This window comes from Benincasa hispida, chromosome 8 (assembly GCF_009727055.1).
Source record: "Benincasa hispida cultivar B227 chromosome 8, ASM972705v1, whole genome shotgun sequence".
NCBI lineage: Eukaryota > Viridiplantae > Streptophyta > Magnoliopsida > Cucurbitales > Cucurbitaceae > Benincasa > Benincasa hispida.
Window position 1 is genome coordinate 43,243,734 of NC_052356.1, and position 72,089 is coordinate 43,315,822.

The 72,089-nt window shown below is 35.4% G+C and overlaps 2 protein-coding genes, 1 long non-coding RNA gene and 1 other non-coding gene across 4 annotated transcripts; 3 read left to right on the plus strand and 1 right to left on the minus strand.

The window, feature by feature from the left end:
- The first annotated feature begins 17,224 nt into the window (after positions 1-17,224).
- LOC120083622 (ubiquitin-like modifier-activating enzyme 5) lies at positions 17,225-24,726 on the plus strand. Its single transcript, XM_039039456.1, has 14 exons — positions 17,225-17,517; positions 18,004-18,072; positions 18,150-18,263; positions 18,535-18,663; positions 18,915-18,983; positions 19,288-19,440; positions 19,531-19,567; positions 20,920-21,002; positions 21,272-21,346; positions 22,278-22,352; positions 23,278-23,364; positions 23,445-23,560; positions 23,702-23,748; positions 24,181-24,726. Exons 1-14 carry the CDS (start codon positions 17,428-17,430, stop codon positions 24,315-24,317), a joined length of 1,281 nt encoding a protein of 426 aa, XP_038895384.1. The 5' UTR covers positions 17,225-17,427; the 3' UTR covers positions 24,318-24,726.
- A 1,041-nt stretch (positions 24,727-25,767) lies between these two features.
- LOC120083369 (deoxycytidylate deaminase) lies at positions 25,768-29,477 on the minus strand. Its single transcript, XM_039039101.1, has 9 exons — positions 29,201-29,477; positions 28,896-28,971; positions 28,614-28,653; positions 28,076-28,134; positions 27,961-27,998; positions 27,683-27,746; positions 27,490-27,543; positions 27,170-27,271; positions 25,768-26,175 (listed from the first exon to the last, which is right to left on the minus strand). Exons 1-9 carry the CDS (start codon positions 29,401-29,403, stop codon positions 26,113-26,115), a joined length of 699 nt encoding a protein of 232 aa, XP_038895029.1. The 5' UTR covers positions 29,404-29,477; the 3' UTR covers positions 25,768-26,112.
- Positions 29,478-29,565: 88 nt separating this feature from the next.
- TRNAL-AAG lies at positions 29,566-29,646 on the plus strand. The gene has a single exon. It is a non-coding gene; the product is annotated as a tRNA-Leu (tRNA).
- Positions 29,647-52,956: 23,310 nt separating this feature from the next.
- On the plus strand, positions 52,957-55,469 carry LOC120083536. The gene is made up of 3 exons (XR_005483443.1): positions 52,957-53,485; positions 53,581-53,704; positions 55,167-55,469. It is a non-coding gene; the product is annotated as an uncharacterized LOC120083536 (long non-coding RNA).
- The last annotated feature ends 16,620 nt before the right edge of the window (positions 55,470-72,089 follow it).

Below are 72,089 nucleotides of genomic sequence, written 5' to 3' on the forward strand. Positions count from 1 at the left end.
TACAAGAGGTGGGGGAGGATTGTTTATGTTAACATAATTATAATATTCAAACCAACTCCATGAATTTCAGGTTCTAGTTTGAATTGAAATTCTAATAATTGGGTTTAGGGAATTTGGTAAATTTGAAAAGAAGCAAAGAATAAATTAAAAGACTGCATGTGAAGAAGGACAAAGGTGCTCTAAAAATTGATACACGAAAATCATGACCTTAATATATGCTCCCCCTCTTACAAAGCATTCCCTTCGCCATTTTATCAACATAATTTTTAGATGATGTTTGACTTTGACCCACATAATATATATGTATATATATGTGTGTATATATTTTGACCAAGTTCCAAGTTTTTGCTGCCTATTTAAGTTTTGTTATAAAATAAAAGAATTTCCATCGAGGAGCACCTATCTTCATACATTTAATCAAAATGTCTAATTATCATTTGTTAGGTGACAAATTCTTCTTATTTTCTTATCATGTGATAAATTTTTCTTAAGCTCTTTCTCAAATATTTTAATTATTTTTTTGGTGTGAGTGATGTGAAGGGATGTCATATAAAAATAAGTACATCTTAAGATACACTCAATTATTATCCAAAATAAAAATAATATATCTATATATTTTAGACTTTCAGTTCATATATATATGTTTCAGTTTTGTCTCTGAGTTATAACAAATTATTTTATACTTTTTATGTTAATGAAGATTAAAATTAATTAGTTGATAATTATAAAAAAAAAATTCATAGATAGAGAGAATTGTCAAACTATTTACAAAAATATCAAAAAAAAAAATACTGATAGACACCAATAGACTTCTATCAACGTCTATCAATGGTAGATTTCTATAAGTTTCTATTACTGATAGACTTCCATCAACCTCTATAAAAAAAATATTAAAATTTTGTTATTTACGGTAAATAATTTGTTTTATTTTTCTATTTTTGAAATTCCCCCTTATTATAAACTGTGATAGAAATTTAAAAAGGAAAATTAGGCCACAACATGGCTGTTTGAATTACATATATTATTTAATGGGTATGAATATTAAACATATGAGAGTTAAATGTTTAGATTGTAAATATGTGTTGATAGTTAGGATAATTAATATTTGTAAGCTAAATATATGCCGTTTTTTTTTTTTTGGTAGGTTTTGTTGAAGGAAAAATAATTTAAATGATTAAATTCAAGGAGGAAAAAAAAATTAATTTTTTACCCTAAAATTGTCCAACTGTATCATTTTTCTAACAACGGCTACAAAGATGAAAGAGGATGAAAAATCAAACTTTTGACATTTAGAGAGAATGACATGCTTATTACTATTGAATTAAACTCACTTTAACCATAATGTTTCATTTCTAACTTTAACTTTCAATTTCATCACATTGTACCCCTACTCTAATAAATGTTGCACTCTTAATTTAACTTGAAAATGAATATAATTTTGTTCCTTGATCATAACTTCTTGTTTGAAAAATTGCTAAAAAAAAATATTATCATGTACTTAATTAAAAAGACATATAAAAAGTTTTGGATAATGAGCCATATATTTAGCTAAAGAATGTATAAAGACTCCATAACTATTTAATTTTTATGAAAACTGTGCTTGTTTTACATACAATCTTTACCATAGTTTTCATTTTTTTTAAGAGTATTTGTTGAATCTACCAGCAAAATTTCAAATAAATATAAATCGAAATAATCTAGATAAGAAGATGACAAAGAAATTCTTTAACGTTTGTTTATAAATTAGATTTTTTCTAAACAAAAATTCAAACGTTTGCTTTTTAAAAAAAATGAGTTTGAGAAACTTAGTTTAGTAGAACTCATCTTGTACCAAACATAAACTATAAAATGGAATAAGAAATTAAAGGATATTTTATAATAGTAAATAAAATAGAATTGTCTGGGAAAGTAAGTCAAAACGTTTCTATGAAAAGCTCTCCCCATAGACACGAAAACCAAATTAGAAGTCACAAACCAAAGGTTGATAAGAAAACGTTTTAAAAAGTGGACCCATCCATTATGGGTTCCCTTCAAAACTATCAATTCAAAGTCGACGCCTGCCTTTAGCTTGTAGCCTTCAACTTAGTGCTGTGTGATGGGCTACATTTCATATTAAATTTAGTCAAAATTATTCTTCCCCTATCCTATCATATCATATCTAAACTTTGGGGCTAATTGAATATTATGTTATATATCAAAATGGAATCCAATCTTATTTATATATATATTCACTAAATTATAAAATACTATAGATCTTACAGTTATACACTAAGGGCTAAATAAGTTAAGCTATAAAACTTTTACGATTGTATAGATCTTACGGTTTATACTTATTCTATATCTAGTATGAAACTGAACTAGCAAGGATATCGAATTATATTATTCATATTTTTATTTAATAATTTTGATGTAAATTTTATTGTTTTTCAATTTTGTTCTTTTGATAACGTATTAAGTAGGGTAATATTTCTGGTGATTTTTACTATGTTCTATATGATGTGACATGCATCTAGAGTTATGAGAGGTTAATTCATGGATTAGGACAAACATATTCAATTAGATTAATACAAATGGAATAGCAGAAATAATAATGAATTGAGAGTTTTAGCCTTTGTGTCATTGTTCTTTTTATTTCGAATTATTTATTGGTATCTATTGTCGTCCATGTTTTGAGTTGCATACTCAGGCCATTAAAAAAAATGATAATTTTATCTAATGAGGGTGTTTGATTTTTAAGCTAAGAAACTTGTTTGTTTTTTTGTTTTTTTTTTAAAATTTATTTAAAACATTTTATCTTAGGTCATATTTACTCTAATGAAAATGTAATAAATGAATAGTAATGTGAAAAGTGGGCACCGTATGATTCCATTTGATATTGTTTATTTGTGTTATGCATCCTTACTGACATTTAGGGTCAACTTCCAAATCTATAATATAAAATGTAAATTGATCGACGAATGAAAAGTGCTCAATCTAATTATATTTAGAAATTACATCGTATTGTTATCGTTACTGTGACTGTTACCATTATTGTTACTGTTCCAAAGAAAAAAATAATAAATTTTGACACCTTTATTGTTATCATTACGTGTTATCATTAATGTTTGATCCTAAATGGTGAAGGTAATGGTAACGGTAACAGTTACTGTAACAAAATTCATAATTCTAAATAAACGAGATCAAAAGTAATCTAATTATATTTACGATTCTGAACAATAACAATTGATCTATCAATGAAATTCCATTATGATTACACCAATTTTCATTACGAATTGGTAAACGTGGCTTGAAGGTAATTTTAGTGTAATGCAATCTTTAAGACCGAAATCGATTAGAGGGTTTTATGTTAATTAATCACTTAACTAAGATATTAAAATTTTAAAATATCATTTTGTCTTGTAACAAGAAACTTACTTTAATTGTTATAATTTCAATGGTCTAAATTTGATTTACTCATTTATTCTTAATCAATCTTAAAACTAATCATTCATAGTTAGTTTTTGGTCAACGTTTACTTACCAAATTTAGTTGTATGAACTTTCCATGCATTGATAAATTCATAAATAAATTTACATGATGTCTCATGGGAATTATTATTATTATTAATTAGAATTTTTTTAAAAAACTTAAAAGTAAATGAGACTAATTTTAGGATCTTTAAAAGTAATGTTGACGGAGCGTAGTTAGACTCTTTACACTGTCATACCAATCTTAATTGGAGGTTCAAGGTGTTTAAGACGAAAGTAGTGTTGGAAGGCTTACTCGAGATCTTCCAAACATTGAAAGGGACAAAATCCTTCGATGATGGTTAAATCTGATTCTCTAGAAGTGGTTAAATTATTGATTGGTTTGTAGTTGGTTGTAATGTTTGTTTAAATAAAAAGGGGCGGGGGATATATATTAAATTATTTTTTAACTATAAAATGTTGTAAGGTAATCAGCTAGAATTACATGTGCCATCTGGCTTGGACCTTACTAATCTAATATTATGTATAAAATTGAGGGAATCCAATGCCGAGAGTGGTGGACTACGAACGAGGCAGCCGTAATAATAATACTAAAAACTGACCACTGAAAGTGGGAGTGTGATAAGGGAACATTCGGTATGCCTTTTATAAAAATGTGTAACAATGGAAGGTGGATAATTTCATATTCCTTTTACTTTCATTATAATTATTTTTTATTTGGTTTGATCCTATTCCACTCTATATCATTCTTAAATGACGTTGTCGTAGTTTATAATAAACGAGAGTAATCATCATAAAATTATAGTCTAAAATATTCCAAAACGGAGAGCACACAACACAAGTATCCATCCGATAGTTTGGATATCGGACATTGCTACATATCAATACCAAGCTTCTACTTTATGTCACGGGATATAAGTTTGAGGTACTTTTATCCCTTTTTCTCATTTTACAATGTAGAATTACCAACCACATTATGGTAATCTCATTGAATTACTTCTCATTGATGAGTTTAATGATGATATTGAAGGAACTCTTATCAAAGAAACCAGTGAGCGAAAGCGAGATCGTTCCAAACCCCATTGTGACATAACATACACATTTACAATCAAATAATAATAGTTATACAAAAACTCTAAATGACAGTATGCTTCAAAAGGAAAAAACTAAGGATCAAGAGAACTTACCTTTGAAGACTATTCTTCTCGTTCCCTCGATCTTACTGCACGATCGTTCACCGACACGAACGTCACACCTCAGCAATCTCTTCGAACAAGAACAAATCTCACTCGACCCTCGAACAGGAAGCAGACACCACCAGAAGGCTACCTTGGTATTGTCGATGTGAGAATCCAGGAGTTGTGGGCTCTATAGGATTTGGTAGAGGGAAGGAGAAATTTTATAGATTGTATAGTCTATCTCAGATAAATAGTGATAGAGGGCTATCACGATCGAGTAAGTGGGAGGTGACTATAGTCTATCGTATAGATTAAGTACTCGATTGTTTAGAAAACAAGTGAATGGTATAGAAATCTTGTTGCACGATCGCGTATACTCTCAAGCTATCGTATAACTAATTCTTTTGATCATACGATTCTCAATCGTTTAATGATTGCATTTTGAAAAAATGATAACGATATTCATTTTATCTATCAATTACTATAACTGATCACAACTTCCCACTAAGTTGGTTATTGGGAGAATAAACGGTAACCAATTATCCCATAATTGATTTAATTACAAATATAAGTAATATATTCATGACCTATAGTTTTAATATTACATCTCATGCAATATATAAACCATAGTTATTTTTCTCCCTTATAGCATTTAATAATAATTCCTCCAATTAATGTATCTAATACATTAAGTCAATTATATGTCATATAATTGATGTAATCTAATTATATCATATATTATCAAATTTCCTCTTGTTAATTTAAACACTTCAAACTAACCCAAAAATTGATTCTCAACATGAATCCATTAAGCTACCAAGGGGACCTTATGGACCTATTGCTTGAAGCTCCAACGGTACGTGAATAACTGACTAAACTTTTTAATCACGATATCCACCATCTATTAACTAGCAGGCATTCCACTAAAGACCGACAACTGCACTCTTCGCGCTACAGATATATTTCTGCGTCCATTGGATATAACCAATCAACAAACGATGACCCTTCACAAATCGCTTGTAAGTATAGATGGGCCAATTTACCATTTTACCCCTGTAATGACATCTAACTTCTTAAGTACCACTTATTTCTCTAATGAACAATACATCATAGTCCTACTATGAGTAAATCCTTCTCGAGCCAAGAGAAGGTGTAGCGTCACATTGTTCAAGTCCCATAATCAGTCTTTAAGGGAACAATTTATCTACTTACCCCTAAATCGGGGAAGGAGTAAATTCCGTATTGTGTAGCTGAGTTCCCAGCTCCCCAATCAGATGAATCCCCAAAGTGGTAGGTTTGAGTCGGCGATTTGGCCACTCGCACCCATACAAATGAAAGGACCACCTTCATAGGCAGGAGTTCCCAACTCACTCAAGATTAAGGTCATGTTACTTATGATCATCCTAGTGAAATGAATGTCTCTATTATGAACAACATTATATAACGAGACTAAACATTTCGTGGTCCGGTCTTATACAAACTCTTTTGTATAGAGCATCCCCGCTCGCATGCCTAATACATGAATGGTCAGGATCAGACCATTTGTAGCACTTTACAACACTTGTAACATCTACAAAGCAGGCTACACTCGTAGCGTCAATAGGATAAGGTTTCCCTCATTTATCCATATACTACAGACCATTTAGGTTATCACTTAAAGCACGATCCACTAGTATGTCATCACATACATGCTTAAGTTACAACGATAATCAGGGATCTTAGTTTATTGGTTTGTGGTTAATGCAACTAAAATATCTCATATTTCAAAGACAATCGTGAAGAAAATATCTCATATTATTACATCATATAATGTTTATTCATACACGTGTTTACAAACTACTAGACCCTACGAGATTTAGGGCATCAACCCCAACAATCTCCCACTTGTCCTAAAGCTAGTGGAGTGTACAAGAAAAATACAAGTAAAAATCAATAAATTCGGGCACAAAGGCCCAGTACAACAATACTCTCACTTGCCCTAATCCAGCTGCGGACGGTCCTGTAGACCCATGCTCTGAAGGTGACCCTTAAACACTGTAGTTGTAAGAGCCTTTGTAAATGGATTAGCAACATTGTGCTCCAAAGCTATCTTCGTGATAATCACGTCCCTTCGATGTACAATCTCTCTGATGAGATGGTATTTCCGCTCGATATGCTTGTTGCGCTTGTGACTTCTAGGCTCTCTGGAATTCGACACAACACCACTATTATCACAATAAAGGGTGATGAGCTTAGACATGTCTGGAACAACTTCCAGATCAGTCAGGAATTTTCTGAGCTAGACGGCCTTCTTAGCAGCTTCACAAGTTGCTACATACTCGGCTTCCATAGTGAAGTCAGCGATGCACCCCTGCTTAGTGCTTCGCCATACTACAACTTCTTCGTTAAGAGTGAACACTGATCTTCAAGTGGATTTTCGAGAATCCTTATCAGTTTAAAAATCAGAATCAGTGTATCCAATAAGGATCAAATTCTTAGATCCATACACAAGCATGTAGTCCCTCGTTCTCCGAAGATACTTGAGGATGTTCTTGACGGCAGTCCAGTTACCTTGTCCTGGATTAGATTGATCTCTATTGATCCCCACAGCGTAGCAAATGTTAGGTCTAGTACATACGCGTACATCAAACTGTCAATGACAGAGGCACAAGGACCCGTCTCATTTCCTCAACCTCTTGAGGTGTTTTAGGACATTGCTCCTTAGACAATGTAACTCCATGACAAAAAGGAAAAAGACCCCTCTTGGAGTTCTGCATCGAGTACTTGATCAACATCTTGTCAATGTACGATGCTTGAGACAGTGCTAGCAATTTTTTCTTTTGATCCCAAAAGATTTGAATCCTAAGAACAAACTGAGCCTCTCTCAAATCTTTCATTTGGAATTGGGTCGCTAGCCTTAACTGAAGTCAGTAAACTTACATCATTCCTAATGAGTAGGATATCGTCTATATATAACACTAGAAAAACTACTGAACCGTTGATGATTTTCTTGTACACACAAGGCTCATCAACGTTTTGGTCAAAGCCATAAGATTTGATCGCAGTATCAAACCTTATGTTCTAAGATCAAGACGTTTATTTTAGTCTATAAATGGATCGATTCAGTTTCCAAACCTTTTACTCCTGACCTTGGGCTATGAATCCCTCGGGTTGCACCATATAAATGGTCTTCTCAAGATTACCATTCAGAAAGGCAGTCTTGATATCCATTTGTCATATCTCATAGTCATAATATGAGGCAATGGATAGAAGGATGCAGATAGACTTAAGCATAGTAATAAGTGAGAAATTTTCCTCGTAGTCAACTCCCTCCACCTAGGTAGAACCCTTTGCCACAAGTCTAGCCTTGAAGGTTTGTACCTTCCCATCAACATTCTTTTTCCTCTTGTAGATCCATTTGCAGCCTATAGGTTTAACCCCATCAGGTTGATCTACAAGATCTCATACTGAGTTGAAGTACATAGACTCCATCTCGAGATCCATGGCTTTGACCCATTCATCTCTGTCAACATCATTCATTGCCTTCTTATAAGACAACAGATTCTCAACTTTGCCATCAGCTACTATAGCTAGGATTTCAGTTAAACCCATATAGCGAATATGTGGGTTTGCAACCCTCCCACTACGTCGAGGTTCCCTCAACTCTTGAGGTGGATTTGACCTATTAGATGAACTTCCATCAATAACTCTTGTTGATGTAGCAGACTCTTTAACAACTCTTGTTGAAGTTTCAGTAGTGTCTTTGGAAAGTTCACTCAATACTATTTACTTCTCGGACTCCGCTCCCTCATATGATCCCCAAGGAAGGTAGCGTTTGTCGACATAAACACCTTGTTTTCCTTAGGATCATAAAAGTAACCCCCTCGTGTCCCTTTGAGGTAGCCTACAAATAGGCACAGCCTCGAACGTGGTTCCAATTTCTTAGGATTAGCCTCAAACACATCTGCTGGGCAACCCCAGATGCGGAAGTGACATAAACTAGCTTCTGTTCCACAACTCCAAAGGTGTTCTGGCAACACTCTTGGAAGGAACACAGTTGAGGATATAGGCTGCAGTCTCTACTGCAAAACCCCAAAACGAGTCCGGTAAGGAAGCATAACTCATCATCGACTGAACCATGTCCAACAGGGTTCTGTTTCTCCTCTTCGATACACTATTCTGCTGAGGTGTACCAGGTGCTGAAAGTTGAGAAACAATTCCATGTTTTATCAAATAGTTCTGGAACTCAGAATAAAAAAACACTCCACCCCGATCAGATCGAAGTTCTTAATTTGTTTATCTAATGCGTTTTCAACCTCAACCTTGAACTCTTTGAACTTTTCAAAGGATTCTAACTTATGTTGCATCAAATAAACGTACCCATATCTCAAGTAATCATCAGTAAAAATGATGAAATACTCTTAACCTCCCTTGGCTCGAACATTCATCGGACCAAAAAGGTCTGAATGTACTAACTCTGAAGGCACTTTGGCTTGATAACCTTTTCCAGAAAAAGATCTTTTAGTCATCTTGCCTTCAAGGCATGACTCGCACACAGGTAAAGAATTTTTCTCTAACTCGTTTAGAAGTTCATTCTTCATCAATCTCTCAATTCGATTGAGATTAATGTGCCTTAATCGAAGGTGCTAAAGACGGGCATTTTCTTTAGGAGAAAGTTTAAGTCGTTTATTTTGAGTTACGACAGATTTAAACATCTCTATGTTATGGAGGGAATTTGTTGCTAACGGTCTTAGCACATACAAATTATTTTCTAGTAATGCTGAACATATCTCAACATCATCTTTTAGAATAAACACTTTATTCATTGAAAAGTTGAGGGTATATTTACATTCAAGCTAACACTTTACAGAAATTAAGTTACTCTTTAATTCGGTTACAACATATACATCGTGTAAAATGATAAATCTATCATGTAAAGTTAACTGGAGGCCTTCCACTACCACAGCTGAGACGACGTGTCTGATGCATACTCGCATTGTCATTTCACCAGCCTCAAGCTGCCACCAGAATCTAGTCCCCTAAAAAGAATAGCAAACATGATTAGTGACCTCAAAGTTTATAATCTAGGCAGAATCATCATTCTCCACTAAACAAGTGTCCAAAACTAGTAAATCACATTTACCTTGTCTGCCCTTGGCCTTAGCCTTCTTCCTCTTCTTTAGCCAACGTGGACAGTTCTGCTTTCAGTGCCCATCCTGGTTGCAATGGAAACATTTTCCTTTTTCAACCGGCATCGGTTACCTACCTTGCTGTGTGGCATGTTGTGGATTAGCCGATATCTTCCCCTTTCTCTTACTACCCTTCTTCTTCTTCCACTTGTTAGTGTTAGAAGAAGAAGGTATAGACTTAGTTCCTGAGGTCGAACCTTTGTGGAACTTTTTAGATGATGAAGCAACATTTGCCTCACCAACTTTCTTCTCCTTGCTTTTCAGCAAGGATTGGAACGTCTGCAACTTGTTGAGGAGAGTTGTAAGGGTGTAATCAACTCTGTTCAGAACAGCATTGCTTACGAAGTGCATGAAGCTTTCTGGCAATGTTTACAAAATAATGCTAACCTAGTTGTCCTCATCGATGCGGGCCCCGTTCATCTCCGCCACATTAAAGTGGACCATCATGTTTAAAATATGTTCTCGAACAAATGTACCCTCCTTCATTTTGGAGTTGAAGATGCTTTTAAGAGAGTTATGTTTGAGCTGCCTGGATGGTTGTCCAAATATTTCCTTCAGGGATTCCATGATCTCACGTGCAGTGACCATGGGCTCATGCTTTTTGGCCAAGACATCATTTATGCTGGCCAAGATGTAGCTCGAGCCTTCTCGTTCGTCCGTGTCCATCACTCATATGCCATTCGAATTTTTCAAGCAGCAGTAGAAGCTGGAATAGGAGGACACTCCTCCGTAAAGATGAACCGAAGATCATCGATGATTAAAATAGTAAGTATTGAGTTTTTTTAACTAGCGTAGTTGTCGCCAATTAGTTTATCGGCGACTAATAAAGCTAATGTCGCAGTTGCCATAGTTAAAAGTTGCTGAAACAAACATGAATAAACTTAATAAGTCTATTTGCACTACTACTTTTAACACCAATTTTAGGTTTTAGCAAAATAGTTTTATTGTACCCTAAGTGAAAAGACATCTATTTTGCAATGATGCCTCAGCGAGGCAGGGCAAAAATCACCGGTGGGTGATCAAGTGCCCCTTCACTGAGGTGAGACATTGTCAACCATTAGACAGAAACAACTCTTGTAACTGACTCTAGCAATCACCATTTTTCGGTCCAGAATATGTTAAATCTTTAATAATTCCGCGTAAGTGTAACCCCTCATTTTAGGCCTTAGAGTCCCACCCTAATGCATCCACCATAGGGAAAAAGCAGATTAGGACAAGAGACTTAAGCAACCTTATCCTTTTCAGGAGATCAGATAAAGAGTTATGCAAAACTACCATCCTTTAGGAGGACACTCCTAGGGTGCTTGGAGGCGATGCACAAAACGTTATCCAACCTAATGAAAGAGACCGTGGGATATGTTGTCACACATCTCGCTCCCACTTACTATGAATATTCTCTCCGTTCACCTTGGTATTGACCTACCCAAACACCATCCTTTAGAGGGACACTCTCAGGGTGCCACGAGGCCGAGGATAGATCTCACGGTGTGAACTTTAGGGAAAAGCATGTAGAGGTTTAAGTGAAGTATCATATACCCTAAGTACCTTTCACTGAATGTTCTACCTAGGGATTCATTAACTTAGACAATCCAGCTACTGATTTTATCTAAGTGTGAGTTTAATTTGCTTAAAAAAAAACTATTGCTTTTGATAATTAAATAAGTTTGAATCAAGTCCCATTAAACACTTTAACAGACTATCATCAAATTTGCATGCATGCATCAAATCTATCTAATTTACCTTTCCAGGTAGGTTCCCAGATAGGGATATTCCGTTTTCGTCATCTTAAATACCGCAGCCTAGATAGAACCTACCTTAGACAAAAGGTCCCTTATAGATAAATCTTTTATTAGTCAATTTAATCTTATTAAACCGATTAAAAGATTAAACTTACGTTTCTAATTTCATTAGAACCATGATCTTAGGTCTATCTCAATCAAATTTTAAAACTCTTTTAAAACCTGATTGAACCTAAGTTTGCATGCATGTCTTTCTTATTGATTTTAGTTATAATTTCTAATATAACTCTTATAAAAGAAACAACTAAAATTATTCACATTACTAAGCTAGACTAGGTATTTTTAACTTTTATAAATTAACCTATGTGTCATGCCTCATGCAATGTTCATTCATTACTATATATAACATGTAATGAATCGAGCATACATGCTTTCATACACTCTTATACTATAACACTTATAATTTAAAGATGATGCAAGGATATGTTTAATGCATGCATATATTATAACTCTTATATTATATGATGCATGAGCATGCTTTAAAGTAATTTAGTCATGCAAGCTACTATATCATAACTCTTACAATATAGAGATGATGCATGACAAATGCATAACCTATGGTGGGTTTTAAAAACTATATGATATACTTTATGACATATAAAAAATAAACATATATATCATGTACATTCATAAAAAATCAATGGATCGGGATAATTAGCCTAAAAAATGGGAAAAAAAATAAAGTTATCTATTACAAAATCAATGAACCAACTGATTCAAATAGGCAAACCGGGTCTTGAACCACCCAGGTGAAGCAACATTCGTTTGATCGTATAATAGCTCCTTGTGATCATCTAGTGACGTTGAACGAGAATAAATGATCATTTAGCATAGATCGTGTGCCTATGACTATGCGATGAAGCATGAAGGCCACGAGATCGTGCAGCGCACATCGTGTAACGCATGCCTAAATGATCGTTTAGACGACAACTATGCGGTGAAGCATGATCGTCTAAACGATCATAGAGCATGCGTCAAGTATCGTATACCAAGTGATCGAGTAGCTAGGGACTATGTGATGAAGCATGTTGGCTGACTCATTCGTTTAGTATGCGTGCCAACCATGCGACAAGAATTAAAACCTCAACGTCTACACGATCGAGTAGCCAACGCAACACGATCGAGTAAACACTTTACCCATCAGCCATGCGATTGTTTAGCAAAGACTACACGATCGCATAGCCAAATCTAAACGATCGTTTAGCTTTGGCTACACGACGCGACCAACTCTTGGTCTTCTTCCATGATGAGAACGACATCTTCATGCGCTGAAGCTTCTTCAGGAACGAATCTTACAGACTCAAACACTTTGAATATGGACTCAATAGCAATGTCATTATACCTCAAAACACAAGGGCCCTTTCAAATGAACTTGAAATGTAAAGAAGGCTTTAAATAACAGAGGCAACCATCCCAAAACATCCATCGATTCAAATCCACAACTATATCTAATGTTTAAACGCATTGCAGACTACATAAAACCCACCAATACCGTATATGTAATTCAATGCATCAATGAAATTTCGACTATCAAAACAACCTGACTCTGATACCAATTGAAGGAACTCTTATCAAAGAAACCAGTGAGCGAAAGCGAGATCGTTCCAAACCCCATTGTGACAGAACATACACATTTACAATCAAATAGTAATGATTATGCAAAAACTCTAAATTACAGCATGCTTCAAAAGGAAAAAACTAAGGATCAAGAGAACTTACTCTTGAGGAACTATTCTTCTCATTCCCTCAATCTTACTGCACAATCGTTCACTAACACGAACGTCATGCCTCCGGAATCTCCTCGAATAAGAACAAATCTCACTCGACCCTCGAACAGAAAGCAGACATCCTTGACATCAACTTTAAGAATTTTCATCCCCAATAATGCAATTCATTGGGTAACTTATTTCTAGAAAACTAGGTTACTCTCTTCATTTAGTACTTCGTAAATTACTTTTTAAGTTGGTATACAATATATATCTTTAAACTTTATATTCCAAAAAAAAAAAAAAAAATTGAACTTTAGATGTGCATTGTATAATGGATTTTTAAACTTTCAAATTTTGTGCCTATTAAGTTTATGATGTTTAAGAGTGTATAATAAATCTAATCACTGAGGTCTTGTTTAATTTATTTTATTTTTAAAAATTACTTTTGTTTTCTCACAATTTCATAGGTATGCTTGATTTTTTAGCCAAATTTTAAAATAAAAGATTTTTTTTTTCAAAGCTTGTCTTAGCTTTAAAAAAAACACTCCTAAAAAGCTTTAAAAAACAAAACAAAAAAACCAACAACCCAAAAACCAAATAGACTTTTAATTTTTCACTCAATAGGCCAATTCTGACATTTTTTATTTAAAAAAAAAATCAGTTATATTTTATATGTCACATATACTAATGAATTTTTAAAAATATTGAATATATAGAAAGTACTTCTTTACGTATTAGACAAAGTTTAAAGGGTCGGTTATGGTGGTATTAATCGGGTCCTCTAAAGGGTCCATTCATGTGGTATCGCAAGGGTGTTTCTTTCAAACTGGTATCTTTTCGGTTTGTGTCGTCTAAATCAAACCTTGTTAAAAATCAGAAAATACAGCACCTGATATACGAAAAAAGATCTAAGTCTAACGATTTCACGTTGCCTCTTTAAGATAATTTTACTCACTCTAGTGTCTGAGTTCTTGAGTAATTGCTTTCCAAGATAAAAAAAGATAGCTAACGAACTATATTTTTTGGAAATAAACCGAATTTCAACGACTTTATAAAAAGGAAGAAGTTTTAATGGGAGAAAAAATGCTTATGAAAAAGTTCTTTTTAAAAGCAATTTGAAGAAGAAATATATTTATAGACTATTCATGATCATTCGAATACCCGTGACTCTTTTTTAAATTGATTATTTTCAATCGGATATATTCATTTATAAAATAAAGCAAGTCATAGCTCATCTTCTGGCTGGTTCAAGTGTCCTATGAACTTCAAATTTTCCTCATTGGGTCGTGTCAAAGTTTATGATTTTTCCTTTATTGTTAGTCCTAAGGTTTGTTAATTTTCTGATTTGGTTCAGGCAAAAAAAAAAAAAAAAAAAAAAAAAAAGAAGATTTTACAATTTCACAATAGTCAACTAAGACTTTATTTTATGATTTATTTCACAAATATGGAATTTGGAATTGACAAGTGGAAGAAGTGTAGTTGGTGAAGTATCAAAAGTATTAAACTTTTGAAGTTTTAGGGCTAGAGGTAGCCAGTGTGGGAGCAACTTGTGAATGATACACTTGTAATTAAATCCTCACTTCCCTCTTCCTTTTAGATATCTTTCTTTCTTTTTTGGCTTACTCATATTTCCATTGCGTGCTGGATAAACTATCAACAGTGTTTCCTCCTTTTTTTTCTTTTTTTGGTCCACACCATTAATGAGTTTAGATAAGAATGGAAGGTGTGTGTGTGTGTTTCGTAATCAAAGGCAATATTTATGTCACGTGTAAAGATCCATAATATGGAGAAAAAAAAAATACATTATTTCTTTATCTGATTTTGATAGAGTATTTATTGTGTAATTAAAGGTTGTTGAAAACTTTTTTCGTTATAGAGTATAGATTTGACTTATCCATTCGAATATAACTTATTAGATAAGACATCGATTACTATTTAAAAAGTCAATGTTTGATCTTCCACCCACATAATCGTTGAATAAAACAAATTGTTGGTTTGAGTTTGTTACGGGTTAAATTAAGTACAAAGACACATATGTCATGATCCACGAAGTTTGATATGCCCTAATACCAAAAAGAGAGGGGGAAGATCCCAAGGCTTTCGTAGCCAAGCTGTGGAGCAGTCCGACCCTGAAAGTGGTCATGAAACATCGAATAGTATTTGGTCATATGATTGATTTCGATGTTACCCCATTAACAAAGATAGTGGTCATGTAAGAACACTAAGGTAGTGTCAAACTACTCAATGGGATAAATAAGAAGATATGTCACTCTATTACAGGTATGTAATATCACATTGCTCAGCTCAACATCAATTATATCTAATAATAACTTAAGCTTTAGAGTGTGTTAGGTTGAGCACTACACTAATGTTGAGGATTCTGTGTTTCAAGTATACATGGAGTCTAAGACATCTGCTACTAGAATCACGCATCTAAGATAGGGATTAATTTTATTTCTACCATTAATTAGTATAGATTATTGGTAAACAAACTTTTAAGGTCCTAGTATCGAATTAAATCTCCATCCTTACATATGATTGTGATGTATTATTCTAAAAGAACAAACAATTTCTTGTTTCGATACTGGGATATTGTTAGGAATAACTCTAAAATATTTCTATCTTTTAGAACTAAGCATTCTTTTAGAATATTCGTTGAAATGATTTTTCTTGATCCATCTGAACCGAGATCGATCACTGAGATTTGCATTAAAAAATAACTTTTTTATCTTATGGATTGTTTTGGGTTGAAATCTCATGCATGATTAACATCGAGATTCTACAAAAAATTTCAAATATTAAGTAAATCTTTCAAATCGTATGCCAAATCTTATATTTTCTTAAAATTTCTCGAATTTGATTATCTTTACCAATCTTATTTAATTTTTCAAATCTCTCGGAAGAATCGATATGTTGAAAATGTTTTTTTTTTATCTAAATCTCGATAGTCGGTCTCGACTGTGTACCAATAAAACTATTTTAACAAAATTTCTAAAATAGTGCTACTTCTAAAATATAGAAACATTTATAGGTTATTTCTGGCAATTTTACTTCAAATACTCATATGATACAGGTAATATATGTATATATATTTTGTCAAGTGGATAGGACATCTACTTTTTGCCTTGAGATGTGAGATTCATCCTCACCCTGATTAGGGGTTTAAAAAAATCAGATGATTTGAAAAACCCGATCAACCCAATCTAATCTGTGTGGTTTGGGTTGGGTTCAAATAAATGAAAATTTTATGGATTGGGCTGGTTTATGGGTTCACCTAATATAACTCAAACCAACCCGAACTAACTCAAATTTATTATTAACTTTAAAATGTTTTTTTATTACTTATAATACATATTTATACATATATTAATTTTAATTTTATTTAATTCCAATATTTTTTTAATAATTTATTATTCAACAACTCTTAAAAGTAGTGTCTTTGCACTTTTTTCACTATATAAATTGAAATTGAGTTGTTAATCTTAATTCAGTATATGAAAATAATCAAATTAAATTTTTATATATTTATGTTTTGCTTCTTTTTAAAACAAAATTTTAAGTAAATGACCTGATTAACCCGAACCAACCCAACCCAAATATTTTAGGATTGGGTTCATAAAGGTTATTTGAATTAAAGAAGTTTATAATCCAGACAATTGAATTAGGTCTACCTTAACCATGGTTGTACTAACAATGAAAAGTACCCGTATGCCATCAAGATTCTAGCGACATTATGCACTTCGTACATGAGAGTTATTTTTGTAAAAATCACTGATAAAACCCAAACAATAAGCCCACTAGATTACTATAGGCTGGTTCTAATAAAGGCCCACAATTTCCTTATTGGGCCTCATCGCAGCCCAAAATTTGCCAGCATTCGATCATTGCGGGAACAGCTATGAACAGAAAGCCGATCTGTGGCAGCACGCCGGTATCTTTGAACGCATTGCTTCGGATTGGCAGATTGTGATTAATAAGAGAAATCGGCGAATCGAATTTAAGAGGATACCATCAATTTTAATTTTGAGAGATTCCTTGAATTTCTCGGACTTTGGATTTCTGTATAGAGTCAATAGGGAGGTCAATTGGAGAGCGAGAGAGCAGAAATGGAGGTGGAATTGAAAGATATATGGAACGATCTCGAATCCCTGAAGCAGTTGCTGACCGATCCGTCTCTTCGAGCCCCAGTTGATAAGGTATTTCTGATTTATGTTCTTGCGTCATATCTTTTGATCCTTCAATTCGGAATTAACTTCCTGAACAATTATGTGTATGTGCTGGCTGGCCTGTTATTATTTTTATTTTTAACTGAATTATTTGATTGTAGAATTTTTTCTCTATGTGGTTGATCCTGTTTTACTTGATGTGTTGTTGTAAACTACATATTGGATTACATTCTCATTGTAATGAAAATGTGTCTCTCCTTTTAATTTAGTCGTAGATCCTGCATGTATGGTTTGCTTCTTTCTGGCCTTGAGATGTTTAACAAAGTGGAAGATTCCTTTTGCATGAATTATTCTAGTGAATATTTCACGATGGGGAATTGAGAACATTCGTATTTATAATGTAAAAGATATTACGGTAGTGAGAAGATAGTTGTGCAATTGTGTTGAGTGTTTGATTATTCACTTGAGAAAATTTTAACCCTGAATGAAATTCCTCTCCGGCTATGACCAATCCAGCTTCAATTGCATTTAGAGCGTCTCACAAATATTTCAAAATCAGTACCTGTACGGCGATCAAAAGTTAAGGTATTTGTTCTATGCCCGTCATCTTTTGGTTTCTTGCTTTTATATTGGTAACATATTCATCAATGAAATGGTGGCAGGACATGAGTGCTGAGGTGGTAGATAGCAACCCTTACAGTAGGCTTATGGCTCTTCAGCGGATGGGCATTGTAGAAAACTATGAAAGAATACGGGAGTTTTCAGTTGCCATAGTTGTCTGTACTTATCTCCTCTTTCTATATCTGTTTTACTGCTGAGTTTTCTTTAGAGTTTCAATTTTACAAGTTGACATCCATGGTTATGTATCTTCCATAATATAATTTGTGAAATATGTTTTCACTGTGGAAAGATCGAAAAAAAACAAGTTCTAATTTAAAGAGCCATAATTGAAACAACTAGCTGCTTTATATGTTATTCATGTTTCAGACATTTTGTTGTTCAATGTTTTATGATGAATTGTTATGTTAAGAAGTTCTTTACCCACAGGGAATTGGAGGTGTTGGAAGCGTTGCAGCTGAGATGTTGACAAGGTGTGGAATAGGTCGCTTGTTGTTGTATGATTATGATAAAGTGGAGTTAGCTAACATGAATAGACTCTTCTTTCGTCCAGAGCAGGTGATCACTTCAGTTCTTCACTCTCCTTTTTAACCAGGGGATCTTGTGTGATTTAGGAATTGGATATGCTTCTCTTAGTTTTGATCTCTTCCAGCCTTTAGTTGTATATGTCTGTAGATTTACATTTTCATCTTGCTCCACTCTTCAGCGTTCTGGAATGTCTTTTAGTTCTATGTTTTTACCCATAGGGCACAGTTAAATGTAATCTGGCTAGTTTGTTGACTAGTTTGCCTTTCCCATTATGTTTGCAGGTTGGTATGACGAAAACTGATGCTGCAGTACAGACTCTAGCAGATATAAACCCCGATGTCATACTTGAGGTTAGTCTTTCTTTTATACTACTGCTCTATTACTTGCACCTTCATTGATGAGGAATAACCCACAGATGACTAGTAATAGTTTGTGCATACGAACCAATTTTCTATGTACTTGACACAAAATGAATGGCACTTCTATGTTTCTTTTCCTTCTGTTATGCATAGTTATTTTAATATTCATGCTCTCACAAAGAATAGTTCTAAAAAAGGATACAGCTTTGGAACATTTAAATTACTCTTCACGTCCACTTTGATTCACAACATTTAAATTATTGTAGAGTATCTTGCCCATTTTGTTTGTTTACAGAGCTATACGCTGAACATCACAACTGTGCAAGGTTTTGAAACTTTTATGTCAAGTTTGAGAAACAAATCATTCTCCCCAACTAAAGAAGACAGTGGTGTGGATCTTGTCCTAAGTTGTGTTGATAACTATGAAGCAAGGATGGCTGTTAATCAGGCAAGTTTCTCCAGTATCTACATATATATGAATAAATAAGACTGTACGTTTTTGTAATTTGACGTTGATATTTAAAATTTGGTATTGCAGGCTTGCAATGAGCTAAATCAGACATGGATGGAATCCGGTAAACAAGAAATATTCTTATTTTTATCATTTGCTTAGGAATAAATTTTTATACATGGTCCTCCCTTTGTATTTAGAAAGATTTCAACAAACTTAGCTTTTCATCCTTGAGAAAAAGAAGATGGATTTCAAAAAAGTTAGCTTTTTAGACTGCCCAATTATGGACAGATGGCTCATGCAAGTAGTATAGTTCTATTTTCACCAACTGACTACATAACACCGTGGATATTACTACTGGAAAAGGGCAGAGAAGCATCTCACCGTGGATATGTGTTTTGAGCTACATTTTAACCGGAAAAGTGGAGCTTGTGGTGATGCCTGATACTATGGGCTCATGATAATTCCAAACCCTTGTTAAAACTTAAAATAACCCACTCTCAAGGAGTAGTCCTACTTCTGTTTTTTTAATTTAATTAAAAAATATATTATAAAAGTGATAAATGTGAACTAACTTGAACAGCTACCGCCATTTTTATTTTACAAGCCTAGTAGATATTTTAGAAGCATATGTTATGCTAGCTTCACAGAATCATATTTCAAATCCAAATAGGGTATACTGGCAACCATTCTTAGATTCACTCATCCTTTTTTTTTTTTTTTTTGATACACGAGTGTTTGCGCAGCTTACGTGCATTTCGATTAATCTCATGGGACAACCCGTCTGATCCTACAATATTTGGATGTCAAAGAAACTCGTAGGATATTAAATTCTAGGTAGGTGGCCACCATGGATTGACCTCATCCCCTCTTAGCCCTTTATCAAACTCAATATCCTTTATTAACCACTAAGCCAACCCACGATGACTTAGATTCACTCATCTTTATATAATCATATTTTATATGAAAACAAAGATATGTAAAAAGAATGTTATAAATTATACATATATTTAGTCTGTAAACTTTAAATTTTGTGTTTAATAGGTTCTCGACATGGTCAATTTTAAAATTCATTATATTATTAGACATAAAATTGAATTTTGTGTTTAATAGGACCTTGACCTTTCATTCTTTTTTTTATTTCATTTTTTTTTCCGAGGCATTTGACCTTTCAATTTTGAGCCAAATATGTCTCGTGAATTTTGAAAGTTTAGAGATCTAATTGACACTTAAAGTTCATAAATATTTTAGGGGAAAAATTAAGTTAGGAACCTATTACATAATTTTAAAGGTTTAGAGTCTTATTAAACATGATACTGAAAGCTCAAAGACAAAACTTATAATTTAACCTAAAAGGAAATAATTAATTACTTTTCGTGTATATCACTAAGAATTTTCAAGTTGGAGATTTTTTCAGGTGCTTCTTACATTGTACACCTATATCACTGAGTTTTTGTGAATTGGAGATTTGTTCAGGTGTTTCAGAGGATGCGGTTTCTGGTCATATTCAGTTGCTTATTCCCGGTGAAACTGCCTGTTTTGCTTGTGCACCTCCTCTGGTATTCCTTCTCTCTAATCAAGATCATGTATCAAGATCGTGAATGTTTGGAGATTTCTCAATGTTAGTATAGATGTGTTGATATGTATATTAACTACAATAGCTATGTTTCTGTTGTTTCTTAACTACAATAACTTAATTTATGTGGTTCACTTGATGGAGTTTTGTTTGATTTGTTTGTTGTTTCTTTTGGGTATCCTTTCTTGTGCTCTCTTTTTAATATCATTTCTTATTTATGGAAGCGTTTATTTATTTGTTTTCTTTGTTCAGGTTGTAGCATCTGGCATAGATGAACGGACACTCAAACGAGAAGGGGTGTGTGCAGCATCTTTACCTACAACAATGGTATGGATTTTTCCCATCTCTTGTATAAACGTTTCTCCTTTAATCAAACACATAATTCCTAGGTTTTCTTCAAATAAATTATTTTCTAAAACCATCAATTAACTTGTTTACATATTTAGCATTTAATGAGTAACAAAGAGTAAATGCACAATAATTATTAGTTTGAAATTTATTTAAGATCGAATCGGAAGTTAGCTAGGTGATAGGTCTTTAGATCGTGCCTATATGTTGTATGCTTGCATCAGTAGGTGTCCATATTTGTATAGATGCAAAACAAAACAGAATTGCTATTACTTATAATAGATAATTTATTTTCATAGTATCCTTCTCTTTGGTACAAGTGCCGTTGCTAACTTGCATACAGAACTAGGGGTGCTATACTAGATTCTTGAGAAAACCATAAACCTTTTCGTTATGGCATTTTCATTTCCATGTCTAGATTGCCTACTCAAATTGCCTTTTCTACTTTTAATATACAGGGTATATTTTAGGAATTGTATTTGTTATTTAGACACTCCCATCCTCGGTGAATCAGCTGTGAGCATAACTTTCAAACAATTTTTCATGTTCTTCAGCATCATTCTAAAATTTCTTTCAGCAAAAGTTCAATTAATTAGTAGATGAAAAGATTTCTTTTTTTTTTTTTTTTTTTGAGAAAGAACTCGATTATTGTTTTGTTCTTCCAAAATTATCAACAAGTATATAAGAATATGACTACAATACCACTCTTATTAGCACTTCAAAACCCGTTTAAAAATGATAGGCTAGCCGTCTCTAGAGTTAAGTTTTTGATTTTCATGATTTGAAAGCCTTTTTCCATGGCATAATTCAAAGTTGGCTGCACTAATTAATGTTTCATATTCACATCTATGATTTCGTTTTTTGTTATATTTTTCTGATTCTAGTAAGTGTAATTTTAAATGGTTTTCAGGGAGTTGTTGCAGGCCTATTGGTGCAAAACACCCTCAAGTTCCTGCTAAAGTTTGGGCATGTTTCTCCATACTTGGTGAGTATAAATTGCTCCACTAATCTTTATTCATTCAAAAAGTTGTGATTATGAAGACAAACACCATATTAATAGGCCTTGCCAATCAACCAAATACGAACCAACCATTTAATCAACTAAAACAAGCTACTTAACCATCCTAAAACTAATTAGCATAAGCCAACTAATTCAACAAAATAGAAAAACTCAAACAGTTATTCTTAAGAAAAATTGATTGTTCCCTCTCTATCATCAATTTCGTATCTCAAAAAAGAGCTTGTGTTAGAGTTTCAGATTTAGCTGCAAAAAATATCTAAAACAGTCGAGGAACCTTCTAAACAGAATTACTTATGATTGGGGTATCACTTAAAACTCCAAATTAATAATTGTATAAAATCAAAATCCCAAACTTTTAGAAGTGAATCAATTTAGACCATTTGATAGAGACTTAAAGTTCCATTTTAAAACCTTTAATGCATAATTGTCACACATGTATAAGACTTCTGTAAATGTTGGAATTAACTTAATATTAGAGAGATGTTGGAATCAAATGGATAGTACTGGTTTTCATCTTTTCGTCTTCCTTGGTTTTTATCTTTTCATCTTCCTTTATAACTCTACTTATGTGGGAAGAATTACATGATAATTGTTCTTACATTTTGTGTGAAAATTACTTTTGTTCAAATGACTCTGAGTTGATTTTAGATGCAATCGAGTGAAAATAGCAATATATCACTAATGAAGGGTTTAAATTGATTCACTTATGAATGTTAAGGATTTAAATTGATACAATTATTAATTTGAAGTTTTAATTGGTACAACCTCCAAAGTAGTTTTTAGGGATATGAATTAATTTTTTCCCCCCAAAATAAATCTAGTATTTTCGTGCTTGGTTTGGCTCTCTTTTCTTTTTTTTTTTTTTGGTTACTGATTTTATTCATGGCAGGGATATAATTCCTTAAAAGACTACTTTCCGACCATGGAAATGAGGCCCAACCCTCAGTGTTCAAATGCGGCTTGTCTGGAAAGACAGGTAACTATAACCGTTGGATAAGTCAGTTAATCTCACGGTTCCTAAATTCTTATTGATTATGAATAATATCTGTGGTGCAGAAGGAATACATTATTGCAAAGCCTGCACGAGATGCTGCAGCTAAGGCAAAGATGGAAGCAGAAGCATCGACGGTTGAAGAAATTCCGCTGCATGCTGATAATGAATGGAACATAAGGTGCGGTAGCATAATTCATCAAAAATTGATCCAAAGTTTTTACGGATCATAGACACTGATATTCGAGATATTACCTTTAGCCAGAGTGTCTATGATGATTTCACCTTTGGTGTCTTAATTTCTTTACCGTTGATTTTTCAGTGTTGTTGATGATGTTGAGATTGAAATCGTGGGAGCAGCCAGTTCAGGTGATCTCTTATCCATCTATTTTAATTTCGGGATTTTCATTCTCGTTCTCTTTGGCCTCCCTCGTAGACCATGCAGCTGCTCCAGCAAGTTCTTCATTTTCATTTGTTCTATGTCCACCATAATAATTGCTAATATTAAAGTCAAATTTGTGATGTTTTATGCCGGTAAATAGATTGGGACAACCTTTTTTAAAACGGAATTCAGTAAATATCAGATATCATCTTTGTTTCGCTGGTTATACGATTTGATATTGACCTTGAAGTTACTTTCAACTTTCAACAAGTGGAAATAGAGTTCATTTGTCGATTATTATTTCATAGCAGGATTCTGGTTCTTTTGTTGTGAAAATTCGACATTTCCATTTGTTCTGCATCTCAGAAGTATATCATTCTTTCATTTAATATTCAACATTGATTTGTTTTTCTTCGCAGATGCCCTTCCAGAAGGTCTTGTTCGCGAGCTTCCAAATGCAGATGAATCGCAGCATCCGCCTCCCGCAGAACCCGCAGCCCCTTCTTTAGATGATCTTGAAGATCTGAAGAGGCAACTTGAGGCCCTTAATTCTTGATCTCCAAATGTTAGTCAGCTCTCGCTCTCCTTTGGATATCACCATTTTGCTCTTCTTTGCAAATTGAATATGTTCATCCAGTTTGAGTTTTTGGGATACAATAGCACTCTAGGGGGTTCAACAGCCAACACCCTAAAAGAGGGAAAAACTACAGCAAAGGGTTACTGAATACTGACTGCTAACATTGTCACGCCAAAACATTTGGAGTTTGGACTACATTTTTGTTTGTCTTAAATTATGCAATTAACTTTGTAACATCGGTAGTTTGCCATTCATTTCAGTGCTAATGCTTCGAGAGTCGGTTTTCTTTTGACAGTTATTACTATTCTTCAAATTCGGAGGTTTTCTGATAGAACTCCAAATATATTGAATATAAATGTAACAAAACTATAAGATAAACTAAAATAATTCAAGATATTTGGACCCTCCTAATCCACTAAAATCATTCTCAAGCCTTGATCCATTCTCCAAAAACTATTCTCCCTAACAAACTATTTAAATGATTACTAATAGACTCTTAATATGCCTCTAATATCATTCCTATCATTTACCTAAATCATTTGGATTGTAGATATTATTTCATAGGTATGGATATTAAATGTCCAACATTTGAATGTCTGAGTTTTAAATGTCTAGGATAATTAATGTATGTGTTTTGATTTACAGAATAATTAAGGTCTAAAAATTAAATATGATTATGTTTGATTTACCAATTTTGTATATAGAAATTAAAATTAAATAATTATCTAATCAAATGTAAGAGAACAAGGTAGTCATAATTAAATTTAATTACTTAATATATTATTATATCACTTAATCATTTAATCACTTAAAATATCAATAAATGAATATTTTTAATTAAAGATTATTTAAATTTTGAAATTTATTAAACCTAAATAATATTTTTGTATTTAATAATTAATTGATATCAATATATTAATTAATCAAATTTTATTATCTCCCAAGTATTGAAATCAAGTATGGAAGATACTTAAAACCCCATGACAGATGGGTTTTAAAGTAAATAAACACATATATTAAATATCTGTCTGAAATCGCATAACAATATTTATGAAATAAATCGGCGTAAGAGAATTTAAGTGAAAGTTGAGTTTAAAAGGAGAATAAAATTAAAATGTCGTTTAGTCCTTCAAGTTAAAGGTATAATGAAAATATATTTTCAAATTTTCATAAAGAGAATGTTAATGTACCAATTTTTTTAAATAAAAAAAAATGCCTAGATTTAAGATCTATTAAATACTAATTTTAAATTTGGACATGAAATTATAAATATTAAAATAATTAATCCAGACCAAAATGAAATTTTAACCTAAAATTTTGAATTTTGTTGAAGATTGTTCTAGTACCCTTCCATTGCTTGTGTTCATGTGTCACCAAGTTACGCGAGCTGCTCATTGACTTGAATATAAACCATGCACGACTTTGAGGATGTTGGTAACATTGGTAATAGGTGAGCCTCACCCTTGTTAAATTAATACCAATAGCAAAGCTCAAATACTTTACAATCACCAACGCTATACCACATATTATCAAATTGGATAATGATGTTATTCTTCATTTTCAAACATATTCTACGTTTGTTCCCTCCTGCATTTAACTGTAATAAAATAGAAACTGAGTACTATATTTTTGGCTGCTCCTATCCCGTAGAGGCATTTTTACTGGTCCCGTACAGGTCAACATATGGAATCAAATCGATTAAACATTTCGAGCATCCAATTCCAATGTTGAACAAGAACGTGGAATGGAATTCAGACGCAAGAAAGAATACTTTTCACGTACGAGGATCCTCGAACTTAATCAGAATCTGATTTGAAAGAGGTTGATGTTTTCTCACCTGCAATTGCAATTTGAATGGACACATCAGTTACTTAACAAAGTACATAACTTCCAAGTTATCTATGTCTGTAATTTTCCATTCTGTACACAAATTTGCTCTTCTAGCGTACAAAAAAAGATTCTACAGCCAAACATTTTATATTTTTACTTCACCGTCTAAAGAGGAAAACATGGTGTTTGTGTGGCCTTTTACATAATCAGTCGCACTTTCAAGCCGAAGTTGACATTTTGATTGTCAGATATTGAAGTTGAAGAACTTCTTCAACTTCAAGAAAGAAGTTGTGATAAATAAAGGAGTTGGTCTAAGAGGTTTAATATAATTATAAGTTCCTTCTTACTTCTTCACTCAGATATATCTAAATCCTCGATGCAATGTTATAAGGTTTGAAGCTGAGAACAATAGAGGGTAACAAAAAGAGTTGGTCTAAAAGGTCTAATGAAATTATAAATTCCTTGATGCAATGTCATAAGATTTGAAGTTGAGAACAATGGAGGGTAACATAAATAGTTGGTCTAAAAGGTCTAATGAAATTATAAATTCCTTGTTACTTGTTCACCCAGATATATCTAAATCCTTGATGCATTGTTGTAAGATTTGAAGTTGAGAACGGAGGGTAATAGAGAGAGTTGGTCTAAGAAGTCTAATGAAATTATAGATTCCTCGTTACTTCTTCACTCAGATATAGCTAAATCCTTGATGCAATGTTACAAGATTTGAAGTTCAGAACAACGGAGAGTAACAGGGAGAGTTGGTCTAAAAGGTATAGTGAAGTTATAAGTTCTTTGCTATTTTTTCACCCAGATACAATTAAATCCTTGATGCAATGTTATAAGATTTGAAGTTGAGAACAAGTGAGGATAAGATAGAGACTTACTTTTACACCAGCCATAGATAGCAATTTGTGAGAAGCAACATATGCAATAATTAAATCCTTGATGCAATGTTATAAGATTTGAAGTTGAGAACAAGTGAAGGTAAGATAGAGACTTACTTTTACACCAGCCATTGATAGCAATTTGTGAGAAGCAACATATGCAACATTTGAATTGTTTATCCTCTTCTCAACAAAGTAAATGACCTCAGAGACGCCAGACTGCAACAAAGTCCACAAGTTAGTTCTTTGAAGTAGTTGAGAAAAACATACAATAGTCGATATCAGGGGTCAAATAGTGTTATTTGTGGAGTAAATAGCATTTTCCAGGAAAACCCCTATATTTATATGGCATTGTTTTTTAGTGAAAATATCGGTCTTTCATCTTCAAACTCTAATCTAATCGCTTATACAGACAAAAATAAAAATGATTACCAGACCTGAATGATTATTTTTGCACATTCATTGCAAGGAAACATGGTCACATAAAGCCTCTGCAAAGATTACAAAGAGACCGTGTACCGATTAGCAGAATTCAAATATCGATAGAATGTCGGTGTGGCTCTGTGAACCCTTGCATTCTTAAGCAGACGAGAATTTTCAAAGAGATGCAGGAAGGTGAAAACAACATACCTGTCCACTGGCCGAAGCATGATTTGTGTTTAGGATGGCGTTGACTTCAGCATGACAGACATAACTATAAAAGGATTAAAAAGACAAGAAGAACTAGGTTGGGGGATTGAAAAATGAATCATGAGAAAGAAAGTAGAATTATTTTAGCAGAAGGATCTATAATGATGAAGAATCAGCACATATAGCAAATCAAATGAACTTAAAAGGAAATGAAAATTTCACAACTCTAGTAGACGGAAATTTTTTGAATAAAAAAGCTTACATATTCGTAAACTTACGGATACTTTGTCTCCAAAGGATTGTTGGTTTTTGATTTCTGAACATAAGAAGAAAAAAATTACCGAGATGCTTGTTAATAAGTTGAGAACTCAGTTTTCCACATTAGAAACTAACCTTTGCCCAAGGAAGCTGGTCATCAGAGCATCCTCTTGGAAACCCATTATATCCTATGCCTATCACAGATGAATAAAAGAAGAATTCAGAAGTTCGATTTTCTTAACTGTATCAATTCAGTGTGACAGGCTAATTTAACATTGCTAATAGACCATGGCAGAATTTCAGACTTCAATTTTAGATCACCTTATTGCAACACAAATATAGTAATGAAGAGAACAGTTTCTGAATCATCAGGCATTACATACTCAATTGATGCGCATTACCTAGAAATTGATCTCATTGTATGCAGAAAAACAATTAAAGCGTGTACTATTTTTTTTTAGTGCAACAAAAGTGAGGCATGGAGATTTGAACCTCCAACCTTAAGAAGAAGAGTACATGTTGATGACAACTAAGCTATTATTGAAACATTTGTTGAAGCTTATAATTACGAACATCGGCTATTACTAGCCACCGTTTCTTGTTAGAAACATTGTCTCACATCACACAGCCAAGTAACCAACAATGCCATTTACAGACCTTGAAGCAAACTTACCAAGAATTACACCATTTTGACTAACCAGGCAAGCACCAACCTGCACCATTGACCATAAATCCAAACATTAAACAACATGACTAAATAAATAGGGGGACGCAAGTGTTGATTGAGCAACAAATCCTCAGAACATCCAAGCTTATACAAAAACTAATAGCACATACACTTAAAAAAAGAAATCTAGATCTGGAAATAATTGGTGCGATCGTTTTTCTCTTTTATGAATACAAAACAATAACAACTGAAACGAATACAGAAATTCAATAAGGACATGATAGTCACCTGCCGATTGGGATCCTTCGATCTTTCAGCCGACAGAAATGCAATAGCCATGAAATAGTCATCCCAAGACAGAAATCTGCAAATAATTTACAAAATTTAAAACAGGGTAACTTCCTCGAAATTAAAAGACATGGTGAAAATCAAAATAGAAGAACTACAAAAATGCCTACGAGGTATGAGTAGAAAACAAATAAAATCCTGAAGACCCTAAGCCCTAACAACATTAGTGCCAGTAAGATTAATGGTCGATGCAAAATCAGAGATCTACATGAACATGAAAGCAGACACGTGATAAAGTTACTAACCCTTTTCGTTTGGAAGGATCAAAAGGACACTGTGAGGGTCCGTTGTTCAAGAGAGCGCCATTTCTGGACAGATCACACTGAGGACGGTGCTTTTTAGGATTGAAGAAGAAGCGACAAGCAAGAGCTGAAGTGAAGGCACCCAGTACAGCAGCTGTGGAGACGAGGGCAAGATCGCGGGAGTTCATGGTCCGAAAAGGCAGCATCCAAAACTGGGTTTCCGGCAACTCAACGCGACGGCTATTATTTCTGCTCTGAGCTTCGTTCCCAAAAATAAGCGGGAAATTTAGGAGGAAAAAAAAGGTCATTTTGCGCGCGCAGTTATTGCCTGTAGTTTTATAATATGAAATGAAGTCTTTTATCAAGTTGTGGAGATGGCCGAGTTGGTCTAAGGCGCCAGATTAAGGTTCTGGTCCGAAAGGGCGTGGGTTCAAATCCCACTCTCCACATTTAATGTTTTATTATTTTATTCCTTTTTAAAAAATATATATATATCTCTAAATTGGGCCACTCTCCACCGCAGATTTTCCTTGTTCTTTATTAAAATTAGTAATGCACTACCGATTTTCCGATTTAAAAAAAAAAATGCATGGTTTAAACTGAAAGTTTATTATGATTTTCTCTTTTTATACGAAAATGTATGGTTCTTATTGATACAATTCGTTTGTCTTCAATTATTAATTGTTCTAATTCAAAAAAGTCTTCGATTATTTACCTCTAAAAAAAGTCTTTAATTATTCAGTTGATAGATATTAGGGATTCAGATTGATTTTATTCAAGTAGCAAGTCAAGTATCTAAACTTTTAAATCTACATTTGTTTAGTCTCTAAACTTAAATAAAATGTAAATGGATAGGTGAACTTTTTAGATTTGCGTCTATCTAATATTTCAACTTTAAAAATGTTTAATTAGGATCGTATATTTAATTTTATATCTAATAAATCTCTAAGTTCTAAATTTTGTGTGTAATAGATTATTGATGTCACACTCCTTCCAAGGCTACCCTCTTAACCTGGAAAGAAATGTGAAGATAACAGATGTCAATCCTCTTATGACACCTATAGTCCAACTGAGACACATAACTTGTTTCCTTGCTCCTGTACCACCTAATAGAGAAGTATAAATATTTGCATTGTTCATGCATTCCATCTCAAACCCTTAAAGTAACAAGAATTTTTCATATAAAAAGGGGCTAACATATCACCAACTTATATGCATATTTACAACCAGAGTTAAGCTAGGCTTAGTACTTCGACCACTATCGAGGAAGGGAAAACATTTGAAAAAGTGAGTTGGGATGCCTAATGAATGACGATTTAAAAAATAATGTTCAATAACATAAATAAGCTGAAGAAATTAGAAAGTAACTTATGAATGGAAATGCTTTCATGAATTCAGGGTTATAGCTTGTTTTACTTAAACTTATAAACTTTAAAACATTAAAACATTTATAGAGTCATTGAGAAACCATGAAACATACCATATCTTTTGCAAATCAAATAAAACAGTCATACTTAACTTTGTATCCTTATGCCTTAGTTGAGGTAGAGCCCTTTTGCTCATACTTCCAACGTCAATAGCCTTAGTTGCGATAGTACATCACCATCAGCGTCGATAATACTTATACGTGCACGTAGATATGCCCCAAAGACTAATAGCACCCTAACACATGGCCCAAAGCTTATATGTATGTTAAAGTGTGTCCAAAGACCATAAGCTTAGTGTACCCCTGGATACCTTCATCTCCTTCAATATCAGGGTCCAGAATACCTTCATCTCCTTCAGTATCGGAAATTCATAACTAGGGTACTGAAATCATACTTTTTTAAATGAAACATTCATCGTACTTAAACTCATTGAGCATTCCTTAGAAAACACAATATTAAAGATAAGTAACATGGTATTAAATCTCATGAACACATTGGAAATGTTTTGTATCATTGAAATCATACTTAAAACAATCGTATAGAAAGACAGCATATGACCTTTTTTGTAAGAAATTCATGCCTTGAAACATTGGAGCTCATAGCTTATTAGAAACAAGAAAGAAAAGTCATGCTTTAACATCCTTGGGAAACTTTGTTGCATGCTAGATAAATCATTCATTCAACATAAATCATGGTTGGCTTAACTAGGCTTTGAAATCATTTAAGGTAAAGCATTCATAAAACATAGGCATAAAAAGCACATTATGAATAACATTTATAAAACTTTGTCACTCATTGTTACTAGTCAGCTCCAAAGGGTTATAAGCCCTTCCAATCTCTGTTTGGCCTATAACATAAATGAATAACCCTTGGTCAATGATACTTGCTCACCTTTGAGCTTAAATAACTCTAATTAACTTAGCCTTTTAGGTCCTTTTTCCTTTATCTGAAGTTAAATCTTATATTCTTTCTAGACTCCACACTTATGCCTTCTTATAGCTTAATATGCATAATACTTCTTAATGGACTCGACAATGCCTTACCAATACTAAAATTCCAAGACTAGGCCAATACCAAGCTTACGACAACCTAGGCACACCAATGCGTCGGATGGCGTAGGGCGCACACACACTAACCTTGGGTGTGGGAGCTAGGACACACACTGGCCTTCATGAGCACACACAAGGCAGTCGGGTGGCCCCTCGTGGGCGGCAATCATGTGCACAGGCACTCGGGTGAGTGGCATGCTCGACAGTAACACGTGCATGCTGGACGTCAGGGGGCGTGCACAGACTAGGCGACGGGCTAATGTTTGGTTGGGCGATGACTGTGGTTGCTCACTAATGGGCGTTGGGCGAGCGATGAGCGCGTGCGAGAGGTACCCCATCAATAGCCCTAGTCGTTTGCCTGCTCCCTCAATCCTCGGTCAGCTGCCTGCTTCTTCAACCTATATAGCTACCTGCTTATCCAATACCAAATTCCATATTCAACTTCATTCTATGAACTTTTTACATGTCCTTTAAACTATCTTACCTCAAAATTGGAGCTTTTAATTTTTCTCAGAGAGCTTAAAATCCATCAATCTTCACAACTTGCTTGAGGTAGTCCAAAAATCAGAACAACCTTCAATTTCTTCAAGATTTCACCATCAAGCCATGAGAATTTCTTCACAACAACCCTAGATCGTCTTATTTACTGGTCAAGCTTCAGTTTGGCTGCAAAATCTCTTATTTGGCACGAGAAATTTGGCAAAATCGATTTCCTCTTTCCAGCCTCTATTTAAACTTACTTTTGCATGGCTACTTCACTTAATTAAGTGACAACTCTTGTCTTATGTTTCTAATTATGTCACTTAACCCACTAATTAGGCTTAATAAATTGCTTCTTTTAGCACATCCATAGGCTCTCCTCACTGCCCATACTACTACCTTTTCATCGCCTAAACCTTTCAATCCTATTCTCCCAAGGCTCACCTTCACTTCCTGGCCTAGGCCTTCCTTGCAATCTTCCTTGTCTCTTGGCAAGCCTCTCATGTCTTGACCACCAACATCATCGCCTAAGCTTGCCAACACTAATTTCTATTTTGGCTTTGCCATCGTGGCCTCCTAGGCACCTCCCTTGTGCTACATGTCTTCACACATGGCTTCCTTCTCTTTAAATACTTTAAAATTTCACTAAGTGTTGGAAACTCCTATTTTAACTTGAAAGCTCCTTTCACTTATACTTAGAACATTTTTCAACTAAACTTTAGTTCCTTCTTTTTTAGAACTTAAACACTTAGAATTTTTTTTTTTTTTTTTATTATTTCACTTACTAACTTCTAATTTAATCAAACAAAAAGTAACTCCCTAAGCATTTTTTAAAGTAATTAACAACAACATGGACTTTTAAGCAATGTTATTTAGGACAAGTTATAGGATTTACAATTTACCTTCCCCTTAGAAAATTTTTGTCCTCAAAATTTTTGTTGTGCCTTCTACAAGAAGAAATAGGGATATTGTTCATCATTTAATCCTTTGTCTTCCAGGTGGTCTCTTCCACTTCATGATTCCTCCTTAATACCTTTATTAAAGGAATAGTCTTATTTCGAAGTACCTATTTCTTCCTATCTAGACTCTGTATTGGTTCCTCCTCGTAAGCTATGTTCTCCTTCAACCGAATCGGTTGCCTCTAGAGAATATGTGACGAATCTGGAACGTACTTCTTCAACATAGATACATAGAAGACACCATGTATCTGAGACAACTCCATAGGGAAAGTTAATCTATAAGATGGCCTGATCCGTTCTACGATCTCATAAGGCCCTAAATACCTTGGACTCAACTTTCCTTTCCTTCTGAAACGTAGTACCCCTTTCCACAAAGATAGCTTAAAAAGACCTAATCTCCAATCTTAAACTCTAATTCTCTTCTTCTCTTGCCTGCACAACTTTTCTAACAATCTCGTGTTATTCTTAAATTTTCTCTGATTAGTTTAACATTATCTGATGTAGCTTTGACTAACACTGGTCCTATCAGTTTCCTTTCCCCTATCTCATTCCAACATATTGAAGTTCTTGTCTTCCGTACAATGCCTCATATGATGTCATCCCAATACTGGAATGGTAGTTGTTGTTGTATGCAAACTCCATCAAAGACAAGTATGTATCCCAACTACCTTTAAACTGCAACACACATGCTCTTAACACATCTTCCAGTGTCTGGATGGTCTTTTCTAACTAGCCATTTGTTTGAGGGTGAAAAGTTGTACTGAAGTGAAGTTTAGTTCCAAGAGCTTCTTGCAAACTTAGCCAATACTTTGAAGTAAACCTTGCATCCTTATGAGACACTATAGACATCGGTGCTCCAACTCGGCATCTACTAACTCAAAAAATAGGAACAGACACCACCAAGGGGTCTTCCCCATAGGGTGTTCTGTTTCTGTCAGCTTATAACATTATTGTTTGATTGCATGCTTATAACATTATTGTCTAATTCACCTTCCATGTCGGTTCCTAAGTAGGAGTGTTCTATTTTCGTCAGCTTAAATACCCTAGCCTTAGACAGAACCTTTCTTAGACAAATGTCCCTTATAGAAAATTATGTTATAACTTTAATCTTTTATTTACTCTAGTTTAATCATATTAAAAGGGGATTAAAAGATTAATCATATTTCTAATCTATTAGAAATAAATATTAACATAGGTCTAGTGAAATTAATTTTAAAACATTTAAAATTAATATTACATATGTTTGCATGCAACTCTTGATTATAGATTTTAGTTCTAATTTCATTTAACTTATAACTATTATAAAGTTTAATGAAACAATTAAAACTTAAGCCATGCATCTAATGACATACATAAAAATATAACAATTATATTTCTAAGGTAATGTCATGCTTTATGCATTGTCATTTTCATTATATAACATAACATCTATATTATCAAATAATGAAAATAAATAACACACTCATCACATAATATAACACTTATATTATACATCATACAAATATAACATTTATAATAAAGTATGATGCATGGACAAGTTACTATGCATGCAATCATATAATATAATTCTTATATTAAATATGATGCATGAACATGTTTAACTTAATCATGCAACTATATAATATAACTTTTATATTAAAATGATGTATGATTTTATGTTTATCCTATGGTAGGATTTATACTATATGACATACAATATAACATATAAATAATTAAAACCATACACCATATGTATAATTAAATAAACCAGCAATATTGAACCGAAATTGGCATCCTAAACATTAATTAAATTAACATAACACTTATATTAATTTAATTAATGAAAATACAAGAAGTAATTCATTATTACAAATTAATAATTAAAAAATGAAAAACCTGCAAAGAAACTGCAAAGAAACTGCTATGGAGACTCAAACCCACAATCTGGAGGAATCCTAATGCACGCGATGACCATCCAGAGCATTGCAACGCTGGCTTTTATGTTGTCGCAACATTAGGCCACGCTGCATATGGCGTTGCAACACTTCGTGTAGCATTACAACACTGCGGCAGGAGCATCGCGACAGAATGCTTGCTCTACTTTGCTCGTTCATTCGATTTGCTCCAAAAAAACCACCAATTCGAAGCCAGAACTCCATCACAAACGACACGAACAATTACATACTCAATTATATGAAATTAAACGCCCAAAATACTAGGCAATACAACTTTAAACACCTTTGGGGACTGTTTAGGGCACTGAGATGATATAGGATGTGGAGAGTTCTGATGTCTGGAGAGTTCTGATGTCTAGGAAGTTCTGATGGTTGTGTTTGGGTATGTAGAGTTGTTATGTCTGACTTGATATGTCTGTGTTTGGGCGTGCAGAGTTGTTATGTATGTGTTTGGGTGTGCAAAGTTGTTATGTCACTGCTATTTGGTTTAGTTTTTGTACTCTATAATAATTTGCCTGTATGAACACTTTTTTTTTTCTTTTTTAATCTTATAATCCAATTATTTTAACAATCCTATTTGGAATAAGACATTGATTACATTTTTTTTTATTCTTTCCAATCTCAAGATATGGTACACAGTTCAATTTTATATTATTCATTCCAAACTTCTCATCAAAGAAAGCCAAATGGTTTTACAAAATGTGTTAATTTAGACCGGATATGAAATTAATTAAATTCATTCCACTGATAAAACAAAAAAAATTAGACCGGATATGAAATACATTAAATTCATTCCCCTCAAAAGATTTTTCATAATTTGGTGGTCCTATACATGACCATTTTACAACTTGGTTAGAAATATTTTCATCCATATCCAAGGGCCACATACCACGAACCATTCGTATATGTCACAATTTAAGATTAATCGTAAATAGTCAACGAAATACCAACTTTTTAATACTAAATTGAATAATACGTACCGACTTTTTTCTCAAACATTTTCCCACTTTTTAATATTAAATTGAATAAGGTGTATCAATTGTATTATATTAAGAAGTTTTTCCATTTTTCTACTTTTCTAAAACATTTTTCCACTGTTAATGCTAATATTTTCATTCATTAAATTGTACCTTAAATTGAATAAGGTGCGTCAATTGTGTTGGGATTGGTGTTCTAATTCTTCCGGAGTCTCGTTATTTGTAATTATACACATTGTTTATGAATAAAATAAGCGTTATTTCATTCTGGCATTTACTCATATCCAATAAACAAAACTCCATGGTTATTGTATGTAAACTTAAACATGTATATGAGATATACAAATGGATCATGCCTTAAATGATAACCTATATAGGTCTGTAGTATAAGGATTAAGGTGGGATACCTGATCCTAGTGACACTACGGATACGACCCACTTTATAGGGGTTTGCAAGTGTTGCAAACCACTACAGATGGTAGATCCTGACCATTCATGTGGAGACATGCGAGCGGGGATGTTCTATATATAAAGAGTTTGTATAAGATCGGACCACGAGATGATTCATCTCTGTATGTAACGCATGTGGATGGATGATATGCATTGCTCACTATGATGCGATACTACGTCTAATTATGCGTTAATTATGGATGTTCTTGTAGTATGCCATGCGTTGTCACAAGTTTCCTTACAATAGAACCAAGTGTAATTCCACCGCAAGTTTCTCGGTGTGATCCGAGGTCGAACACGGGGACTGGTTTAGGATATTGCGGTACGTTCATGATACATGCGACTAGGTTTTCAATCTTTAAAAGTGTGTTTGTACAAGTATATAAATTGCAATAAATAAAGAAAACAGTAAAGATGCGATAAAAACATAAAAAGACAGTAAACCTAAGCTAGATGATACAAGACACAAACTACATGTACAAGATGCTGGGAGTAAGGCTGGCTGTGAAAGTTATGTAAGGACATGGGATGCGGTGATAAGTCTTATGAACAGAATAGAAAGAGAAAGACAAATAATATAAACAGCGCAAGTTCTTACATGGATTGAAGGTACAAATATTGTTCTGCTCTTCCCTTGGCGTACACCTCTCAGTGATCGGCCGCGCTCCCACATGTTTGTGGTGAAACAGAGACTAACTTAATGAACACAAGGTTGCTTCCATGTCTAGAATTATTACTAACTTTAGTTAACGCATTCTCCTGACCTTCTTTCGATAGATCAGAATGATACCTTTACTTCTGCTCTCACAGGTGAAGATGTCGTCTAGCATGCTTTAGCTAAACGTATTTTATATCTTTAATACAGATTAAGTTCTTAGTGATTCATATTGCTCATCAAAGGATTACGAAGATATCATGGAGAAAGTGGTTGGTGGGTGAACGGAAATAGACAGAAAATGGTAAATGGAATTTATCGAAACATTTAATATTTCTACTAAGTGTTTGATACATGGTGTGTAAATGAAGAGATAAAGAAAACATAGATTACACAATGAAGGATAGAGATAGAATAGATCTAAATAGTGCCAATGTCTTGACACAGATTCGATGGAGATATGCTTGCCGGATAGGATGGATTTGATGGTAGGAAGAGCTTCCCTCTCAGGCTTGCTCTACCGGTAGCAGGGATCTTTGCACAGTGCTTCCGTTCGGGTGTTTGATAGGTTGGATCTGAGATTCATCTCTCGGCCTTATCTCGTCTTCTTCCCGGATTTCTTCTCTTAAGCACTCAACTCAACCTTCTTTCTACAATCTAGCAACACTTAGCCCCATATCAAGTAGCATATTTTTCTCTGAAATCAATGGGGTATTTATAGGTGCAGATCTTTGACTCTGGCCTTGTGGTCCCCACTTGTGATTATGGTAGTTCCGAAGATGGAGAGATATTATCCCTTCTGTTATGCAATCAGGCCGTCAATTCTACACAACCGTTAGTAGTACACGTGTTTAAATCTTCTGCTCTTGCGTTGCTCAGCTGCATCTTTCGATCATAGGTTCGCATGCGGCGTTTGTTTTTATTACCGCATGCGGTTGAAACACAACTCTCGAATCGACTGTCGCATTGTGCTGCCATTGCGATATTCGTCTCTTTATTGTTGATTGAGGGGCGCAATGTGACTGAAATGCGTTGATTAGTCTCTCTGAGCCTTGAGCACGAGCGGTGACTTGGTCTCCTGCAAAACAGAGTAAAGTTCGGCTTGTCTTCCATCTTTTTGATGTTAGTGGGTGCAATTGCAAACATTTATAATTATTGCAATACTAGGCTAATTTTCATACAATTGGCACATAATTACTAACTTTTGGCTGCAATATTTAGATAAGGTGGCATAAATAACTTGTATTTTTACAAGTTATCAGAGACATGCGAGTGGGGGTGTCCTATATAAAGAGTTTGTATAAGACCAGACCACGAGATGATTCATCTTTGTATATAACGCTATTGAAACTAGAGACGTACATCTCACCTAAACGGCCATAGGTGACATGACCTCAATCCTAAGTATTTTGAGAACTTCTGCCTTTGAAGGTGGTCCTTTGATTAGTATGAGGGAGAGTGGCCAAATTGTCAACTCAACATGCCTACCTTTTTGGGGACTTGTCTGATTTGGGAGCTGGGAACTCAGTTACATAAGATGGAATTCAGTCCTTCCCCGAAGCAGGGGTGAGTAGATGGATTGCTCCCTTAAGGGCTGATTTTGGGGCTTGAACACAGTGGCCACATCTTCTCTTTAGAAGAGAGGACTCAGTCATAGTAGAACCATGACTTATGTTTATTAGAGAAATCAGTGGTACTTAAGAAGTTAGATATAACTATAGGGACATAACGGTTATTGACCGAGTTGTATTTACGAGCGATCTGTAAAGGGTTATCACACTATTGATTGGTTAAGATGGACACATAATATATATGTGGTAAGAAGAGTTCAGTTGTCAGTCTTTAGTTGAGTGCCTAACAGTTAAGGGATGGTGGATCTCATGACTAAAGAGTTTAGTTAGTTATTCACGTATTGTTGGTGCTTCGAGCTACAAGTCCATAAGGTCCCCTTGGTAGCTCAATGGGTTCAAGTTGAGAATTAGTTCTTGGTGTTGATTTGAAATGTTTAAATTGACAAGAGGTAGTTCGATTATATATGATATGATCGGTGTGGTGCATAAGATATATCAAGTGGAGGGTTAATGTAACTGAGATCTACATTAAGTGCCATGAAATAAAAAAAGAACTATGGTTTGTATGTTTCATGAGATGAAATATTAAAACTATAGGTTATAAATATAGCATGGTAAGTTGGTTATCATTTATATTAATAATAATATTAATTATTGGATAATTATCTCTTTTTCTCTAATAACCAATTGAGTGGGAGGTTAATGATGGTTTCACGGTAACCATGAGATAAAAAGGAAAAATGTTTTCCTAATTTTAGTAATGTTGTTTTGAGATTTCCAATATCGGAAAGTTCTCACGAAAGGTTGTCAAGTAAATTCGATTTATTAAACGACGGCTTGGAGAGACTAGACGATCATGGAGAGTTTTATACGATAGAATCTCAACTGGCCGATGAGCTAAACGATCGCATAGCTTTAGCTAGACAATTGCATAGCTTTTGTTAAACAATTAGGAATCGTCCTATACGATAGGCTTTGACATCTCCCACTTGCTCAATCGTTTACACGATTGTTCTTCCTCCAGCCTCATCCTCTAACCAAGTCTACACAAAGTCCACACTCTGAATTCTCACACTGAGAATACCAAGGTAACCTTTTTAATGGTGTCATACTCAATTCAACACAGTCGAGGTTCTGTGGAGGTCGTCTGTTGTGTTCGGAGTGTTCGTGACCTTGGTGATCGCTTTGTTCGAGTTCACTATGATCATGCAGTGTAGCGGTCATGTTGTATAAGCATTTGAGTGTTGCAATGTTGTTGATTGTTCGAGCGTTTGTGATCAAGGGTCTTGAAGATGAGTCTTCAAAGGTTTATTAGTTATATCCCTTGATTTGTAGAAAAGCATGTTGTAATTTCGATTTATGCATAACCGTATTGTTTCTTGTGACTATAATTGTGTATGTTCATATATGATTGAAATTTGGAAAGATCCTTCTGTTGCTCATGGAAATCCTCATGTACGATTTCCTTCAATTGGTATCAGAGCCAGGTTGTTCTGATATTCCAAATTTCACTTTTGTTTTGAACTTCTTTTACAGTCGTGGTCGGTTTTCTGCATTTGTGTTTAATTGTTAAATGCATTTGTGGATGGCGTTGATGGATGTTTTCAAGTTTAATTGCCTCTGTTTAAAGCTTTCTTTAAATTACAAAGTGTTAATCTGTAAGGGCTTGTGTTTTGGGCATAATTAACATGCAATCGAGTCTGTAATTCAAAGAGTTTGAGTTAGTCGAGTCGTTCGTGATGAAGTTTTGAAGCACGGGGATGCGGTTCTCAGCGAAGAAAAAGACCAAGAGTTGGTTGTGTCGTGTAGGCTCAAGTAAACAATCGTTGGGATTTGACTAAATGGTCATGTAGATTTTTCTATACGATCGTGTAGTAATTACTAAACGATCATTTAGCTAATGCTAAATAATGGGGTGAATCATTTACTCTATCGCGTAGCGTTGGTTGCCCGATCGCAGAGACGCTGGAGGCAGACGATCGTAGTGGGAGCATATGATGCTCATTGTTTAGAAGAAGGCGTGCGCTAAACAATCATGTAGTTAGCATGCCTCATCGCATAGTTACTACCTACACAATCACGCGATATATAATACGAAGGCGCTCGCTCAGCGATCGTTTAGAAGATCGTGCTTCATTACATAGTAGTCGTTTGGATGATTGTATAAGGCTTGCGTTGTGTGCGGCGCGCTAGACAATCGCATAAAAAAAGGTACACGATCGTTGCTAAACGATCATTTAGCTCTGGGAGCGTTGGTAAACATAGAGCAAAGCGTTTGTTCTTTTGTGTAGACGATCGCGGGGTGTTTGGTATACGATCAGTGGAGACGCGTTGCTTTGCCCGGACGGTTCAAGACTCAGTTCGCCTATTTGAACCAGAGACTCCTTATTTTGTAATAGTTAGCTTTTGTTTTTAAGGATTTGAGGTAATTTTACCCGGTTCATCAACATTTGTTTATTATACATGTGATGTATGATTTTTATATGGCAAAGTGTTTGACATATAGTTTGAAACCCACCTTAGGTTGTGCAATTGTTCATGCATCATGTATTATAAGTGTTATAATATTGCATAAAGAAATTACTTGAAAGCATGTGCATGCATCATGAAATATAAGAGTTATATTTGTGCATGCAGTGAGCATTATCATGCATCATCTTTATATCATAAGTGTTATAGTATAAAGGTTTATGGAAGCATGTTGTGCTTGTTTCGTTGTTGTTTGTATAAGTGTTATATAAAAAGGTAGCAATTAATGAACAATGCATTGAACATGAGACTTAGGCTGTTTATGAGCGTTATGAATGCCTCGTATGTGTTAGCTTTGTGTTATGGTTTTGGTAATTTCCGTTATGAGCGTTATAAAGAAAATTAGAACTAAAATCGATAAGAAAGAGTTACATGTGGACTTAGGGTGAACTCATGTTTTAAAAGGGTTTTAAAATTGAATTGAGATAGACCTAAGTTCAAATGGTTCTAATGAGATTAGTAACCTAGATTAATCTTTTAAAATCGGTTTAATAGGATTAAATTGATTGGCATAAAAGATTAAATTTATTTTAAATCTATCTATAAGAGACCTTTTATTTAAGGCAGGTTTTGTCTAGGCTAGGGTTCTTAAGCTGATAGAAACAGAACACCCCTACCTGAAAAGGTGAATTAGATAGATTTTCTACAAGCATGCGACAGTTGGTCAGAGACCCTGTTAAAGAGTTTAATGGATGATGATCAAAAGTTGTTTCAACTATCCAAGGTAAAAGTTACTCTTGGTCAAACCTAAAAAGTCACTTAGTTAAAATTCTTAGCCGTGTTTTTCTAAGTAAACTAAACCTTGGGTTATAAAATACTCAGTGAGAGGAAGAGATGTATCTGATATGTCAATGACTCCACTCCCGTTTCTCCCGTATGTTCACACCGTGAAATTCATGCTTGGCCTCGTGGTGCACTGGGAGCATTCCCCTTCGGATGATGTTTGCATGAGTCAATATCAAAGTGGACGGAGAGAGTGTTTATAGTAAGTGGGTGAAGGGTGTGTGTCAACACGTCCTACGGTCTCTATCATTGGTTCATAATCATTATGTACTCCCTTGTGGCGCCCTGGGAGCTAAGTAAAAGGGTTGGAAGTTAAGCAAAAGGGTCTCTCTCTTAACTAAGAATTTGTTTAAATATGTTTTCATATATGATATGTTTAAAAGGTTTTATGTAAAGTCTAGGTTTACGGTTGGGAATTGAACAAAAAGGGTTCTTTCTCAACTGAGGATCATATCGGCTATGTTTTAAAAAATTGTTATATTTTAAAGTTATACATGCATGTTTGCTTGGCCAGTATTCAGTTATTAGTTCCTAATTTAAGAATGAGATTTATGTTTGATTTAAGTCACTCACTAGGCTAGTAGTTCACCTGTTTTTAAATGTTTTCCTTTCCAAGTAACGGTCTTCTCCCCAGAGGTTAACTACGCTGCTGCTCTACCACTTAAAGTTTAGTTGAAGGAAACTTAGGTGGTTACTGTTGGAAGGTACCAATGTGCAGTGGAAGAAAACCACATAAGCACTCTAATTCATTAATTTTGGCAGAAAAGAAAACATGCTTCAACAGAAAAAAATGGGTTTCATGACATACCTTTGAAAAACTTCCTCTAAGCTTCAATTCAGCTACAAATCTCCACAGGATCTTATTGTAGATCACCCCAAGATCTTCCCTACTATCCTCTTGGAGCTCAAGATTGAGTAGTGGGACTCAAAATAAGCTGGAATTAAGGGAATTCTGGAAAAGCTCACAGCAGCAACCATGTAGAAGAACACCCTTCTTCTCTCAACTTTTTCTCATAAGTTTTGTTCGGTTGCTCTCCTCCAAAACACTCCAAAATATTCTATATATTGCAGACATTCATGCAAAGAAGCTTGTTGCATGAGATGCACCTCATGCTTGGAGTTAATGAAGAGTTAAAGTGGGTTGTTGGTAAGCTAGTTCATGAAGTAAATAGAAAATCAATTTTCCAACTTTGTGTTTTTCTTTTCTTTTTCAATTTTATCAAAATTTATTTTAAAAATCAATTTTATTTAATAAAATTGAAAATATTATTAATTTTACAAAATTAATTTCATAAATTAATTTTCTTTAATAAAATTAATAAATAATTATTTAAACAATTTAATAATTCTAATTAATTTAATATCAAAATATAAATTAATTTTTAACACAATTCTGTCTTCAAATATTTAAATCATATTTAATATTATTTCTCCAAATTCATTTAATTCTAATTTGAACACTTCAAATTAACTTATCACACTATTCGAGCTTATCCATTTACGAGTTGGTGGGGGAACTCTCAGGACCTAACATGATCATAGGCTCCAATGATCCGAGATTAATCGGTTAAACTCATTAGAACAATCTAACCCTCATTCATTAACTAATGGGTGATTCCACTAAAACCCATAGTTGAACTCCCCTCACTGTAGCTATATTATGTCCACTCGATATAACCATGATTAGTAAGTTAACCCTTCACAGGTTGCTCGTAATAACGGCTGGGTCGAATCTCTGTTTTACCCCCAAAATTATCTCTTGTTCCTGAAGTTCCATTGATCCCCTAATGAATAATTGATTTGTGATCCAATCAACAAATCGAATCTCTCTCAGGCCAATGAGAGGGTGAGGCCTCTTGTTTAAGACCCAGAATCAGCACTTGAAGGGAACAACCTCTCTACTAACCCTAATCGGATAGGAGTGAAATCCCTCTTGCACTCTATGTTCCCAGCTATTCATCCGGTTTTATCCCTAAAATGGTAAGCTTATTGAGCATATGCAATTGGTCTACTCTCACCATTTGCAGATCAAAGGATAATCTTAAACAAACAGGAGTTCATTGTTAGCTCAGGATTAAGGTTAAGTTACCTAGGTCATCGCTTTGAAATAGTCAGTCTTAAACAGTAAACAGCGTTATAAAGTAAGAGTCACAGGTTTCGTGGTCTGATCTTGTACAAAACTCATTTGCACAGGACACCTCCACTCCTCATGTTTCAACATACACGAATTAGGATCACTTCGTATGTAACACTTTATAACTCTTTGTAACAACTACAGAGTAGGCCGCATCCAATAGTGTTACCAAAATAAGATACCCAACCTTATTCATATACTATATATCATTTTGACTATTTACTCGAACCTGATCCACTTGATGTCTCCACGTAAAGTTCAAGTACTCATATAATAGTCAAGGGACTTAGGTTTATTGAATTTCTAAAAAAAAAAAATATTCAACAACAACTTTATCGAATTCTCAGAATAAGTTCTAATGTTTACAAACCACGAGTTTTAGGACATAAAACCCAACAATTACTCTGTAAACAGTTGTACACATGTGTTGCATACTAGGGACTAGTTTTGAGTGTATGGGACCCACTAAATCTTGTTGTTGTATATACATATTATAAGTCGCTATGTATGGTACCTTAAGGTTGTCTTAATGTTAGAAGTTTCGTTAGTTCTTGAATGTTATTTATGATGTTCAAGGTTCCTAAACAGGTCAGCTAGGCAGTAAGTACCACGTAAAGGGTTGGTAACTGCTATCGTCACACTCTCTTTCAGGTTAAGAGGGTAATCTGGGAGAGGGTATGACAATTAAACTTATTCTATTTGTAATAAAGATGTTATTGAGATTTATTCAATAATGTTTATTCAATAAAGTTGTTATTGAATGTGTGAATTGCACCTGTAAAGCCTAAAATCCAATAAACTAACAAACCCTTAGTTGTAGCATGAATACTTGAACTTTATGTCGAGACATAAAAGAGGATCATGTTTGAGTATATAGCCAAAATGGTCTATAGGTATAAGGATAGGGTTGGGTACCTTAGGCCCTTAGATTGGATTGTGGAATCCAAAATGAGAAGGAAATTCAAGAAAATTTGAGAAATTTGTGAGGTTTTGGTGACAAAAGATGAAGAACCATTTCTTCATCAATTCAACAAAAAGCATGATCAATTTCTCTTGTATTTTCCTTTATTTTATCATATCAATTCATGCAAAATGAAAATCAAGATGAGATGACACCAAATGTCTTCGAATTTGAGTGGAAAATAGGTGTAATATTGAGGGAGAAATGGGAATAATCCACATACTTCCAACTTTTCCATTTTAATTTGATTTTTCCATAAAATTCAAATTTAATTTGAAAAACCCATTTTTCAAATTTAAAATGAAAATTTATTTTATTAAATATTAATTCAATAATTAATGTTTTAAATTAAATAAATTAATTCTAATAGCTAATTTTAAATAAAACTAATTTTAAAAATAATTAAATAATTTTAATTAATTTAATATCAAATATTAAATTAATTAACCAATTCTAAATATGAATCCTTGTTCATGTATATAATAGTTAAATCATATTTAAATATTCTCCAAATCTTCAATTTTGTTTAATTCTATAATTAAACATTTAATTATATTATATATAATTAATAATTCTCGTAATTTGAATTTGAAAGTTTCAAATTCTCTCATCACACTATTCTTAGGTTTAGTCCGTTTATGAGTTAGTAAGGGGACCTAATGGACCTATAGATCATGAGTTCCAAAGATTCGAGATTAATTGGCTAAATCTTTTTAACCGAATTAACCAATATTGGTTAACTACTAGGACAACCCACTAAAGCTCGATAATTACACTTTCCTCACTATGGATATATTTCTATCCATCTGATTTAACATGATCAGTAAGTCGATCCTTCACAGGTTGTTCGTATTTACAATTGGGTCAAAATTATCGTTTTACCCCTGTAATACATCTTGTTCCTAAACCTACACTTGCCATACGTGCACATATAGCTAACCTGGATCCTGATGTCAAGGATCATAACTAGAACTAAGCTCAGATACCTTCTCCTAGTACTTCAGTATTGAGCTATTCATACATTATAAGAAAATTATTTCATAGAAAGGCTTACTGAAAACATGGTGTCATAGAACATAAATACTGACGCATGCTTCATATAACTAAGTACATTACAACTTTAAACATATTTTAGAAACTCTCTCTTTTAAAAACTAGCATGCATTAACATCTTTTCTAGACTTTGTTTGTTTGGAAAATTTGCTTTAGAATAAGCTATCATGAGAATAAAATTTTAACTAAAACATTTATAGTCACTCACAGCTTTGGCACTCCTTCTAGGGTTGATAACATTCTGCTATTGGTGTCAATCCTATGGACATAACAACATATTTTAGCTACTAGCAATGGTCTCCCTTTTGAGACTATCTACATAATTCAGCTCATGGTTCCTTTGATTATTTGGTCTTACCTTCCAACGCATACCTCACCATGCGTTGAATACTTAGAAATTTTCTTATAAGTTAAGCTTAGCTAGGCGACAGCACACCTCACCATCTGCCACCATCAAGTGTCCATCGCATGTCCTAGGCGTTCCACAAGTTGCACACCAACACCCAGCCTTGTCCCTGGGCGTCCAAGCCTCTTATATTTCTTATTTAGCCCTACGCTTAACCTCACATAGGTTGCCGTTCATCTCGGCCCGTGCACACATGCTGACCATCGAGCTACCTGCTTATTCATCCCAAGCAGCTGCCTGCTTGTTCAAAATTTTCAGATTCAACTTATAATTTAAATAACTTATTTTCTAGATCTTTTCTCAAGAAACCCCTTTCTACAAACGTGTTAACAAGCTTACCTTAAAATTTGAGCTCAAGATTCTTCGTGGTTTGGCTAGAAACTTTAAATCTTCAACACTAGCCCAGATTTATCTAAGAGCTCAACCTTCCTGCAAATTCTTCAATCTCCAGCTCGATTCCTTTGGGATTTCCTTCCGAAAGCCCTACCTCAACAATTAGACTTACTCAGCTTTTAGATGGCTTTAGAATCACTTCAGTTGCACGAGTAGATTGCTCAAACCATCCTTCTAAATTCAGCTCCTCTATTTATACTAAAATCTGCATGCTAAACTTTCATTACTAGGCTGCCACCTCAACCCCTACTTGGAATTATGAAACCTAATCATGACAGCTGGCCACTTAAACGATGGTTTAAGCTGATCATCTTCCCTTGGAAATTAACGCAATCCCTTGTCTTCAGCAATCTTCAACACATGCTATCCAATTGTCGCATGCCTTAAGATCAACGTTTGCACCATCGCCCACTCCTTTGGCCGCATGTCCTTGTCCCTCACCTTGCCCCAAGACCAATGCCTCAACATGCCTATTACCAAAGGCATTGCTTTACCATCGTATCTACTTATTTTCCTAAACTCGCAAGGCTTGATCAACGCATGTTCCTCACCATCGCATGGCAAGATTTTGGTCATTGCCCATCAACTAGATAGTGCCCATGCCAATGCCTCAAGCCATACCTTGCCGCATCGCTCGCTTTGTCATCGCATAGCATATCCTTGGCCGTAAGCTTCATTAACCTCTACAAGCCTTTGGCTGGCGCACAACCTTTATCAATGCATGATGTCCTCATGCGTCCAACTTAATCACCTTGCCTTGCACAACTCCATCGCCTAGCATCACCACACGACCACACTTAACCACCAAATAAGCTTGCCTAACCTCTAAAGACAAGACCAACGCCCATGGCTTCCTTATCAACGCCCATGACGAGGTCCATCGCCTAAGATATCCCTCATTAATGCCCATGCCCTCCACACATTTTTCCAACATTTAGCCATTGTTTTACTTATTTTGCCTACCACCAAGCTACCCGAGTACTGGTCTTCCAACATTAGAGTTTCTTCCTTCACTCTTCTTATCCTTTTAATTTTTCCCTACAACTTTACCTTAACATAACCTTAATCTTAATTATAACATAACCTTAATCTTAATTAGCATACTCATTACTTACTCAAGTAGGAAAAATGGAGTTCAGGGTTTACATTAATGTTTATAAAACTGCGAGTTTTATGACATACAACCCAACATATAAATATGGAATCTCTCTCCAAACAGGTAATGTCTCTAAATCTTTAGTGCTATAACAATTGCTGCTAGTTCTAGGTCATATGTTGAGTAATTAAACTCATGCTTATTTAGTTGTCTAAAAGTATAAGCAATTACCTTCCTTTTCTGCATTAGAACACAACCCAGACCATGTCTTAAAGCATCACAGTATATCTCAAGTTCCTTTCCTGGGACTGGAAGAGTTAGAACAGATGTTGATACTAATCTCTTCTTCAATTCTTGGAAACTCCTCTCACACTGCTCCGACCATTCAAACTTAGCATTTTTCTTAGTCAAACTTGTAAGAGGAAGCGCCATATTTAAGAAACCCTCTACATACCACTTATAGTAACCTGTTGAACGAGGAAATTTCGAACCTCGGTTATTGAAGTGGGTCATTCCCACTTAACCACCACTTCTATCTTCTGAGGATCCACATTAACTTTGGCAGCTAACACTACATGACCTAGGAATACTACATGATTAAGCCAAAATTCACATTTACTGAATTTGGCATACAACTTTTTGTCACGTATTAATTGTAGCACTACCCTAAAATACTCTGCATGTCTCTCCCAGTTTTATAAATAAACTAGAATATCATATATGAATACTATCATAAACTGGTCCAGATACGGATGAAATACCCTGTTCATCAGGTTCATAAACACTGTTAGTGCATTCGTTAAGCCATATGTCATAACTAGGAATTCATAATGCTTGTACTTAGTCCTAAAAGTTGTCTTGGGAAAATATGATTTCCTGATTTTCAACTAATGATACCCTGACCTCAAATCAATTTTAGAGAACATTGTTGCGTCCTTCAACTAATAAAATAGGCCACGTATACGAGGTAAGGGATACTTATTACGTATCATTACCTTATTCAGTTTCCTGTAATCAATGTGCAGCTTAAGTGTTTCATCTTTCTTTTTCACAAACACTACTGATGCTCCTTAATGAGATACACTGACCTAATATATCCCTTATCTACCAGTTCTTATAACTAAATCTTTAATTCCTTTAACTCATCAGACATCATTCTACAATGAGCTTAAGAAATAGGCGTCGTCCCTGGAATCAGCTCAATGGTGAACTCCACCTCCCTATCAGGTGGTAACCCTAATAGCTCTTTTGGAAAAAAATTTATAAACTTCTGCACCACAAGAATGTCTTCAAGTTTCAGCTTCCTTACCTGTAAATCAATTACATATGCCAAGTATGTTGTACATCCCTTGCTTAACAGCTTCCCTCCTTTAACGACTAAAATCAAGCATGTAGGAAGAATTTTCCTATTACCTTTAAAGATCACCTCAGCTTCACTTGGTCTCCTAAACACTACTTCTTTCTTATAACAGTCTAGGGATGCATGATATCTAGATAAGAAATCCATTCCAAATATGACATCAAACTCTAACAGTTATAAGGGAATTAAATCAGCCATCATGCTTAACCCTTCGATCATAACCACGTGGTTTCTATAGATTTTACTAACTACCAGGACATCACCAATAAGAGTAGAAATAACATCAGATAGGTTCTAGCACCCCATCAATAGTTAAAGCAAACATGCTAAAAATGGACGAATAAATGGCTCCTGGATCTATCAATACATGAGTAGGCTGATTACAAATAAGTAATTTACCAGTAAAAACTTTTGGTTGATCCTCAGTCTCTTGTTGTGTCATGGCATACACCTTCTCTGCTGACAAGGTCGTCCCATAACATCGCTCTACTTGGCACCACTAGTGCCTTCACCTCCAGTTATGGGCTGGTTCATTGTCTGAGAGATTGTCTTCTACTCTACCTAACCCTCATGTACTAGTTGTGGGCACTCCCTCTTGAAGTCACCTGCTTGTCCACATTAATAGCATACATGTACTCCATTGTAACATTGCCCCCAGTAGTTCTTACCACAATTAACACATAGGGGTTTTCTTGCTAAACTAGCTACAGATTCATCTGCCTACCCTGAACGAGAACCTCCAATCGAGACTGTTGACTGGCTATATCTTCTCTGTCCCTACCTCTGATGACTTCCAGCTATACTGCCTTTGGAAGTTGCCTGCCCACTGAAACAGGGCTTAAAACTTCTTTTACCTGAAACGCATGGAGTAAACCTCCTTCGATCCCCTCTACCTGATTGATCACGTAATCCACTTGTGACTATTTATTTTTTCTGATTTTCTTCTGGTAGACTTTCTTCCACTCTCATTGTTGTCTCTACTAATTGAGAGAAGTCTGTCTAGTTAGCAATAACGGTCACAAGAGTACGAATCTTCTTCCGTAGTATATCTTCTAAATGATAATAGTGAGAGCATACCTGGATGGCACAATATCGTCTGTTCGTACTCTGCAACTATCATTGATCCCTGAACTAACCTCAGGAACTCATTCCTCTTAGCATCACGGAAAGAGCTGGGATAGTATTTATCTTGCAAGACTTTTATGTAATCTTCCCATTTCATCGTACCTATGTCATCTCTTCTGGATTCTAGGACTCTTCACTAGTTCTCTGCCCTTTTCTGGAGCAGAAAGGTAGTTAATTCGACCTTATGGTTATCAGGGCACCACATAACTCGAAAGCACTTCTCAATAAAAGTTAACCATACCTTGGCATCTGTCAGGTCTGTCGTACCTTCAAACGTGGTGGCACCTACTGTCTTCATTCTTTCAATACTATACTTCTTTTATGGGTTTTTCTATACAAAACTGGGACTGGCTACTAGCCTCTGAGTGATTCTACAAAAAAAATTCTATCTTCCATATTAGGGTCAACTCTAACATGAGGGTTACTAGATTTCTCTTCTAACATTACATCCTGTGCTACTGGTTCTCTGGTAGGGTCTTGATTCCCATCTTTCGTTTGCTTACTCAGTCTGCCACTTCTGTGGGGCATAGTTCCTATAATATATCACAACTTTAGGTATATTATATAATTTACATGCTTCTAACTATATGCATGATCCTAAATTTCCCCAAAACCTTTGCTCTAATACCAATTTGTCACATCCCCTCTCAGGCTACCCTTTTAACCTGGAAAGAGATGTAAAGACAGCAGATGTCAACCCTCTTATTGTTGGGTTTTATACTCTAAAACTCATAGATAGTGAATTTAACTAAATGATCGTCGTTAATAAATATTTATTAATGTTTTTCTCAATAAGTATTATTGATTTTTTATTTAATTTTTTCTTATTAATTCTAAAATCCAATAAACTAACATCCTATGTTGTCTTATGAGTCTTGAACTGTATGTAGAGACATATCAAGATCAATGTTCAAGATACAACCTAAAGGCTCTACAGTATAGAGGAAAGGTTAGATACCTTATTCTGGTAACATTATGGATATGACCCACTTTGTATTTGATACAAACCCAATGATCCAATACATTCGTGTAGGAGACACGCGAGTGGGGGTTGTTGGGATTGGTGTCCTAATTCTCCCGGAGTCTTGTTGTTTTATAAAGATACACATTTTTTAATGAATAAAATAAGTATTATTTAATTTTGGCATTTACTTATATTCAATAAACAAAGCTCCTTGGTTATCTTATGTGAACTTAAGCATGTATATGTGATATACAAGTGGATCATGCCTTAAGTGATAACCTAAATAGATCTGTAGTATAAGGATTAAGGTGGGATACCTAATCCTGGTGATACTACGGATACGACCCGCTTTGTAGAGGTTTGCAAGTGTTGTAAACTACTACAGATAGTTGATCCTGACCATTCATATGGAGACATGCAAGCGGGGGTGTCCTATACAAAGAGTTTGTATAAGACCTGAACCACGAGATGACTAGACTCTGTATATAACGCCGTTGATACTAGAGTTTTGCATCTCACCTAAACGACCATAGGTGACACGACCTCAATCCCTGTCTCTTATACACATCTAGATGTGTATAAGAGACAGAGACCGTGCTAAATGATGAGCTAAAAGATCGCATAGCTTTTGCTAGATGATCGCTTTGAGTTTTCTCTCTCGTAAAAAAAAAAAAAAAAAAAAAAACTCATGGGGTCATCAAGTAAATACGGATTTACTAAATGATGGCTGGGCGAGCTAAACGATCGTGCAGAGTAGAGCTAAACGATCGTGCAGTATTTACTAAACGATCGCATAGTTTTGCTAGACGATCGTTTGCCCTAAGTAAACGATCGTGTAGAGTCTGTAGATAACAGACCGAGCTAAACGATGAGCTAAACGATTGCATAGCTTTTGGTAGATGATCATTTAGCTTTATCTAAATGATTGGGCATCGACCTATACGATAGGTCTCCGCCATCTCCCACTTACCCAGTCGTGTATGCGATCGGTATTTCCTCTTTTGTCTGCCTCATACCAAGTCCAAACAGAGCCCACCCTCGGGATTCTCACACCTAGAATACCAAGGTAGCCTTGTTGGTGGTGTCAGACTCAACTCGACACCGTCGAGGTTTTCTGGAGGCCGTTCATGGTGCTGTGGAGGCCGTTCGTGTTGCTGAGGTGTAACATCCCAGTTTTTATTTATTTATTTATTTCAAATTCTATATTTTCGTAAAATTTGAGGACATTTTGTTAATTTTGAAATTTGATTTTTGTTTAAAGGAAAATTTGGATTTCATATCGCATTGATTTGATATTTAAGTTAATGTCGAAAATTTAATTAAAATCAGGAAAATTAATTTTGATATATAAAAGGAAGGAAAGTAATAAAATAAAGTGGAATAAGGAAAAGAGTAAAATAAAATTTATTTTATTTCCTTTTAAGTTATTATTATTATTTTAAAATCAATTTTTTCCCTTCTTCTTCCTCACGTTTTCCCGAGCCGCCAGACCCCTCCTGAAGTTTTTTTTTTCTTTTCTCCTTTCGCCGACCGTCGCCGCTTGGTTTGTGAAGCCACCAGCCGTCCGGACCTCCAGCCAGACGTCGACGTTCCCTTGTCCTAATCCCTCGTGAAACCCGTCGGTCGCTCCCTGTCCGAAGCCGTCGCTCGTCGAGCCCTAGCGCCGCTCGCTGTCCAGCATCTCCGGTCGTCGCAGCCGTCGGTCACTTCTGCTCACCATTTCGGAAGTCGCACAGGCCTTCATGCGCAAACAAGCCCAGCCGAGCGACGCCACCGCTTCCAGCTTCAACCCCCAGCCGCTGCCTTCACGCCTAGCCGCCGCGCCGTTTCTTCTAGACGCCGCCATCGTCACCGCCCAGCCCCGTTCGTCGCCGAATCTGTCGTGCATCACCGGAATTTTGTTTTGAACTCAAGGATTGGAGATTTTGAGACAGTTGCCATGGAATTCGAGACCAATTTCGGTGAAAATTGTTGAAGTTTTGGTAAGTTTTTGGTGAATAGTTGGTTCGTCCTCTTTTGAATTAGGAGATTTGTGGGAAATTAAGTTGTTAAAAATGAGTTTTTGTTTTATGTACAGTTTGGCCAACAGAATTGAGTTTTGGAGTTAATTTAGGGCCAAGCCACAATTTTGGTCTTGTTTCAAGGTCTTGCTTGGTAAAGGGAAGATAAGCTTACTTGGGTTATTTGGATTTAATTTTGAGGTAAGTAAGTAATCTTACTACTGGAACCGCTTTTGTGCCGATAAATTTATGATTTATATTGAGGATTGTAAGACTAGTTACAAGGATAATTTTGACTGTTTTGAGATTTAATGGACTGTTTAGAAAAGATATATGAGCATGTTAATGTATGAGTATGATTTAGAATTTTATGAGATATATTAAAAGGACGACTGTGGATGACCTTAAATTATGAGTTAAGCGACACTACTACGAGAATGCCTTAAAGTTAGGTGAAAGTTGGAGCATTTTGTTGATGTGCTTATTTATGTGATTTATTATGAAAGTGTGTAAGCTATATGATGTTTTAGGAAATTTTAAATGTTTGATTGTTTACATGAGTTAGTGCATGAAAGTGATGTACTAGAGTGGATCCATTAATACTAGATTAATTACGTATGTTGAGACTAATTAACATGACCTTGATCAGGAGATTTTAGAGGATTTAGGATTATGTGAATGTTATATGTAATATGAAGTTAGATGTAATCTCTTTTCCTTCCAAGGTTATGTGATGCACGTCCAAGGGCATTAGTATATGAAAGAGATGTACTAGGGTTGGTGTGTATGAAAGTGATACATACCTAGAGGGTACTGGGGTGTACGTAAGAGGTGCACGTTCAGTGGGTTATGTATATACGAAAGAGGTGTATACATAACCATGTGTACGAAAGAGGTACGCATCTCTACATTTATAGAGAGGATTTGGGGTGTACGAAAGAGGTACATACTCAGTGGGTTATGTGTACACGAAAGATGTGTATACATAACCAGTTGTACGAAAGAGGTACATACTCAGTGTGTGTATACGAAAGAGGTGTATACATAACCAGGTGTACGAAAGAGGTACATACTCAGTAGGTTATGTGTATACGAAAGAAGTGTATACATAACCAAGTGTACGAAAGAGGTGTTTACATAACCAGATGTACGAAAGAGGTACATACTCAGTAGGTTATGTGTATACGAAAGAAGTGTATACATAATCAAGTGTACGAAAGAGGTACATACTCAGTGGGTTAGGTGTATATGAAAGAGGTGTATACTTAACTAGGTGTACAAAAGAGGTACACATTCAGTGGGTTATGTGTATACGAAAGAGGTGTATACGTAACCATGTGTACGAAAGAGGTACACATTAAGTGGGTTATGTGTATGCGAAAGAGGTGTATGCATAACCATGCATACATAAGAGATTGTGTTTCCTTCGGGATTCACCAGAGGTTGTGAGTCCTACGGGACCTACTAGAGGTAGTGGGCATACTTAACTATATTAGGATAGAAATAAGTTTTCATGTATGTATGTGTCCCATGAGGACTAGAGCAGTTTATATGTTCCATTAGAGGTAGACATCTAGAGGACATAGATGCCTAGCCTGACCCCAGTAGTGGGGTTACTTACTGGGTATTTTTATACTCATCCTTTCTCGTATTTATGTTTCAGGTAAGAGTAAGGACGCACTGGCGAGTGACAAACAGAATCCATGATCGAGCCACTAGGACCAATTTTATGCTTCCGCTCATGATGTTTAGATTTCTTTCATGTTTTTCCACTTTCAGTCTTCATGTTTGAAACTTACTAATTAGTATTCGTTTCCAAACTTTTACAGTTTTCTAGACTCATTAAATTTCTAATTATGATTTATGGGTACTCTGTTATTTGACTTTTATTTAGTTTTAATGAAAATATTTTATTTGATTTTATTTATTTAGCATTTATTTCTCTATAAAAATGTATCATTTTAAATTCTATGCATGCATGTATATAGTAACGGCCTAGCTCGAGTCCTAGGGAGTCGAGTCGTTACATGAGGAGTTCGTGACTGAGGCAATAGCTGAGGATGAGCGCAAAGTGTTCGTGTTGTGTTCGTTGTTGTCTTGCGATCGTGTAGATCGAGCTTTCGAGGTTACTGTTGTTCGAGCGGCCGTGTGCATCAAAGCGTGGAGACGCATCTGCAAATGTTCTTAGGTTTTTCCCTTTGTGCATTTGTAGTTTTTCATGCTGTAATTTCTGTATGAATTGTATAACCGCTTGTTTGAAGTCGACTGTAAATGTATTGTTCATTCATGATTGTGATTTGGAATAATCTTGTTCCGCTGCTCATTGAAATCTTGAATCCGATTTCCTTTAGGGGTATCCTGAGCAATGAGTTTGCATAAGACCGGATCACGAAATAGTAACCACTAGATGTAACTTCGTTGAGTAGTTAGGTTTCTATTTCAATAGGATGACCTAGGCAACTTAGACTTATTCTTGAGTATATTATGAACTCCTATTCACGAGGGATTGCCATTTGATTTGTATGAGTGAGAGTGGCTAATTCGCCGACTCAATATGCCTACCATTTTGGGGATAAGACCAAGTCGGTAGCTGAAAACATAATCATACAAGATGGATTTCACTCATTCCCGACTTCAGGGTAAGTAGATGAGTGTTCTCTTAAGTGGTGTCTCCGGGACTTAACAAAGCGCCCTACCCCTCTCACTGGCCCGGGAGGGTATTTGTTTAATGGTTGGACCATAAACAAGTTGTTCATTAAAGGAGCACTGGTACTTAAGTATGTAGAGGTAACTCATGGGGTAAAACAGTAATTTGACCCAGCTGGTATTACGAACACTCGTGAAGGACTAACTTGCTTTTATTGGTCTATATCCATGGACACAAAAACATATCTGTAGTGAAAAAAGTGCAGTTGTGGGTCTTTAGAGGAGTGCACCTACAGTTAACGAATATTGATTAATTTGGTTAATGAGTTTAGCCAGTTAATTTCACATCGTTGGAACTTTTGATCTGCATGTCCATTAGGTCCCCTTCCTAGCTTGTAAATGGTTATTGGATTTTATTTATTTATTTAAATTAAATAAATAGTCTTATTTAATTTTAATTAAATAAAATGCAATTCCCCACGTAGGGGAGTTACTAGCGACATGGGATGAACCCCATGTCTTCTCACTTTCACCCTCTCTCTCATTTTCTCTGTACAAAACAAAATGAAAAAAAAAGGCAGTGAATATCAATTTGATCGATGAGAAAATTCTCTGCATTTTTTCTTCCTTCTTTCTCCCAATTCCAAAAAGAAAAAAGGGAGAATCCCACAATTCTCATCTCCTCAATTTCTTTACAAGAATAGAGAGGACTCCAAGTGGTGGCGCCCATTCCCAATTCGTACGAATTCTACAGAATTTCCAAAAGGTTTGCAATGTAAGTTTTTTTCCTGTATAATTAGGTTTTTAGGAACTGCATGCTTAATCTATTTTTCCTGTATTATTCCAATGCAATTTTTTTTTTGTTTTAAATGCCAATTTTAAATACGTTTGGGTTCTGTGTTTTGGCTTTCGCTGTGCCTAGGGTTTTCATCCCATCACTTATGACACCTACTGCCCAACTGAGACATGTAGCTTGTTTCCTTGCTCCTGTATCACCTGCTAGACAAAAGTGTGCTTGTATTGTTCATGAATTCCATCTCAAACCCCTAAGAGTGTGTTTGGCCCATGGAGTCGAGAAGTTGGGGTTGGGAAGTAAGAGTATTGAACTCCACTCCTTGTCTGGCCCAAGGAGTAGGTGGGTCCCAGTACTAAAAAACATCAATTTTATATCTTATCAACTCCTCACACTATGAGCCCCAAGAGTTCAAAACTCCCTATACTTCATAAACTCCTTACTCCCCACCATTTCACTCCTCATCCCAAACACAACACCCTTTAAACTAACTAGAACTTTTCATATAAAAGAGATTAACACATCACCAACTTATATACATATTAATAATAAGAGTTCACAACACAAGATCCAAAACATAAGTTACAAACTTTGAGTTCTACCCTTTCCCTGCTATATGTACATGAGTTTCAAAATCAACTAAGTCACAATAAAAACCTAAGCAGACTTTAAGGTCTATCAGGGATTTACTATCCTATGGCAGACTGGCAGCTGTAAGCTAGGCTTCAGGACTTCGTCCGCTACCTAGGGAGAGAAAACATTTGAAAAAGTGAGTTGGGATGCCCAGTGAGTGACTATTTAAAAAATAAACATTCATAAACATAAAAAAGCTGACGAAATTAGAGAGTAACTGATGAATGAAAATGCTTTCATGAATTCAGAGATATAGCTTACTTTGATTAAACTTATAAACTTTAAAACTTTAAAACATTAGAACATTCATAGAGTCATTAAGAAACCTTGAAACATATCATATCTTTTGCAAATCACATAAAAATATTCATACTTAACTCTGTATTCTTATTCCTTAGTTGTGGTAGAGCCCTTTTGCTCATACTCCTAATGTCAATACCCTTAGCTGTGGTGGACTTAGTACATCACCATCAGCGTCGATAATACTCATGCGTGCACGTAGATATGCCCCAAAGGCTAATAGCACCCTAACACATGACCCAAAGCTTATATGTGTGCTAAATTGGGTCCTAAAGAACATAAGTTTAATGTAACCCCTGGATACCTTCATCTTCTTTAGTATTAGGTCTCGGATACTTTCATCTCCTTCAGTATCAGGAATTCATAACTAGGGTACTAAAATCATGCTTTAAATAAAACATTCATGGTACTTAAACTCATTCAACATTCCTTAGGAAACAGGGAATTAAAGATAGGTAACATGGTACTAAATCTCATGAACACATTAGGAATGCTTTGTATCATTGAAATCATACTTAAAACATCATATAGAAACATAGCATATGACTTTCTTTTGGAATAAATTCATGCCTTGAAACATTGGAGCTAATAGCTTATTAAAAAAGATAAAGAAAGAAAGAAAACTATAAAGAAAGAAAGAAAACTCACGCTTTAACATACTTAGAAAACTTTGTTGCATGCTAGATTAATCATTCATTCAACATAAATCATGCTTTGGCTAAACTAGGCTTTGAAATCATTTAAGGTAAAATATTCATAAAACATAGGCATAGAAAGCACATTACGAATAACGTTTGTAAAACTTTGGCATTCACTGTTACTAGCCAGCTCCCAAAGGGTATAGGCCCTTCCAATCTCCGTTTGGCCTGTAACATAAATGAATAACATTTGGTCAATGATTTTTGCTCACTTTTGAGCTTAAATAACTCTAACTAACTTGGCCTTTTAGGTATTTTTTTCATTTATATGAAGATAACCTTATAAAACACACTTATGCCTTTTTATAGCTTAATATTCATAATACTTCTTAATGGACTCAACAATGCCTTACCAATACTAAAATTCCAAGACTAGGCCAATACCAAGCTTACGGCAACTTAGGCACATTAATGGGCCGGATGGTGCAAGGGGCACGTGTCACACCCTATCCCAAACTACCCTCTGAGCCTAGGAAAGGACATGACTGCAGCAGTTATCAACCCTTTTGTTGACACTTATTGCCTAATAACTCTTGCGGAAATAACTCTGATACCAATGTATAAACTCATATACAGCGGATGCCTCTTAGGCCAAAATTTATTAAGTTTAAAAATACAACATATTTAGAGTGATTACATTACTATTTTCACAAGTCCCGATGCCCGAAACTTTAGTCCCTATATGAACAACTGTAACATGTGTATAATATTTACAGTAACCACCTAATAGACGGGTTACAATGTCTTTGTCTTTTAGTGGCAGAGCAGATGCAGAGCTATCTCCTGAGGATTTGACCGTTACCTGGGGGAAAGGAAAACATTTGAAAATGGGATGAGCTTGCTAGCCCAGTGAGTGACTTAAGAAAGAAAACTGATTCTCATGCAAAAATCTCAATAAGGAGATTAAACTAAAATATAAACTTCTACAGTAACCTTGTACTGTAGTATAAATATTTTCCAAACATATAAAGCATAAAAGTTGTTTTTATCAGAAAACATTAACACTGTTCCTTAGTTGAGAATAACCCTATTGTGGTTATATCCCAACGTCAATTGCTAGTCAAGAGAGAACCTTTTTGCTCCATCTCTGACTGCTAGTCAAGAGAGAACCCTTTTGCTCAATCTCCGAATTTAACTACCTACGTGCACGTGGCCATACTAAGTACCGTCATATCTTAGGTACTTCTGCTCAGATATCTTCTTTAAACTTGTCCTTCAGTATCGAGCTGCTCGGATACCTTCTCAACTGTCCTTCGGTATCGCGTTTCAAGTAGAACTAGTCATAAATAAATTTCTCTTTAAAGCATGTAAAGCATTCCACATAGAAAACATGTCTTTAAAGATACTAACGCATGCTAGGTGTATTTAAACACACATAAATAGTTTTTCAATAAACTTTCATACATGCATGCGTTTGAAACATAACTCATGGTTTGCTTGGAAATTACTTTGTAAAACTTGCTGACATGAGAATAATCTTTCTTTAAAACATGGTTTCTTTAAAACATTGTAAATATTTAGTCAAATATTTTAGTCACTCACCTTGATCGTTTAGAAACCTCTCTCTAGAAGTTCCTTGGTTACCTCAGGCTCCCTTTTGAACCCTAAGATCCAAATTACATTTAAAGCTCAGATTACTCATAGTTCTAAACCTTATATTGAGATACTTTCTTCTGTAAATATGCTCTATAATGTCTCAGAAAGCTTACTTTAAAATCTTAGATCAGAACTCTTCATGGTTTGGCCGGAATCATCAAATCCTCAAGACTGGCCTAAGCTTACCCGACAGCTTGACCCTTCTATTTTTTTCTCAGTTTCCAGCCCGATTCCTTGGAGCTTATTCTCTAGCAGTCCTACTGTGAAAACTAGACTCGCGGAGCTTTTAGGTGGATTTGGAATCACTCCAAACACATGAGTATGCTGGGAGAACTCCTCATTCCAAGTTGATGCTATTTCCAAACTTCACTGTCCAACTGCGTCTCCTCTTGAAGCATTATGACCGACGCATAGATTTGTTATCAACGCATAGTTTCCTCACAATCAACTTTCACACTCTTCTTAATGTCCTTTGAATTATGATCTGAAGAGGAGTCTTTGGCCCTATTTATAGGCATCCAAAATCTCTCTAAGGCCGACACCTTCTACTTGGTCGCATGTCCAAACCTTCAAGTCACTGCAATCTAAGGTGTCTTTCTCTTCCTTAGACAACACAAAATGCTTAAATTTGCATGTCTTCTTGTGTGTACACCTCAGTTGCTTAAGGCTTAAGGTTTCTTCCCCACAAGCCACATGTCCGGATGACGACCTTGAATGCATCCATCCAACCTCATATGCGTTCATCTAACTACACATGCGCCCATCCAATTGCCGCAACATACCTATGTCCGGACACCACCAATGCGCCTATTCAATCTTACCTTGTGCATCTAATTGACACAACTTGGTCACATATACTAGGTGCTCACAAGGCTCATCTTTGGCCGCATATCCTTCACTTTCGCATGGCTTACCTTTGCCCTATGCGCTCAATTTAGGATAATGACCAACACCCTTTCAACGCATACTATTAGTCTTGTCCTTTGCGCTCATATGCCCTCAGATGTCCAACGCATAGCACATCACCAACGCATAGTATTAGCCTTGTGTACCGCAAGCCTTAGCAACGCAAGACGTTTCACCATGCATCCACCATGGCTTGTCTCATCGCTGCATAGCTCATCGTCTAGTGCTGCTGCCGCATAGCACCATCGCATATCGTTGCCGCATAGCACCATCGCATAGCATTGTCGCACACCATCGAGTAGCATTGCCATACACCATCGAGTAGCATTGCCACACACCATCGGGTAGCATTGTCGCATACCATTGCGTAGCATTGCTGCATACCATTGCGTAGCATTGCTGCACACCATCAGGTAGCATTGTCGCACACCATCGGGTAGCATTGTCGCACACCATCCGGTAGCATTGCCGCATACCATCGCGTAGCATTGCCGCACACCATCGGGTAGCATTGTCGCACACCATCGGGTAGCATTGCCGCACACCATCGCGTAGCATTGCCGCACACCATCGGGTTAACATTGCCACAACCAATCGGTAGCACTGCTCCTTTTACTACCCGATAACCAGCGCCAGCAACCCCAATGCCAGTTCCTATATCCGTGCAACAAGGTTGCCGGATGCACGTTTGCCAACCTCTCACGACAATTGCTGCCACATGCATTTCTCTTGGCCAAACTTTGGCTTCCTTCAACGCCCAAATAACCTCTAAATGAGCAAGGCCAACCGCAGAACAACACTATCAATTTTCAAGCCTCCAACGCATGGGTTATACTTAGCCAATTTTCCAAGTTTTACCCAAGAGTCAAGCTTTCAAATTCACACTTTTCTTCTAATTTTTCACCCTTTTCTCTACAATTACACATTAGTTTCCACATCAACCTACTCACCATACTGGTCTCAGTAGGGAACATACTCAAGTAGAGAAATTAGGGCTCAGGGTTTACAATACACACACTTACATTGGGTGTGGGTGCTAGGACACGCACATTGGCTTTCATGGGGGCGCACATGGTAGTCGGGTGGCCCCTTATGGGCAGCAGTCATGCACACAGGCACTCGAGTAAGTGGTGTGCTCGACAGTAACACATGTGTGCTGGGCATCAGGGGCACACACAGACTAGGCGATGGGTTGTTGTTTGGTTGGGTGGTGGGTGTGGTTGCTTGCCTAATGGGCGTGAGGCGTGTGATGGGCGAGCGCGAAAGGCACCCCACCAACAACCTTAGTCGCTCGTCTGCTTTCTCAGTCCTCGTCGAGGTTCTTGCTTCTTCAACCTATACAGCTGCTTGCTTATCCAATACCCAATTCCATATTCAACTTCCATAGCTTATAACTTAAAATCTATTCATCAAGACTCAAAATTCTTTCTATGAACTTCTTACATATCCTTTAAACTACCTTACCTCAAAATTGGAGCTTCTAATTCCTCTTAAAGAGCTCAAAATCCACTAATCTTCACAGCTTGCTCGGGGTAGTCTAAAAATCCAAACAATCTTCAATTTCTTCAAGATTAAACCATCAAACCATGGGAATTTCTTCACATCAACCCTAGATCGTCTTCCTTACTACTCAAGCTTCACTTTGGCTGCAAAACCTTTTCTTTGGCACAACAAAATTGGCAAAATCAATTTTCTCTTTCCAACCTCTATTTATACTTGCTTTTGCATGGCTACTTTACTTAATTAAGTGTCACCTCATGCCACTAACTCTTGTCTTAAGTTTCTAATTATGCCACTTTGCTCAGTAATTAGGCTTAATAAACTTCTTCCCTTAGCACATCAATGCCTAAAGTGGCATGGCCTTCACACTCTTTAATCTCTCGGCTACATATTCTCCTTACCGCCCATGCTACTACCTTGCCATCGCCTCAAACTTCCAATCCTCTTCGCCCAAGGCTCTCCTTCACTTCCTCGCATAGGCCTTCCTTGCAATCTTCCTTGTCTCTTGGCAAGCCTCCCATATCTTCCCCCACTAAAGTCATCACCTAAGTTTACCAACACCAATTCCTCCTTTGGCTTTGCTGTCAAGGCCTCCTTAACACCTCCCTCGTGCTACATGCCTTCACATATGGCTTCCTTCTCTTTAAACAATTTAAAATTTCATTCATTGTTGGAAACTTCTGTTTTAACCCGAGATCTCATTTCACTTATACTTAGAACATTTTTCAACTAAACCTTAGTTCCTTCCTTTTTAGAACTTTAACACTTAGAAAAATTCCTTTTTTCATTACTTCACTTACTAACTTTTAATTTAATCAAATAAAAACTCTCCCTGAGCATTCTTTAAAGTAATTAACAACAACATAGACTTTCAAGCAATACTATTTAGGAAGTCAAGTTCTAGAGTTTATAACTGACCTATTCAATAATTTTTTTTTTTTTAAAAAACAAAACTGAAAGTGTAGAGTCTCACTAGATATAAAATTTATCTTTATATCTAATAGATTATTAAAAAAAAAATGTGCCAAATAAGAGAAAGTGTTATGGTTAAGCTAAAAAGTTCTAAAATTTCAAAGCTGATCTTTTTTTAAAACATTTTTTCACTTTTATATTGAAAGGTCAATGTTAACCAGGAAAAAATGACAGAAACGACTATAGGGGGGGAATCCCAATTTTGGAACCCTAAGAAAATTTGAATCTATTGGCACTAGAAAAAAAAAAAAAATACTAACCTCGTTTTTTAAGGAAATTTCTCGTTTGAAGACCAATCCAAACAAGATTCCCAGGTGGATTTCAACACAAGTCCCTTACATTTGAAATCCACTTGCACATCGGCATTCTCTTATCTTTGGACAAAAATTATATTTTTTTTATCCCTAGTTATCCATACCCTATCCATAAAACACACACAACCCTGCATCCCATCTTTAAAGACACATATCAGGTGAAAATAACCCTAAACTCATTTATCTAAATGAAATAATCGAAGATGGAGATGGAAGTACCTTTGTAAAGCTTGATTGGAAGCCTTACAAAAAGTGAAAAACATGAATGGTGAAAGGTTTCAAAATATTTGAAAGAGTTTTTCTTTTACAAGAAGCCTTACCAGAAGAAATAAAAACATTTAGAAAAATAAAAAGTATTAAAGGAGAGGAATTTCAAACAGCTGAAATCTAATTTTTTTTTCCCCTTTTAGCCCATAGGTAAGAAAATGTGAATAAAGGTGAAAAAATATTTTAAAAAAGGCTAGTTTTGAAAACTTAAAAAAATGGTTAAGAAGTTAAAAAGCAATTTCCTATTAGACAACTATTAGAGGTACAAAAGTGATCACTAATACAATTTGGAAGAACTTTATAGACATCGAAGGGTAATTGCCATAAATAGCACAACAAACAGATGTATGTACGACTCGTCTTGGTGTCATCTTGGTCGAGATCAGTACCAATACCAAAATAAAAACTTTAACTTCTTTTAAAAGCACATTTAAGGGACTGACTTTTTGGGCTTCTTTGATGGAATCATGGTTGGTACAAAGACCGGATCTTTGCTATTTTGGTGTTAAGATTTTCTATTTATACTACCTTAGTTAATGTTTTGTGCTTTATCCTTTTTCTCTCTCTCTCTCTTAGTACAATGGTATATTTTGAATTTTTTATGTTACGAAGAACCTATTACTTATGATCAATTTTTTTGCGTTTAAATTGTAATCAAATTTTATGTGAATAGATGAATTTTCTTGGTTATTGTTCATCTAATTCAATGTTGTATTCGTGTTTGGAAAGTATCTCCATATGCATTTGAGAATGGTATATTTTGTTGGATTGTCCATATTTAATGGATAAATTTTGTTTTATGCTTGTTACGTACGATGCGGTTAACATAAATTGTGTTGGAATTGCTATGTGTTGAACTAACTATGCGCTGAGTTGTAGTTAAATATGCACTTATCACAAGTTTTCTTATAGTTTTCCAAGTATAAGTTTCTCGGTGTGAGCTGAGGTCGAACTCGAGGATTTGTAATTAAGAATATTTGGAAAGTAATGCATATGCAACGAGAACTAAAGTAATTTCAATGAAATAAAAAAGCATGCAATTAATAACTATGTGGTGAAATTAGCTAACCAGGCAATGAGCACTTTGAGAATACCTAGAGAAACAACAACTTTAACTTGTGTTAAAAATGTATGGAGAAATAGGGTTGGGGGGAAGTCGATACCTAGTTCCTAAGTTTAGCTTCAAAGGTAATCCAGGCTCATAACATTCGTTCATCACACACCTCTCAGCAGCCAACCACATTTGTCATATCTCTATGATGCATGAATGATGTTGTGTTGAGCATATGGTTGTTTCTATCTCTAAAAACATTTCTTATTTTGCTTAGTGAGATCCACAACTACTTACCCTCTCAAGCAGTTGACTATAGCTACTTGACTCAATGAGTGATCATAGGAAAGCATTTATCTAGTCATACACTAAGCAAACATGATTGACCCTTAAAGATTCGACTTAGCTCGTAGCATTCAACTTTCCCTTACTCTATGGAGATTAGTTACTCGTGGTAAATGAAAAGATTATGGTAAAGATAAAAGAGATAATGAAAGTGATCATGATGATATATAGATGGAAATAGAAGTGTTGTTTACAAAATGATTAGTCTCTTTAAGTCACAATGCAATACAACAACAAAGATAAGAAGAAGATGATGGAGGGTTAGTTCTCAACAATCTCTTACGTCAAATAGATGTAATGTCAAGGTTGTTGATGACAAAATGGTAGTATGAAGTTGAGAAACCTTCTCAAGCTCTTGCTCCGGCGAAATTTTGGAGGTAAGTTAGAAGTGATTTTTGGAAATGAAGAACTCTAAAAAAATGCTCGATTATGCTCTCGCTTATGATCATCGAATTCTGACTTGTTGGGTTGTATGTCCTAAAACTCGCAATTTGTAATGTTAAACATATTTTATTATCAATAAAGATGTTTTTTACGTTTATTTAATAAAACTTTTATTGAATATGTGAACTGCACTTATAAAGTCTAAATCCAATAAACTAAAGATCCATGGCTATTATATGAATACATGAACTTTATGTGGAGATATAAGAGTGGATCAAGTTTAGTAAGTAGCCAGAATGGTCTATAGTATACGAACAAGGCTAGTACCTTATTCTGGTAACACTATTGGATGCGGCTCACTTTGTAGTTGTTACAATTTGTTGTGAAGTGCTACAAACGAAGTGATCCTGATTCGTTCATGTATTAACATAAGGAGTGAGGGCGTCCTATGCAATGAGTTTGCATAAGATCGGACCAACAAATAAGTCACTCTTACTTTATAATGATGTTTACTGTTTAATACTAACCATTTCAAAGCGATGACCTAGGTAACTTGACCTTAATCCTGAGTTAACTATGAACTTCTATTTGAGATTATCCTTAGATTTGCATGGGTAAGGGTTGGCTCAACAGTTCCGGTTCAATAAGTCTCCAATGTCAGGGGTAAAACTGGATAGATCGCTGGGGACATAGGGTGCAAGACGGAATTCACTCCTACCCGCTTTTAGAGATAGTAGTGAGGTTGTTCAGTGCTGATTTCGGATCTTGAATAAGGGGCCCCATCCTCTCATTCGCTTGAGAGGGACTCGATTTAGTGATTGGATTATAAACCAATTGTTCATTAGAGGATCAGTGGGACTTAAAGAGCAAGATGTGATCTCAGGTGTAAAACAGCCTTTGACTCAACCATTATTACGAACAACCTATGAAAGGTTAGCTTACTAATCATGGTTATATCAAGTGGACTAAATATATCTACAGTGAAGGGAGCACAACTACTGGGCTTTAGTGGAATGACCCAGTAGTTAACAAATGGTGGTTAATTAGGTTAAAGATTTTAGTCAATTAATTGTGGATCGTTGGAGCTCATGATCTGTAGGTCCATGAGGGCCCCCTACTAGCTCATATCGGACTAAATCTTAGAAAAGTGCGACGAACAAATTTGAAGTGTTCAAATTTGATTTTTAGAGCAAAGCGGTAAATATATATGATATATTTAACCTGATGTTTAATTGTGAATTAAACATAAAGAGAGAGAAAATATGAGATATTTAAATAAAATTTAAATATCAAGATTATGAATAGAGATTCATATTCATTGGGATTATTGTTGGATTTAATATTAAATTAAATTAATTAAATTGTTTAATTAATTATTTAATATTAATTTAATTTTAAAATTGATTATTAGAATTAATTTTGAAATTAAATGGAATTGGTCAAAATTGCATTAAAAATCAAATTGTTGACTAGGTAAAAAATGTATTGAAAGTCTTGTGGACAAGACTTCGAAAGTTAAAAAGTCAAATTTATTGACTTTGGACTTTGAGAGTCAAACTTTGACCATTGACCAAGTTAGTGGAAAGATACAACAAATTTTGAGTAGGAAATGTCAACTTTTGCATTACCAGGTATTGTCTTCATTTGAAGACACTTGCCCCACTAAATCCCACTTTTGCATCAAACTCTCATCAAACTCAAAGTGGATTTTTTAGTGTCAAATTCTCATCAAACTCAAAGTTGAATGTTTTTCATGTAATGGTCTTTAAAAGGAAGAGTTTATGATTGTTTAGAACTCTTGGCCATAGTGGAAATTGATGAGATTATGTGATAATCTCATAACAAATTTCTTTCAAAGACTTAGCATTTTCTTCTCTAAATTAGTCCCTTATTGGATTCCACCATCCCATTTTAAGGTTGGAGAATAGTAGGGAAGACTCTCGTGATGGCCTATGAACCATTCATGAGGAGATTGGAGCTAATTTGGAGAAGATTCAAAGTCTACAAAGGTTGTATTTCTACTTTCCCTTTTACTTTATTTAATTGCATGCTTATCCTCTGTGATTAACCTAATCAGAGTACTTTAGATATGTTTTTCTTCTGCTGCGCATGTGTGCGTTCCATCATGACTAAGACAAAAATCTGGATCCCTTGACATTGGCGTCAAGGATTTATTTATAGAGCCACTCGCTGATGACTTCGGGGATCCCGCAATGGTTAGTCGTTATCCCTGACTAGATAGGTGAGAATGTCAGTGCTACTAGCATGGTTATCATTCTGAGTTGTGGCAGAATATCCACTGGGATTATGTCAGAGATCCCAAGGCATGTGATCAACCGTTTCTTCATTGGGTGCAAGTTCAGCGCATACGAAAAGATCCTGCGATTAACTACAAAATATAGCACTTCGGCGCATATTAACTCATGATAGGCGGTCAACAGGGATTTTAAACGTACTTCAGCACAAGTATATTTTTAAGCATGAATTCCTAGTATTATCAATGCATATCTTGCTTATCTAACCTCAGTATTCTAAGTAAAAGGCTACAATAGCTTGTATTTCTACAAGTTATCACACCCCCAAATTTAGAATAATGCTTGTCTTCAATCATATCTTATACTAAGGAAATTTAAACTTATTCTACACCTCTAAGCTGTGCTGACTAGCTTCTCAGAATGCTTCGCACTTGTACTCTTTTCTCAAGGCCCACTATTCTCTTAAGCCTGGTCACTTCTTTAAAGAAATATTTTCTTAATTTAAAGTCGGCAAACATTCACTTCAAAACCTTTCTCTCTTTTGGAACACTTTTGTATCCTTTTTTTTTTCTTTTGTAATATGTTTGTTTGAAAAGAAAAAACAGTTTTGAAAATTTGTGGTTACTTATTCAGATTATAGGCAAGACGTTGAACTTGGTTACGCTCTTCGTTTTGGCTTGCCCTCACAGGTGTCATGTGAACATCCAACTATGGTTGCGTGCCAAGTTCAATTCAACTCTTATCTTAGCTAAGTTTAACTTTTGTCAGACATTGGAGTGTGCTTATTAATTATTGATTACATTGCATTGATCCTGGTAACTACCTTCATTTTGGCTTACCTTCGTGGGTTTCATGCTAAGTATCCAACTATGAGCAAGTTTTTTTCACAACTTAACTCTTATCAGGTTGGGTTTTTCCCTTACGTTGATAGCAGAGTTCATTATTGGTATTTTTTTTATTTTTTATTTTTTTAATGAAAGTAAAATGATGTATGTAATCACTACGTGTAAGTTAAACGCATCTCCTCAAACCTCTCCCAGCCCTAAATTTTTTAGATTAGAAAGGTTCTCATTGCTTAAAAGATTGAAAACAAAATTATTCAAAAAATTTGAAAAAGAGGTTTGAGTAGAGGCTTACGTACATAAAAATTGAGACTGTCAAATAATGAAGAATCTACTTAGGCCAAGAGAGTTACGCAACTCTTAGTGAGTGGACTTGGTGAATTTTCATAGATATCACACGGTTGCTAATGTGTCAATGCACAAAAAGACATAAAATAAAGAAGAAATACAAAATGATAAGATATGAAAAATAACAAGGCAAAATCAAATAAAAGTAGAACAATGGGCGCAAACAATCATAGAATTCGTTTCATTAAAAGAATGCAGTGTGCTTAATTACAACATACATAGATATAATCAAGAGAAACAAAAGATAAAGAAATCCATTTCCAAAATATCATCTCAAAAATTTACTACTACACTGGAAGGTCACCATTTCTGCATTCAAAAGCATGTGTTGGGTCATCATAGAAGCGCAGAGGTTGGCGAAGGTAAGGCAGAACAGCAGGAACATAGAGATAAGCAGTTAAGAAATTGAAATACTGCCACATGATAGAGACATCTTGGAAGGTTGGAAACTAGCACATGATAGAGACATCTTGCTGCAGTGAGTTGATAGACTGTCTTAGAAGCCACAATTGGTAAGTGAGCTCTGTGCGAATGAAGTCCTTTAACTCATCAAGGTTGATGGATGGTGTGGATGGATGCAACGAGGTGTCTAAATCCTCACCAGCTGTGGTTTGGTATTGGTTGGATGGGGATGCCTCTTGCGATGCAGTAGGCAGCCATGAGGCGATACCTTGATATTGTTTTGTCATGTGTTGTGGGGATTAGCCTTTTCTTTACCAGATAAACCCACAGCCTCGCCTCTGGAAGTAAACGCTTAGAAGCCAAAGTTCGGATGCCTGTTGGAGAGATCTTCCAATCAGAGCCAAGCTTTGTTAAGATTCTTAGCACATCGGCCATGCATTCATCGCCTGTCGCTTCTATCATCCTGTTGCCAGGTGCATCGGGATTGTCTTTTAGCTTAAATAGTTCATTGATGTCCTGGGCGTGAAACGACACATAACAACCTGAAATAATCACAACATCTTCATCAGCATGTAAGTAACCATGGTAAAAGGTACACACCACTTTTGGAATGCCTATGGATGGGCTTTGATAGAAGTCTTTCCATCTCAGCTCTGCGATGATGCTGGTGATGTAATCGGGTAGCAATGGTTGCACAGGGAATAATCCCATTTCAAGCAACGTGTCATCATTTTCCTTCTTTCTCATCCTTGTGATTCCTTTGGTGGGAGATGTCTCTACCACCTTTTCCTTGCTCTTTGCTTGGGCTTTTATGTCCTTTGGGCGCTCAACAACTATGCGCCCAACTCTTTGTTTCATTTTCTCCATTTTTTTCTTCTCTTTATCCCACCATTCTTTTTCTATTATCTTCTTCTTTCGATTCAAACTTTTCTCCTTCCTTTTCGCCTATTTTTTTCTCATCTCTTTCTCACTTCTTCCTCCATCTATTGGCTTAGCGCATCGGCCACAACTGCAATGCACTTATCTTCCTCCTGCTTCTTCCTCAACTCTTTTTCTATTGCCACATTGTCATGACGGACCTCTTCTTAATGCAACCTTCTTACCAAATTGTCGGAGGCAATAATCTGTCTGATTCTCTCCATCAGCTTATATTTTCTCTTTTTCTCCATCTCAATGCACTCAGCTAGCCGAGCATGAGTCTGGTTCATAAAAGAACACGATGGTGATGACCTCGGGACTGATCACTTGTTCATCTACCTTAGGCCCAACAACCACTTTTGATTCTTCAATTCTTCCTGACCGTCAGATGAGAGGCTCATATGCATCATCCTTATCTTCTTCATCCCTCTGAGGTGTGGCTCTAGATGTGGCCATCCTTTCGCTTGGGCGCTCACGTTCATATGCTTGGTTGGCTCAATAGACTTCATCGCCAACGGTTCTTCCACCGTTGCAGTGGTGGATTACTCCGCTACTGTCTAGTCCCTCTGAGGTGTGGCTCTAGATGCGGCCATCCTTTCGCTTGGGCATTCACGTTCATCAGTTGGTTCAGCAGACTTCATCGCCAACGGTTCTTCCACCCTTGCAGTGGTGGATTGCTCCGCTACTGTCTAGCGCTCAGTTTTGTGACTACGTTTCTCCTTTTTCTTCTTTCTTTTATCTTCCTTTTTCTTCTTCTTTTCTTTCTTTTCCTTCTCCTCCTTTGTCTTCTTCTATTTTTCTCTCCTTTTTGCAACCACAGCCTTGATAGGGCCATCATCAAGGTCTGTTGGTGCTTTCCCTTTAGGATCCTTGGCCACTTGCGACTACACCACCACTACTCTATCCTAGTGTCCTTCTCGTCTTATTGGTTGGTTGACCACCTTTGCTTCCACCTAGTCACCATCCTTTTTAATGGTGCTTAAGATGCTGCCGAACACTTCCCTATCGTCTTTTCTCTTGAGCTCACTCTGTAAACCTCGAATCCTACTTTTCCTACTTAAATATGTTTATTTATGTGATTGTATGATAAATAGGCTAAATTATGAGTTAATGTCAAATTGTAGGGAAATGGGTGAAGAATAAGGAAGTAAAGAAGGAAAAGTTAAGTATTAAAACATGACTCTCAGGTGAGTCTGAGTGAGCTTAGTGATGCATGGTTAATGTGATGAAATAATGATGTAGAATGCGATGGTGGAATATGCATTGTGCAAACAAGTTTTCTTAGCAAGATCCAAGTATAAATCCTACTAAGTTGCCTGGTAAGCTCAGGGTCGAACACAGGGACTATGGAATAGTATGCGACAGTGATTTTTGATGACTTTGCGATGACAAATAAAACAATACGTTGGTTGGTAT

What these genes read in the sequence shown, in the direction of transcription:
- LOC120083622 (XM_039039456.1), top strand. Translation starts at nt 17,428, where the DNA reads ATGGAGGTGGAATTGAAAGATATATGGAACGATCTCGAATCCCTGAAG. An exon ending in TCTTCTTTCGTCCAGAGCAG is followed by an intron (nt 18,664 to 18,914) that starts GTGATCACTTCA and finishes TTATGTTTGCAG; the next exon opens with GTTGGTATGACGAAAACTGA. An exon ending in CATCTTTACCTACAACAATG is followed by an intron (nt 21,347 to 22,277) that starts GTATGGATTTTT and finishes AATGGTTTTCAG; the next exon opens with GGAGTTGTTGCAGGCCTATT.
- LOC120083369 (XM_039039101.1), bottom strand. Translation starts at nt 29,403, where the DNA reads ATGCTGCCTTTTCGGACCATGAACTCCCGCGATCTTGCCCTCGTCTCC. An exon ending in GTGCAAAAATAATCATTCAG is followed by an intron (nt 27,272 to 27,489) that starts GTCTGGTAATCA and finishes ACTTTGTTGCAG; the next exon opens with TCTGGCGTCTCTGAGGTCAT. An exon ending in TATCAATGGCTGGTGTAAAA is followed by an intron (nt 26,176 to 27,169) that starts GTAAGTCTCTAT and finishes TTGCAATTGCAG; the next exon opens with GTGAGAAAACATCAACCTCT.